General features: G+C 41.7%; 4 protein-coding genes across 4 annotated transcripts; 1 reads left to right on the forward strand and 3 right to left on the reverse strand.

The window, feature by feature from the left end:
* The first annotated feature begins 18221 nt into the window (after positions 1-18221).
* LOC138941765 (uncharacterized) lies at positions 18222-19421 on the forward strand. The gene has a single exon (XM_070311652.1). It carries the CDS (start codon positions 18222-18224, stop codon positions 19419-19421), a length of 1200 nt encoding a protein of 399 aa, XP_070167753.1.
* Positions 19422-26385: 6964 nt separating this feature from the next.
* On the reverse strand, positions 26386-26964 carry LOC138941766 (uncharacterized). The gene has a single exon (XM_070311653.1). The coding sequence runs from the start codon at positions 26962-26964 to the stop codon at positions 26386-26388; it is 579 nt and encodes a 192-aa protein (XP_070167754.1).
* Positions 26965-27850: 886 nt separating this feature from the next.
* On the reverse strand, positions 27851-30003 carry LOC138941768 (putative protein tag-278). Its single transcript, XM_070311654.1, has 5 exons — positions 29541-30003; positions 29318-29389; positions 28623-29215; positions 28186-28340; positions 27851-28100 (listed from the first exon to the last, which is right to left on the reverse strand). Exons 1-5 carry the CDS (start codon positions 30001-30003, stop codon positions 27851-27853), a joined length of 1533 nt encoding a protein of 510 aa, XP_070167755.1.
* Positions 30004-44178: 14175 nt separating this feature from the next.
* On the reverse strand, positions 44179-49374 carry LOC138941769 (uncharacterized). Its single transcript, XM_070311655.1, has one exon. The coding sequence runs from the start codon at positions 49372-49374 to the stop codon at positions 44179-44181; it is 5196 nt and encodes a 1731-aa protein (XP_070167756.1).
* Positions 49375-72089: the final 22715 nt, after the last annotated feature.

The following is a 72089-nucleotide window of genomic DNA, read 5'->3' on the forward strand; positions in this document are numbered from 1 at the left end:
TTTATGTAGTAATTCGTTGCCCTCATACGACTCAATAAGTAATACTTCCGTATGATAGAACGAGTAACTAGCAAACTTTTTTCACTCATAAATTGTACCACTTATCGAACTTTTACGAATTAATCTACGCACTTTATCGATAAATTGAATTTATTAACGATTATAACGGTTAATCACAATCTACTGATTACTACCGATTAATTATTAAAATATCTCGAAGAAAGAAACGCGTTATTCGATGCGGAAACTGCGCGACGACAACAAGCAAGTTGTATCGGTACTAGCGTTGCCGGCATGCCGGCTGCCGGCTGCCGAACAACTGAATGTATCAAATTACGCGTGATCGACGCGGACGCTATCATGTGTCCCGTGATCGGCTAAAGCCTCCGACATTGTAAATTCGATAGTTTCGAAAACATAAAACTATAAAATATGAAAATATAATGACGTATAATAACATCGTTTTTTTTAATAAATTAAGTTTATCGATAAAGTGCGTGGATTAATACGTAAAAGTTCGATAAGTGGTACAATTTGTGAGTAAAAAAAAATTTGCTAGTTACTCGTTGTATCACACGGAAATATTACTTATTGAGTCGTATAAGGGCAACGAATCTCTACATACAAGGTAAGAGTCAGTGAGTGAGAAAGAGAGAATGTGTATTTGTATGTAAACGCGTATACGTTCTCTCTCACACATACACCCCATGTAGCAAACAGTTAATCGCAGCGAGCGCCTCACGTAATCACCAGTATGGGACGGTGAGTTGCTCCGCTCCTGCCTGCCTTGTGTACGCGGCCCGTAATTCGTTAACTATTTTGGCTTATAATTTAAAAACTAAGCCTCGGAAAAAATTTTGGCAAAGAAAAAGTCGTCTTAGAATAGTGTCAAGTATATGACATTGTAAGGACAGAAGGTTGTTTTGAATCACCCTGTATATATATATATCATGCTCCTCGCGCATTCGTTTACACGTTCATTCACGCTGCTCTCTCTCTCTCTCTCTCTCTCTTTCTCTTTCTCTCTGCTCGTTTTTTTATTGTATTCTTTCTTTTCCATTATTATACTCTCTTATTTATTCGACTTTTATTCTTTTTATTCTCGTCTTCCAATATAATAATAATTATTAGTTTGATTATTAATTTATTCATCTTTATTTTATAGAATATAAATGAGATATTGTGTATTATAAATAAAAAAAAGTAGTTAATTATGTATATTTTTGTATGTACATGTGTTGTATTTAATTATAGTTAAATAGAAAAAGAAAATAACTTATTGTTGTATATCTCATTTATGCTTTATAAAATAAAAATAAATAAATAAATTTACCATGTAGGGAGACGAGAATAGAAAGAATAAAAGTTGAGCAAATAAAAGAATATAATAATGGGAATAAACGAATAAAAGAATATAATAATGAACGAGCTGAAAGAGAGAGAGAGAGAGAGAGAGAGAGAGAGAGAGAGAGAGAGAGAGAGAGAGAGAGAGAGAGAGAGAATGGCGAGTGAACGCGTAAGTGAATATGCGAGAAGCATGAAGCTAAGCGATACGCGATACGTAATAGATAGCGAGTGAGCGATTAGAAAGAGACAGAGCGTATGATCGAGAGAGAAAAGATACTGCAATAATGTGAGTATGTACATGTATATTACTCTCTCATCCATGAAAGAAACAAAGATAGTACGATTATGTTTGTCCTTGTCATATAAGATTGCAGTTCCGTCTATCGCGACATCACGCAACTAATCTACTGCTCTGTTTTACTCTTGAACCTCGATTTCGCATATACCATACGCACGAAAATTTTATTTTGCAAAATCTTTTTTATAAAGCTTCTAAACTCACTTCTCTAAGTTCACTTATACTCTTTGATGAAATGCTGAGTGCGGAGTTTATTGATTAGGCACATGTAGATTACAAATTTGTTATATTAAGTAAATGTTGGCGCAGAAGCCGATAACAAAACTGTAATTTTCTCATTTTTTTTCACTTTTCATATGAAATCGTGAACTCCGCACTTCGTTATTATGTATACTTTAATTATGGAAAAGAATTTGTTGATATCTATAATCAACAAAAAGATTTTGCAAAATAACTGATATTCGCATTCTGTCGGTAATCCGGCATCCCCTTAATATTTTGTATATATAGACAATAGAGATTATTTTGTATATATAGACAATAAAACATTCTTATGGAGATTCATATTTCGGATTTCTTCATTCAAGTATTAAATAACATAATCATACCGACAGATACCTTCTTGTTTACAAGTGGATTTTTAGTAGCCTATTTATATTTGGAAGATAAGATGAATAAAGATAAAACCATATCAATTAATTACAAAGCGAAATTAAATGAATTCCTTATTTATATAATAAAAAAATTTATTGGGCACGTTTTTCTCGCTTATTATTTTTATTTATACAAGCAATAAATAAGAACAATGCATATAAAAACAATTTAGAAATAAAATTTAACATAATAATATTATCTCTTTTTATGTATTGTATATATATTTATATCTCAAAACAATTTATATTAAGATTGACACCTGCGTACATGATGATGATAGGAATACTGCAATTAAATTCGGCTTGGTACGACAAGAATTCACAATTTTATTCAAACTATAGATTGCACGAAATTTGTACAAAACATTGGTGGAGAAATTTTTTATACATAAATAATCTATTCGATCTCGATTCGATGGTATATAAATATATTTTAAATAGTTATAATTAGTTTAATATTGCTTAAGAAATATTAACATTTTATTTTAAATTTTCTATTTTTTTATAATGCATGATTTGGAGTTGGTATTTAGTTAATGACATGCAATATTTTATAATTGCTACTGTGCTACTGATTTTGTCAACTGTGTAAGTTGATGTATCGAGGATATTATAATCAGCACAATATATTGGGTATATATTTAAATAAATATAAATTGCTAATTTTAGGTATTTTTACATGACTGTTGTCGTATTGGGTGCACTTTTAATAAGCTCTATTGTACTTACCGGTTATATTTCATATATTTACGAATATGTTCCGACGTAAGTAATAAAAACATTTTGCTAATTATAAGGTTACTTAAATATTGTCTTATTGCAGATTTGACGAACAATATAGACTTTCTAGTGTTTTGTACTATCCTCCATGAATAGGACTATATATTATTGGCATAATTACAGGTTACATTGTAAGAAGACTAAATAAAAAATTGGTCTTGAGAAAAGTAAACTATAATTTGATTATTATATAACTTTAATGTGAAAAAATAAGCAATTATTAAACAATTATATTTAAAATAGTTACAAAATACATGAATAGATGATTTTATTTAATTATTTATATACTACTTTATATAAGTATATTAATATATTTACATTTTAATTAAATATTTATGAATTTTTACAATTTGTGTACAATTTATTTCAAAAAATTATAATTTTATGTTGGTGTCTTGGTAGCGCGTGTATTATTTTCATATTATTAAGCTTTTATGAACAAAACATATCTATTCTGTATGTTGCTGTTTATGTTGCATTAAGAGGATGCCGGATTACCGACAGAATGCGAATATTAGTAGGAATGCAAAATCTTTTTGTTGATTATAGATATCAACAAATCCTTTTTCACAATTAAGGTACACATAATAACGGAGTGCGGAGTTAAACATTTCATATGAAAAGTTAAAAAAAATGAGAAAATTACAATTTTGTTATCGGCTTCTGCCGTCAACATTTACTTAATATAACAAATTTGTAATCTGTACGTGCCTAATCAGTAAACCCCGCACTCGGCATTTCATCAAAAAGTATAAGTGAACTTAGAGAAGTGAATTTAAAAGCTTTATAAAAAAGATTTTACGATGCAACACTTTCGTGCATATGGTGTGTGCGAGATCGAGGCTCAAGAGTAAAACAGAGCAGTAGATTAGTTGCGTGATGTCGCGATAGACGGAGCTGCAATCTTACATGACAAGGACAGACATAATCGTACTATCTTTGTCTCTTTCATGCGTGTAGAATAATATACATGTACGCACTAACATTATTGCAATATCTTTTTTCTCGCGATCATACGCTTTGTCTCTTTCTAATCGCTCGCTCGCTATGTACTACGTATGTACTTAGCTTCATGCTCCTCGCATATTCATTTACGCGTTTACTCGCGCTTCTCTCTCTCTCTCTCTCTCTCTCTCTCTCTCTTTATTTCTGCTCGTTCATTATTGTATTCTTTTATTCCCATTATTATATTTTTTTATTTGCTCAACTTTTATTCTTTCTATTCTCGTCTCCCTACATGAAAATAAATAAATTTATTTATTTATGTTTATTTGATACATCTTAAATGAGATACACAAGTTATTTTCTTTTTCTATTTAACTATAGTTAAATACAACAGATGTACATACAAAAATACACATAATTAAATACTTTTCTATTTATGACAAACACAAAATCTCATTTATGTTGTATAAAATAAAGACGAATAAATTAATGTATTATTATGTAGGAAGACCAGAATAGAAAGAATAAAAGTCGAAGAAATAAAAGAATATAATAATGGGGATGAGAGAGAAAGAATACAATAAAGAACGAGGAGCAAGCGAGATGACAAACATCAAAGAGTTCCGAAGTCTCGCTCGCGAGGCTCTCTTTATCTATAATATCTCGGGTTACATATCATTCGTAAAATTTCTGTTTTTCGTATTTTATCGATATCAAAATAATTCTAATAGATTAATGAGATTCTTGCGATTAAAATAATACTAAGCATGACATAAATCGGATAATTTTTAATAAATTATGTTATTAAAATTATGATTACTTATTTCATTTAAAATTATCCGATTTATGTCATATTTGGTGTTATTTTAATCGCAAGAATCTCATTAATCCATTATAATTATTTTTATACTAATAAAATACAATATGAAAGTTTCAGTTTTTATTTTATAAGATGTTTATATATAGTAGATAAGGAAAGATCCCCGCGCGATGCTGGAGAGTCGACAAAAGCGAAAGCGAGAAAGAATGAAGGAGCAAGCGAGACAACAAGTATCGAAGAGTTCCGAAGTCTCGCTCGTGAGGCTCCTTTTATCTATCATCTTTCACGTTAGATTAATATATATAAATTATTATAAAATTTATATATATATACAGGGTGTCCGGCGTCAATCGCATCACCGGTCGTGCGCAGATAGAGCAAATGAAATCGAGAAGAAAAGTCCTTTACCTTTCTTTTCTATAACACTTAATAAAAGAGTTATTATTGAGTAAAGTCTGGCCAATCTGCGCCGACCTTTAGCCGGGCGCACGTCAGTGAGTCGCGCGCTGTGAAGTGTGCAGCGGCGCACACTATCAGGCGCGCGGTTCACCGACGTGCGCCCGGCTAAAGATCGGCGCTGATTGGCCACACTTTACTCAATAATAACTCTTTTATTAAGTGTTATATGAAAAATTGGTACAAGACTTTTCTTCTCGGTTTCACCTGCTCTACCTGCACATGACCGGTGATACGGTTGACGCCGGACACCTTGTATATATATGTCATGTTACTATAGAAAATCAAATGTCTGTATTTCGCATTTTATATATCCGAAAATAATTTAAATGCATTAATTACATTATTGTGATTAAAATGACACGTCGTAAAATATTAATAAATAATGTTTTTATGTATCGAATTAATTTTAATCAATATAAAAATAACTTTTTATTCGGTTACAGAATATTCGTTTATAAAGATGCGCATTTGTTTTTATTATTACGCGACATTTGTAGCATGCATCTAAGTATATATGTACGTATCGGGGAATAAGTCGACTGTACTATTCACATGCACACAGCCAGGCATATGCGATAATATCAGTGCGCGGCAGTACTCAGTCTCAGTCTCAGTCGCGCGTGTTGTGTACATACGCGTAACGAGAGATAACCGCAAAAGTGTGCTCAACCGTTATAACGCGTTATAACGCGTCAAATTTAAAAAACGAGTGTTGTGTTTGTGTAGTATAGTGTATTCATATAATGGGGCGAAAATGTAATGAGAAACGCTTGCCTCGCTTTGCCCGCAGACTTTCTTTAAAAAGAATAAAGATCAAAAGGTTAGTATATTTATATACCATAATTTTAGAAGGAATTGTTTTTAATGTATACTATATACTAATATGTCGCTAGATATAATTGAATTTTTTTTTCGTGCAGTTTACACAAAAATATAAGTATGATAATGTAATATTATGTAAAAATGTAATATTTCGTTTCTTTTTTTATTTTTTGATTATATTTTTAAAGCATTTCCTAAATAGAAAACAGTAGTAGAACTAGGAGAGTTCTAACGCAGGTCCTCCGAGGGGTATGCGGGGCGAGGGGAAACCGTGCGGGCGAGGGGGCATGATGTCACGCGGGCGGAGGGGGATTTTGGCGGCGCGGGGGAATGCCGACAAGGTAATATAGTTTTTCAAACAGAAACAAAAAAAAACCATTATCCTTTTCATTTTTTCTAGGAAGATGGGTTTATTGGGGGTCGGGATATGTTTATAATCGGCTTATGTATTACAAAGATGGGATGCCGATGTCCGGATTCTCGAATTTACATTATATTATATTATATTTAAATTATATTATATCATAAACAAATAGCGTCTCGCAAGATTACACATGCAGCCGAATCGGCGCGTATGTATTACAAAGATGGGTGCCGATGTCCGGATCCTCAAATTTATATTATATTATATTTATATTATATTACAAACAAATAGTGTCTCGTAAGATTGCACGTGCGGCCGAATCGGCGCGGTGTATTACAAAGGCGGGTTATTATATTTATATTATATTATGAACAAATAGCGTCTCGCAAGATTGCACGTGCGACCGAATCGGCGCGGTGTCCTCTTCATTTCTTTTCTAGGAAGAGCCGTTTATCCGGGGGTCACAATATTTATAAATAATATTATTACGTTCTGCCGATGGATGATGAAAACAAATCGTGCAATAAACAGACCGTAATTATATTTATCGATAACCGTGAGAAAGATACAGGAAGATCGGTGATGAAACGACACCGGTCTCCTCGAGATGACAAAAAAGAAAAAAAAAACAAACAAAAAAAAGATATAATAAAAGATAAAAGATTAGTGGAATTTTTTGGTGGAAAACTGAAAGATACCGACTAGATAATAAAGTTCTTCTAACAAAATACCCAACAAGCACAGCTGCACATAATGACAATAATTTTTTCTAACGAAATATTCAATAAACACGGCTGGAACACGGCAATAAAAATACTCATAAGAAAATAGAATTTTCTCTAACAGCATATCCAAACTCACCAATCGACGATCACTACGAGTAAAATACGAAAAGTAGGAGAAACACCCCCTCTAATGAGAACACTGGCACGATTTTTAACTTATTAAAGTTGGAAGATCCCCACTTATGCACAAGTCTAATTCGTTAAACCTTAGAGAGACCTTACTCCCACGCAATTTTTCTAAGATGAGCCGTTTAAAGGTGATAGATGAAATATATATAAATGAAGAACGAAGGGTGTCAAAATTATAGTAGTACACGATTTGAAAGTGTATACATCGGTTAAAAGGTTTTGTGTGTGCCGAGTGTTCGACGGCGATCAGATTTTGCGTTTAAAAAGTATAGTGGATTCTTTATAATTTTTGTGTGTCAAGTGTTCAACGGCGACCAGATTTTGTCACTCTGCCAATCTGCGAAGGATGGAAATAAATAATTTTGAGGCAATACTAGACGAGTCGTCTGATGAAGATCACGCATTATCAGACGACAGTGATTACAACAGCGATTAAAGCGAGGACCTCACGGAAATTTTTGAGAAGACAGTGTTTCATTCAGAAATTATTATATACTTTTATTATTCTATGGGTGGTGATTATGCTGTATGTGCTTCGTGTATGATAGCTATAGCAGACACTGACTATGGATACATGTATGCTGTTCGGAAGCATGTAACTGAACTGTACGACGTAATAAGTGGTCGATCCTGCTCCAATTGCAGACAAGCATTATATCAGGTAATGCCGTGCAACATATGTCCGATTTGTACACAGGATCGGAGTTCGGCAATCTTTGGTGGTCAGAATCGCACGACTCGAGGGTGCGAGGACTCGATTAGAGAGACAATTTATATATAATGGTGGTAATTACAGTGGTGATTACAATACCGCGGAAAGACTTATTTGGCGGGAGATTGATACGGCGTTTGAGAGCCGTATATTGACTGGTGCGGTTATAAATTATAATCACATCGAGCCTCGTCAATTTCTCGAGGACGCCAAAGACATTGTGCTCAAACACGTGAAAAATGTGCTGAAAAAACACTTTAATGTGAAAGTGAACACTGTGTTCAATGGTGAATTCGTGTCGGGTGATAAACGGGCAAATAAAAGTGTAAATACGAGAAACTGTGAACTCTTTAGCACGTCCGATCTATACGAGTGGTACGAGCGACGCGTCGTCGAGCCCATGCTTGCCTCGCTCGAAGAATTTCAAGAACGCGATAGCGGGTGGGCATTGTCGCGAATTCTTGATTTAATTATAAATATAAATAAATATAATCCAATGTGCGCGGGATGCCATATTAAATTACCGCGAGAAATAATAATGAAGAGAGCGGTAATAAACGTACAATCCAAAGACAATGCGTGTTTTGCGTGGCCGGTGGTCGCTGCTTTGTATCCAGCTGCACGAGACGTAGGTCGGGAGTCGTCGTATCCTCATTACACGACAGTGTTAAATCTCCAGAACATTGAATTTCCGATGACATTGAGTCAAATTAAAAAATTTGAACTTTATAACGACATTTCAATAAATGTATACTGCATCGAGAAAGAGAAAGAGAATAACATTATCCCGATACGTCTGAGCGAGCAAAAGAAGGATAGACACGTCAATTTGTTGTATATACAAGATTCGCAAGACCTCGGACATTTTACATGGATCAAGAATTTATCCCGCCTCGTGAGCTCGCAACTGAGCAAACGTAATGGCCAAAAATATATCTGCGATCGGTACGTATATTTAATAAAAATGCAATATATATATATATATACGATAGAAAAATTAATTATTTCTATTTTTTTTTTACAGATGTTTACACTATTTTAGATCAGACGACAAATTGCAGTCGCACACTGTAGACTGCCGAGAGATGAACGAGTGCGCCATTCGACTACCGGGCGATAAAGACAAGTGGCTCGCGTTCAACAATTTCAACAGAAAGGAGCGGCTTCCATTCGTCCTATACGCCGACTTGGAGTGCGTGCTGAGGAAGACCGACGGTGATCCGAGGACGTCTACGTACACATTTCAACATCACCAAGTATTTAGCATAGGTTATTATGTACATTGTTCGTACGACGAATCATTATCCGCGTTTTATTCTCGCCGTAGTACCGATTGCGTTTCGTGGTTCGTGGAAAAATTAAAAAATTTAGTGCAATGCGTAAAAACTATTTTAACCATGAATGTCCCCATGGTAAATTTAACGCGAGATGAGCGGGAAAAATTTCACAGCGCGACACACTGTCACATTTGCGAAAAACCGTTCGCGCAAGACGATACACGCGTACGCGATCATTGCCATCTTACCGGGCGATATCGAGGTCCCGCGCATTCAAACTGCAATTTAAATTATAAAGACTCTTTTTGCATTTCCATAGTATTTCACAATTTATCCGGTTACGATTCACATTTTATCATCAAAGAAATAGCTATCGCGTTCGAAGACTCGATCGACGTACTACCGATAATAAAAGAAAAGTATATTTCATTCACGATACATGTTAAAGTTAAAGATACCGTTGAAAAATCAGATTGGCGAAACGATATAAAGTTACGGTTCATCGATTCATACAAATTTCTCAGTACTAGTCTCGAAAAATTGGCATCGTTTTTAAATAATGATAAACTTCAAATTTTAAAATCGGAATTTCAAAATTTATCAATTGAAGAGTTCAATTTATTGACGCAAAAAGGTATTTTCCCATACGAATACATTGACTGTGTCGATAGGTTGCACGATACATGTTTACCACCGCGCGAATCATTTTACAGTTCTTTGACCGGTGACACCGTATCCGAGAGCGATTACGCGCACGCTGAAAACATCTGGAGGCGGTTCTCCCTACGAACCTTGGGCGAATACAGCGATCTGTATTTAAAAACGGATGTCTTGTTATTGGCAGATATTTTTGAAAATTTCCGCGACAAATGTATCGAAAGTTATGGGCTCGACCCCGCGTATTATTATACTCTTCCCGGATACACGTGGGACGCCATGTTAAAACATACGAATATTACGTTCGAATTACTTACTGATATCGATATGGTTATGTTTATCGAACGGGGAATACGCGGTGGCCTGAGTCAATGTTCCGGCAGATACGCGCGAGCCAATAACAAGTACACGCCGTCTTACGATCCATCGAAACCGTCATCGTACATGATGTATTTCGATGTAAACAACTTGTATGGTTGGGCGATGTGTCAACCGCTGCCCTATGCCGAATTTCGATGGGTCGACGATATCTCTGACTTTGACGTTAGCGCAATCGCTTCGGATTCGCCCATAGGTTATATTCTCGAGGTGGATCTAGAGTATCCGCAACATCTTCACGATACGCACGCTGACCTACCGTTCTGTCTGACGCGCGATAAGCCGCCCGGCAAGCGGCAAGACAAACTCCTCGCAACCTTATACGATAAGAAGCGTTATGTCATACACTATCGCAACCTACAACAATGCACGCGTCACGGCCTTCGCGTCGCAAAGATACATCGCGTATTGCAATTCGTTCAATCCGCATGGCTCCGCGATTACATCGAACTCAACACCCGGTTTAGAACGCGCGCGACAAACGATTTCGAGAAAAATCTGTACAAGTTAATGAACAACGCGGTATTCGATAAAACTATGGAAAACTTGCGCAATCAGGTCGATGTAAAATTATTAACAAAGTGGGATAGACGATATGGCGCGGAGGCGATGATCGCGAAACCAAATTTTCACAGCAGGAGCGTCTTTTCGGAAAATTTGATCGCTGTCGAATTGCGCAAATTCGAGATAAAATTCAATAAACCGATCTACGTCGGCATGTGCATCCTCGACATTTCTAAAACGTGTTTGTATGAATTTCATCACGAATACATGGTACCGTTATATCGAGAGAAATGTAAAATAATGTACACCGATACAGATAGTTTAATTTATCACATCGAGTGCGAGGATGTGTACAAGAACATGAAACGCGATATTGCTAAATTCGACACGAGCGATTATCCGGTTAACAATGCGTACGGTATACCGCTCGAGAACAAGAAAGTGTCGGGTTTGATGAAGGACGAAAATAATGGTGCGATCATGACTGAATTTGTCGGGCTTAGAGCAAAAATGTATGCATTGCGAGTAGATAATAAAAAAGATACAAAAAAGGTTAAAGGCGTCAAGAGCGAGAACGATAACGTTCGACGATTACACGCGGTGTCTGCGCGATGAAATTGAGATGACTCGACGACAGTCTTGCATAAGATCCAAATTGCACGAAGTGTATACAATCAGAGAGACAAAAATTGCTCTGAGTGCGTACGACAACAAGCGATATATCGTACTTGATTCGACCGACACGCTACCGTGGGGACATTTCCGACTACCCTTATAATATAATGTATATATGTATGTGTGTGTGTGTGTGTGTGTGTGTGTGTGTGTGTGTGTGTCAGGAAAACAAAATAAATATAATTCTATCTTTTTTTTATATTTTATATTTCACATGCTGAATATATCTTACATATATTTTATATGCTGTATATATTTTACATATTTCAGATACTTTATATGTATTTCATATTTTTTATATGTTAAAAATAAAATACAATTTGTATGAATTAAATCACATTGTCCTTGTGTATCCAAGAGTTGTGCGATCCATCGAATCCCAGCCATTTCACGTAAACTCGTCACCTCTCTTGCGCAGTACTTTCTCCACGAGATACACGTCCGGATAAGTCGCGCGATGCAACTCGTATTCGTAGAATGCTCCAGCAATAGATTTTCCGCGATAGTCCTCGAGTAGATAGGTTACGGGATTAGTACGCTGCACTTTAATAATCTTAAACACCTCGGTGGTTCAATTTGGTGTGTAACCCTTCTCGAAGATCGTCTTATACTTGCTAACGCGTACCGGGTTACCTACTTTAAATCTTGCTGGTGCCGCAATCTTTACGTTGCTGGATACTGTATTTAAAAGTTTATCGGCTATCGCGGGGGTAACATCGATAGGTCTCATACCGATAGTGCGATGCTTGCGCGCGTTGTAATCCGACACGAGTCGCGGCAACGCGTCAACCCACTTGTAAGTTCCGTTCAGCGTAAACATTTTCCACATGTCATTCTTTAACGTGCGATTAAATCGTTCGACAACCGATGCCTTCAACACCGAATACGTGGAATAATGATTGATGTCGTGTTTTTTTATGAGACGTTGTACGTCGATGTTGTAAAATTCCTTTCCCATATCGATTTGCATGTTTTTCGGGCATCTCTTACTATCTCGAATTATCTCAGCGATAGCATCAGCCGTCTCACTTCCACCTTTACTCTTGAGCGGTACAGCCCACGCGTACTTGCTCAGCACATTGATGACGGTAAGTATGTAGTGGTAACCTTTGTTGAAACGAGAGTACGGACGCATCTCGACGATGTCAGCTTGCCACAGGTCATCGTAACCCCGCACTATGACGCGTCTTCGGGGAAAATTTCTTCTCGCCGAAGCATGCTCCTCGACGAGTCGTAGCTTCTCGATATTTTTACGTCCGTTGGATTTTAACGATGTCATGTTTTTAGCGGTACGGCTAGTCGGCGCGTAATAATATGTGCAAAGAAATTACATTATGATTTATATCTCTAATCTTTTTTTTTTAACCATTTAATAGTCGTTTATTTCCGTTTATTATCATTCAATAGTCGTTCTTTATCATCCGCTACCATTCGTTGCCGTTCGATAGCCGTTCGTAGCCGTTCCTGACCCGTCTGGTAGTCGCTCTTGATTCGTTTGTAGCCGTTCCTAACCCGGTCCTGAGCTGTTAGATAACCGTCCAATAACCGTTCTTGAACCGTTCGTTGTCGTCCGCTGTCGTTCGTCAGCCGTTCGTAGCCGTTCTTGATCCGTTTGTTGCTGTCCATTGTTATTCGTTGACGTTTCGTTGTCGTTTGTTAGCGTTTCGTTGGCGTTTCGTTGTCGTTTCGTTGTCGTTCGTTGGCGTTTTGTTGGCGTTTCGTTAGCGTTCGATGACGTTTCGTTGACGTTTCGTTGGTGTTTGTTGACGTTTCGTCGTCGTTCGTTGGCGTTTCGTTGACGTTTCGTCGTCGTTTCGTTGACGTTTCGTTAGCGTTTGTTGACGTTTCGTCGTCGTTCGTTGGCGTTTCTAATCTAGCGATATTCGCATGCCAAAGCTCGTTTATCAGAGTCTGTAACGCACGCACGTCTTTCTCGAACGAAGCAAGCTTCTCGTCTGACTCTTTCAGTTGATTTCTCAACGTTTTAACGCACTGATCCACGTACAGTTTGTTGACGACATTGGTATCAGCCACAGGTTGCGCTACACGACGAATCTTGCGCGACCTCGCGTCAAAGTCCGTAACGGTGCGACACAGAGCGTTATCGCGCACGAAACTTCTCATTAATCCACTCCAACGACGGTACGAAATGACGTTCGTCACGTCTCTACTCTGCTCGGATATCCCAAATTTGTTGATATGCATCATCGATGCGAGCGATGTCGGTCGATCGATTGATTAGTTTTGTCGAGACACCGTTTAATTTATAATAATGCCGGCTTCGCGAAGTTCCTCGATGATCGACAAGATCTCGTTGTCGTGACCGTTGTGACCCGCTTGGTGCGAAGCATCGAGCAATCGTAGACGATCCACCAGCTCGTTGGGATCGTCCCAGTGCACGTAGTCAATCTTGTTGTCGGTTAGTGTCATTTCGCGAGGCGCAAATAATCTCTTTCCAGATTTTGTTCTTTTGGGTTCGATCGGTATCAACTTTGCGATTGTTTCTTTGTACTTGTATCCCCTGTTACTCAGTAATCGACCGTGTGCATCGTGATTGCGTTTATGCGCGCTCGTTGTCAACAGCATGCTCTTGTACGTTTGCTTATCATCCTCTGTATAGATGACATCATCGGGAAATTTCTTAAAGATCAACTTGTAAAGACCAGGTGTGCCGACGTATCGTATGCCATCGATAATTATGCTATCCGCGTTGCCCACGTCAAAATGTTTATTACCGAACATTATTCCATTCTTGTCGAGATAAACACCGTACACGTTGTCTATACCGCTCTCTTGATCGCCGCTCAAGATAGGCCAGATGTACCTTTGACCCAGTGGACTTAATTGATCTCGCAACGTTTCTTGACCTTCCGGCGTTTGCAACTGATTTCGAACGGATGTTATGAGCGAGTCGTCCGTGGTTTCAAAAACATCCTGGCTCGTGAATAATTCGGGCATCGTAGGTTGTATAGTTCTCATTGACGCAGACGGTGTAGAGGTTATCAGCGGTACATCCAGTGGAGCGTCCGATCATTTCGATTTATGCGGTGTCGGTGAGCGATCCGACCTGACGTTTGATCGTTTTCTCTTTTGCGGTGTCGCATCATCATCCTTCTCGCGCTTCGGGATGGACAACGCTTCGATTCCCGCGTCGGTGTTACTCGCAGGCTCGTTCTTCACCGCGATCGAGCTAGAGTTGTCGACGATCTTTTGTAACGGCTCGATGAGAGGTCTAAAGCGCCTATCCAACACGATATCCTCCTCGATCTTACCGGTCTTCAAAGCGCGATATTTCTTGCAAATTGATTCGCTAGTTTTCACAATTGCCCTCGTAATCTTCTCGCGCTCGCGAATATCCTCGTTCTGATCGATCGCAGCCATCGCGGAAAAACAAAAATGTCAATCTCTCTTTCACGTTTCACCCCGACGAAGTATCGGCAACAACTAATCGTTTTGCGATATCGCGAATACGTTAAATCCTTTTCTGTATCGACCATCGTTGAACGAACTGTCCTTGTCTATTACTACGAATCCGTACTTGCGCTGCCAACAATCGCGACACAACGCGCAAAATTCATCGTACGGCATGTCGGTATTCACGTGATCGTTGTACACGTGTTTCAGGTTGGTACCATCCTGTTTGAACAGGATCAGCAGGTTCGCGTTGTCGCGTATCAGATGTTTAGGTATTCTCGCGTACGTCTGACAGAGATAAAAGCAGTCGACGCTCGAGTGTCGACCCATTGAAAAGTACTCTCTCACCGCATTTTGCTTATCCCATGCCACGTCATCGAACACGAAGATCGAGTTTGGACGCGCCTCGCTCGGCGGAATGACGTCACTGTTGTTGGAGAATGTAAAGTAGCCGATTTCATCGATCGATGTCAACAGATTTTCCAGATATCGTTATTTCGGTTGTTGCAACGACTTCGAGTACACGTACACGTTTTCGAAACGTACACCGTGCGGACTTTCCAGCAGGCTTATTAGAACGTTGGTTTTACCGCAATTCGAGGGGCCACAAACGATCGCGCGTATAGTAGTCGGTAGCATCGTACCATGCTTGCGCATCTCCGCGTTGTCCCCCATCGATCGTAATCTGTCGTCGCAATTCGTCACGCGTATCGCCAAAGGTTGTCGCACGAATCTCATTTTCACACTGTCGACTGAGGAATGCTGGATCGAACGCCTATTTATAGATGCGCGGAACCGCAAATCGCTCAGTAACAAAAATGTTCGTGCTGCTGTTGAGACCTTCCGATATTTGCAAGTTGAGCGCCGAACAGTTACAATTTGTGCCGAAAGTCGTTCTGTTGCGAATATGCGGCGATCACGTCCACTACATGTGGGACAAGCTTACCGAACATATAAAAGCTGACTCAGAGGTTCAACAATATCGGCGCTGTTACGAACATTACAATCAACCGTGGCAGCGAACGCACATCGACGGTCCAGCACCGTTAATAAAAAATTGTGACAAATGCCAGCAAAAATTATAAGAGGTTGTGGTTTCTTAAATCGTGCGATAAATGCACTTCCTTTCGAGTTACATATTCCCGGCTATCAGTTTTGCGGTCCAGGCACTCATTTGGAAAAACGATTGGCGAGAGGTAATCGGGGTATAAATTCATTGGACGCGGCGTGCTGCGAGCACGATATAGCGTACTCCCGGAGCAACGATCTCACCGAGAGACACGCGGCTGACAAGATACTCGCCGAGAGAGCGCGAAAACGCATCGTTGCGAAAGATTCGACTCTCGGTGAGAGAGCCGCAGCCACAGCTGTTTGGGCAGCGATGAAAACCAAGACAAAAATCGATATGGGTATGAAGACGAAGACGAAGACGAAGATGAGGACTACGCGGAAAAGGCCGACGAAAAAACGGATACTTCCGACAGCGAAACGAGGCGGTGTATTGCCGATTCTACCAATGTTGGGCGCGCTCGGATCCTTGATCGGTGGAGCGGCCGGCGTGGCCAAGGCGGTGAACGACAGCAAAGCCGCGCGCCGTCAGCTGGAGGAGCTGCAACGTCACGATCGCGCGATGGAAGGCAGCGGACTTTATCTCGCTCCGTATAAATACGGACAGGAACTGTATCTCGGTCCGTACAAACGTGGACAAGGAGTGGCAATGAAGAAAAAAGAAACGTCGAAAAGACGCTAAAAATGCCCACGGGTGTGACAACAAACATACAATTAGAACAATTGGCGAAACGTATGCGTATACCGTACTTTAGAGGGGTTTTCATGCGTGATTCGTTACCGATCGGTGGTATATATCGAAACGAGAGCGGCATCGTGAATTTGGATATCACCAAAGGACCGGGTACTCATTGGGTAGCGTACGCAAAGAGGGGAAATCGTGCTATATATTTCGACGGTTTTGGTAATCTTCGACCGCCGAATGAATTGGTGCGATATTTCGGACGGAACGTTACGAAGATCGAGTACAATCGCACGTCCTTTCAAACTTACGATCAAAGCATCTGCGGACAATTGTGTCTGCGGTTTCTCCGAACGGTCGACGACAATCGGTGTGAATTTAAAGCCTGACGATGCGCCGTTAAGACTCAGTATTCGTTAAACAGTTTTGTCGACATGTCTATGACATTCACGCTAACCGGGAAGAGTAGCGTCCTCGCGGCACACTACCATCCAGCTGTTGATTTGAGCGACGGTGATTACGAGCTCGGTCTAACTAATTTTGAAACTTATCATACGATATCGAACGTAAATTCCTCGAATAATACATTTTATTTCGATGAGGATGACACGGAAATTACGATTCCCGAGGGATCGTACGAGATACACGCAATACACGAGTTTTTGAAACGTGCAATTTCACGGAAACGCCCGCGACGCGTAGTTCGCTCCGGCAATCGTGTCGACAAACGCGGTGATATCACGTTGATATCGCGAGAGGAGACCGTTCAAGCGAACGGTGACGAAGACGAGACTGTAGAATACCCGATAGTGCTCCGTGCTAATTACAATACGATGAATAGCGAGATCAAGTGCGCATTAAGAGTAAACTTTAACAAACCCAACAATATTGGATCGCTGCTGGGATTCTCGTCGAAGCGTATATTGCAGCCGAAACAGTGGCATCAATCGGACATACCGATTAATATCATCAACGTAAACATTATCCGCGTAGAGTGTAACGTGACCGCGGGTGCATTCAGCAACGGCAAACGCGTTCATACGATACATGAATTTTCACCAAGCGTTCCGCCAGGATATAAGATATCGGAAACGCCGGCGCAGATCATTTACCTGCCGATCATCGCGCGGAGCATTACGGATCTAACAATACGCGTCGCGGATCAAGATGGACGATTGCTCGATTTTCGAGGAGAAGAGATTACCATCAGATTGCACGTACGACGGCGACAAAATTAGCGTGCGATACATGCTCGTGTTGAACGACTCGAAACACGCGAAAGATAATAATATCTTTACGGTACCGATTGATAATATCATCCGATTATCATCATCATCATCATCATCATCATCATCATTAGGTTGCGCTAAAAAGATCAGAAAGAAGCTCAACGTATCGAACGTTAAATTTTTACAATCTTTGGGATTCGCGGTGCGAAATATCTAAGAAAACATGACCGATATCCTTAATATCGGAGGTGAGCCGGTCTTTGACGATCGTATCGTCAAGATCGAGACTCACACGTACAACCCGTACGCCAATACGACGTTTGAGCACAGCGATGAGATACGAATACCCATACAACAACAGGATCTGTATACTTTGCCGTATGAGAGTTTTCTGTACATCGAGGGAAAATTAGTGATAAACAAACCAGCTGAAGGGTTTGATGTTGTACTGGGGAATAATTGCGTCGCGTTCATGTTTGATGAGATTCGATACGAACTCGACGGTGTGGAGATTGATCGTAGCAGAAATGTGGGAATAACCAGCACACTCAAGAACTATGTAACGATATCATCCGATAGAACCGTGATTATGAAAAACGCCGGCTGGGATTCGCCTATTAACACGAATGGATACTTTAATTTTTGCGTACCGCTCTACATGTTATTGGGATTTTGCGAGGATTACAGGCGCGTGGTGATTAACGCTCGTCATGAATTGATCTTAATAAGATCGCGCAACGATAACAATTGCTTGATTGGAAATTTGGTGTTGGAGCCTGTGATCGACATATTCAAGATACAATGGCGAATGCCGCACGTCGTATTGAACGAGATTAACAAGTTATCGATGCTGCGCGCCTTGGAAAGCGGACAATACCTCAGTATGGGTTTCCGCTCGTGGGATCTGTACGAATTTCCGCTATTGCAGCGTACAACCAAACATTCGTGGCCCATTAAGACCGCGACTCAGCTGGAAAAGCCGCGATACGTTGTTTTCGTTCTGCAGACAGGTCGGAAGAACGTCATGTCCGAGGATACGAGTCGATTCGACGACTGCAAATTGACCAACGTGAAACTCTATCTGAACTCGGAATGTTATCCGTACGACGATATGAATCTGGATTTCGATAAAAACAGATGGTCGATTTTGTACGACACGTATCAACGTTTCTGCAAAAATTATTACGGATACGAGTATCTCGAGCCGAGTCTCACCGTCACGCAATTTTTACAAAACGGTCCGTTCGTGATCATCGATTGCTCTCGACAAAACGAATCGGTCAAGAGCGCAACTGTGGATGTGAGATTGGAATTCGAGTGTAAGGAGAACGTGCCGCCGAATACCACAGCGTACTGCCTCATCATACACGATCGCGTGATTCAGTACAACCCGTTGACCAATGTTGTGCGCAAAATCACCTAAGTGTGGGGGGAGGGGAGAATGAGATGATATAAAATCTATAATACATCAGGATCAATCGCAGTCTTCTTCTTCTCAACGTGCTGATATAAAAAAAAAAAACGTCATGTCCGTACCAACGTTCGTGGACCTACAAGGATTCTTCGTCGGGATGAAATTTGTCGTAAAGGAGGTGGCGGTGCTGAGAAAGGGGACCGTTCTGGCGCATTACATTTTTACATACCCCCTACCATGGAATCTCCTCACAAAATCCGACAAATCGTGTGCTTCCTGGCTGATCGCGAATCATCATGGATTACGATGGGAAAACGGAAACGTACCGTACAGCATGGCTAAACGCTTGATTACATCAGCCGTGCTTGGAACAGAAGAGGATGGCGATACGTCGACTCTCGTGTACGTCAAGGGATGCCAGAAACGAGAATGGCTGGTGAATTTACTTGAGAATTATGCGAGAGAAAACCTAATCATCGAGACTTTGGATGCTGATTATGAAGATTTGAATCTTTAAATAATCTAGATGTTACTAATACTATACGATGTGGAAAACATGTTAAGAATTGCGCATTACAGAATGTATTAAAAATATTTAACTGGTGGTTGCAACGTTAAAAAAAAATATTTTTATAAATAAAATGTGTAAACGTATTTAAAGTTTTTTATTCTCCCCACTCCTTTCCTCGCAAGTTGTTTCTAAGAATTCTTTTAACATTGATCGTTGCCCCTTCTCCTAAATTTTCTGAGCATTAATCTCCCACCACATCATATTTTTGAAAATAAGCGTATTATCGGTTAGTTTTTACACGATCAGTGTCGCGTCAACCGTTCTACTTCTCATAACTTAGAGAAATGTACTCCGCCGAAGGAAACAGCAACGGTGGCAGACGCATGAATTATTACGTTCCTCGAGATGAAATTAGGCCGTACAAGAAACCGCTTGATTTGTAAGTATCACAAATTTTCATATATATATATATATATATATATATTTTATGTTTTTTTTCCATGCTATTTCATATTTAATCGTATTTTTCAGACACGGTAAATCTCGTTGTATACCACGTATTTTGGTACGCAGATTCGCTTTGACGCGCACTGCGTATAAATACTTGGATATTGGAATCAGCGTTGAATCACAGCGTGGAATCACATCTTACGTGGAATTACATCTCGGCGATAATCGAGGCAATCAAATCGTATTATCTATTGACACATGGGAATCGCTAATGCTGAAACGAGCGGACGTTGAACTACTTGTGCAAACGCCCAATCATACACCAATATGGATTAACGATTTAACAATCGAGATTGTTAAAATACACGATACGAGTGTTGTAAAACTTACGTTACGCGATTCTTGCTTGTACATAAAACCGTCAACTATATTTTTCTTATTCGAACTCGAACACTGTGTTAATCATGAATATTTGAAGCTGTGTGAGAATTTAGAAGCTGTAAATGAGAGTTTCAATCGATTTGTCGTTAATTTGCAAGGTAATATGTTTGGCGCCGAGAAAGATAATGCTGTTAAAATCTTGCGCGATGTTTTTGATAAAACATCTATCATAGATTAGCGAACTATTAGCTTATGCTGTGGATGAAATTTTGTCTGAAACCTTGAGACGAGGTGATGTATTTTAACATAAATAAATGTGCTAAAAAAAAATGAAAAGAAAAAAATGTTTATTTCTTTCGCTTCCCTTCCCCGCATATAAGATAGATATGTAACTGTGGCGCGACCGGGTGAGAGAAGGATAGCGCGAGGTGTTCGCGAGGAAAAGGAAAGCATTCCGCGCCGATTCGGTCGCACGTGCAATTTTGCGAGACGCTATTTGTTCATAATATAATATAAATATAATAACCCGCCTTTGTAATACACCGCGCCGATTCGGCCGCACGTGCAATCTTACGAGACACTATTTGTTTGTAATATAATATAAATACAATATAATATAAATTTGAGGATCCGGACATCGGCACCCATCTTTGTAATACATACGCGCCGATTCGGCTGCATGTGTAATCTTGCGAGACGCTATTTGTTTATAATATAATATAATATAAATATAATATAATATAAATTCGAGGATCCGGACATCGGCACCCACCTTTGTAATACATAAGCCGATTATAAACATATCCCGACCCCCAATAAACCCATCTTTCTAGAAAAAATGAAAAGGATAATGGTTTTTTTCGTTTCTGTTTGAAAAACTATATTACCTTGTCGGCATTCCCCCGCGCCGCCAAAATCCCCCTCCGCCCGCGTGACGTCATGCCCCCTCGCCCACACGGTTTCCCCTCGCCCCGCATACCCCTCGGAGGATCTGCGTTAGAACTCTCCTAGTTCTACTACTGAAAACAACATAAAAACATTTGTATAAAAAAATTGTAACATAAAATTAATCTTTAAATAGAATTTAGAATTATTACAATACTTGAACATACACATTATATGTATATGATGCACATAGTATTTAGTACTCATATAATATTTTTGTTATAAAGAAATGGACAGACATGGGCAAAAAGAGAGAGAGAGAGAGAGTAGGAATGAGTAAGCGAGGGAATGGCTGTACAACGATATATCGATTAATAATTCATATCAGTCGCTAAACATTAATGAGCATAAAGTATTGCTACGGAGAAAGATCCAACTATTTTACTTTTTTTTTCTTACTTTTTTTCTTACTTACTTACTATAGACACTTGCTCACTTACACTCATATCTTCTATCTCTTTGCCCATTCTTCTCTGTCCATCTCTTTCTGATCCGAGCATACTATATGTGTGTTATATATTATCTATATGCGATCTATTCGTGAACTGGTTGTAAATATTTCATACCAGATGCGATTTGCATGTGCGCTCTAAATATTGCCGAAAGATTTAATCCCAGAAGCGATCTTTTCGTGAACTGGTTGTAAATATTTCATACTAGATGCGGTTTGCATGTGCGCTCTAAATATTGCCGAAATATTTGATCCCAGAAACGATCTTTTCGTGAACTGGTTGTAATTATTTCATACCAGATGCGGTTTTGCATAATATATTTTGCATTATTATTTGCTTTCCATTATATCTATTTAGCAAACAAGTCATAAATTGTGACTTGTAGAAAATTATACACAAATATTGCTAATATCCTTTATATATATATATATATATATATATATATATATATGTATGTATGTATAAACATATAATGCGCTGCAATGTCATTTTATTTTCATAACGTTATAATGTTCAATAAAGATACAAATTATAATCAAACAACAACGTGTTTTAATTTTACAATGATCATATGTAACATGTATATTTCTATATATACAACGTTTGTATTTTTTTTTATTTATTAGTGTTTTGTTGTGAACAAACTTTTAATCCCATGTCGTGTATATATTCATATATATATATATATATATATATATATATATATATATATATATGTGTGTGTGTGTGTGTGTGTGTGTGTGTGTGTGTGTGTGTGTGTGTGTGTGTGTGTGTGTGTGTGTGTGTGTGTGTGTTACAGTAAATATACTAATTTGATAAAATTAAATACATTCACAAGCAACGTAATTTAAACTTTTACCAGTAGAAACATACATTTTCTACTACAATATATTGTAGCAAATATATACATTGTCTAGTAAATGAATACATTTATCAGAAATAGAAATTTTTATATTTAGGTGATACTTTTGCTGAAATCCTATCGTAAATCATACATTGGCTAGTAAGTACATACACTTACTAAATTTACGCTTTTACTATATTATATATATATATATATATATATATATATATATATAGTATATAGGATGTAGCTTTTTGTAGAGTTTTGTTTTGATTGCTTGTAATGGACAATAAATGTCATTGTACAAACATGCTTTGAGAATAAAAAATTAATTTTCCAAAAATATAAATAGATGATTGTTGATATTTTCAAAACATTTCACAGGATTCTAATAGCGGAGAAAATTATAGTAAACTCTCGCTTAAAAGAATCTCGTGCTTTGTTAATCAATTCTTTTCTAGTGCTCCATGACAGATCTGCTGTGCAAATTACTATAGATGCGTAGGATATGTGGCTCTCAGTTCTGTTATATCTGAAATAGGCGTTAAAAAATGTTAATAAATAGCATAATATATTAGAATTTCATATACAGAATTCTTTCACGGAACTGATGGAGATATTGCACAAAATACCATGATATGCTATCTATAACAAAGATATGATTCATCACTGAAAATAAGAAAGATCTATTACTTCTTGGACTATTGCTAGGAATATCATTAAACTGCATTTGTGTCTTATTTCGAAGTATTTAAATACACAATACTTACTGAAATTGATGTATCTATTTGAAGCTCAAAGAAGAATTTATCTCAGATGAAAATTACAATTAATTTAACTTTATATTTAACTGATATGTTTTCTTACTTCCTGATTACATTACGTTGTGTTTGTTACGTGTGCAATGACACCGACCGGAAAAAAAGATTTGTAGAATTTACAGTCAAGTTTGACTTTTTAAAAATAAAAAATTAATTATTACGCTGTGTCATTACAAGAGGTTAGGAAATCTGTCATAATAACTATGTCCAAGGCAAATATACAAAACGGTATAATAAAATTATTAATTATTATTTATGGACAGCACGTACCATATAAAAAGTAGAAATATGTTTATAATTATAAGCTTTTTCATCTTTTTCTAATTATAAGCGATTACAGCAAATCTGACAGCAAGCAATCACAGTTGTAACAGCCTTTTCAACAGTCAGAATGTATGAATATTCAGATGCGATACGCTTGATTGAAATGTGCGCAAAAGAAATGTGCGTAAAAGAAATGTGCGCAAAAGAAATGTGCGCGAAAGAACTGTGCGCGAAAGAAATGTGCGCGAAAGAAATGTGCGCGAAAGAACTGTGCGCGAAAGAAACGTGCGCGAAAGAAATGTGCGCGAAAGAACTGTGTGCAAACAAACTGTGTGTAAACGAACAGTAACAAACGTTTATTTACCAAATGAAATTAATAATAAATGTCAAAAAATTTCAAAATTATACATGCATACGTGCGTGTGTATGTATTCTAAATTATACAAAAATATGTGTTGTGTCCAAAAGCAACGTGTCCAATTGAACGGTGCGCAAATAAAATGTGTCTAAACGAACCGTGCGCAATTGAAATGTGTCCAATCGAACGGTGCGCAACTTTATGTGTCTAATATCACAGTGTGCAATTGCAACGTGTCCAATCGTACTGTGCGAAAATGAAGGCTTCTCTCTTTCCGCTCGCTACACACTCTTCGCTCGCGCTTTCCGCACTTTTCGCGCTTTTCGCGTTTTTCCGATCTTACGTCACTCTCGCACTTTCGTTTACGATTCGGATTTCTGACTCTATAATTCTGTTTTCTCGCGCACTACCTGCACTGTGCTGCCCTCTCCTTTCGGTTGTGGGTTGAGTAGTCCTGGCTTCATTCTCCAGTCTTTTTTTGGTTTCAAGAGACAGGTGTTGGCTCCATCTTGTCAGCTGATAGCCATCTTCTTCTTCTTCTTTCAGCTTGCCGCCCATCTCACGGCACGACAGCCGTCCCAAGAGAATGCCTAGTTCCTCGCTGTCGAGAATCATCGCCTCGACTTTAATCTTCTTCCGGAATATTTCCATTTCTACTTTTACCGCTCTGAATTTGACTTTCCTCTCTCTCTTCAGATACGCCGGTATATTTTTCGACTCCTTGATTCTTTCCAATACCCGTACGTTTCAATCTGTTTCACCGCTGCACTGGTTATGACATTGAATTCGCCTCTGTGGTCGATACGAACTTTCATGTTTATGCCTTCCACACGGCCCATGAAAAATGGAATTTGTTTCTCCCCGGAAACCAACTTGATCAATCGTGATATGTGCCTCATGCCCTTCTCACTGACCAGTGATTTTCGTTTTCTTGGGATTTTTCCTGTTCCACCATCGCTTGTTGTTGGGACTTCGTGCGTGTTATCGGCACTTTTTTGTTTTGCACTCAAGATCTGCATCTCTTCAGTAAGCTGCACCTCTTCCTGTTGCATTTTCTTCTGATTAGACATTTGCTGTATCTCCGCCACAAAGTCTTGAATTTCGCCTCTTTCTATCTTTCGGACTCTCTTTGAAGTTTTAATCATGTTTACTTCGACTTGATTGTTCAACATTGTTTCTCTATGTGGTTTTAATCGTCGAGAGTTAAATGTTCCAAGTGCGTTCCCCTCCAAGTCTTCCACTACGTAGGCGTTCTTGCGCACTTCGCAACGAATCCTGTGCGGTCCATTATACACTAAGTGTATTTTCCTTGTAAGTTTGCGATTTGCGTCACTTCGTCGATGGAGTTTGATCCACACTTTTGATCCTGCTTCGTACACCTCGGCCTCATCGTGCTTGTCGGTTTGCACTTTTCTTTGCTGTGCTCTCTTCTTCAGCATCCGCGTTGCTGTTTCTATTTTCTCGTTCAGAATTTCATCTGCTTCCGGTATTTCTTCTTCCTCGTTGATTTCCAATGGTTCCAGTCTATAATAGCTCCTCCACTCCCGGATGTAAATCTATCGGTCAGCACCCTGTGCTGCGATGCGTAGTTGAATTAATCGTTTTCTCCGCTCGCTCTACAATTCTGTCCCAGCTTGTCTGAGAATCATGCGCGTATACTCTTATGATATGCCCAATTTCCCGCATTACTCTCTCTACGGGGTTTGACTGTGGGTTGTACGGGGACGTTTTTCGGATAGAAAACCCCATACTGTTCGCAAAATCTCTCCATCTCGCTGTAACGAATTGCCCGCCGTTATCGGACAGTATTTCTTTCGGAATTCCGATTCTACCGAAATACTCAATTTGCAACGTGTCTATTATTGATTCGAGTTTCTGATTTTTTAGTGGATACAATTTCGTATATTTAGAAAATTGGTCCATAATCACAAGGATATACTTATTTCCTCACGCTGTTTTTGGCAATGGCCCAAACAGGTCAATTGATATAATCTCGCTCGGTTTTTCCGGTAAATTATAATATTCTACTCCACGAGTCGGCCTCGTGTAGTACTTAGTGGCTTGGCAAACGCAACACGATGCTACCACGTCTCTTGCTACGCGCTTGAGGTTCTGCACCGCGAAGTAACCGTTGATGAAATCTACTACCTTATCCGTGCCGAAGTGTAGAAGATACTCGTGCACCCTTTTGGTTAAGTGCCACTTAATGGTTTCAGGTATCACAATCCGCTCTCCCCTCGGTGTATTTACACGCACAAGATTGTCCTTGCACGGTAATTCATCCGGTGTTTCTGCGATTTGTCCCTGCAACTCCTCGTCCTCGCGCTGTCCCTCCGCGATTATGTCAGCCCATGTTGCCGTTTCCGTAACATCATTTGGCTTTCTAATAGCCGCTACGCGCTTTATTAAACCTTCTTTTTTAACAAACCCGTTTTTAATATTATTTCTCGACAACGTGTCCGCAATCTGGTTTTCGACACCCGGTATATGGCATATCTCTAATTCGAACTCTCCCAGGAACGCCATCCACCGCGCTATTCTAGAGCTATCGCCCGCGCACACTGACATGAACTTTAGTGCTCTGTGGTCTGAGTGTATTTTAATATGGCGTCCTAGCAGTGTCGTGTGCCACTTTCGTAACGCTTACACCAATGCTAGACACTCGATTTCTGTAACGGTGTAGTTAATTTCTGCATCCTTTAAGCTGCGACTCGTGTACGCTACCGTGTACCGTTTGTCCGGCTCGTTTGCTCGGCTTGTATTGGTAGAGTCGCACCCCCAAACCGTACTTTAACGCGTTTACGTACAATCCGAATTTTAAACCCGGCCTTATGATAAACAGGCACGGCGCCTCGCTAAACGCCCGCTTTATATCAGTAAACGAACGTTGAATTTCATCCATCCACTCAAATTTTCTATCTTTCCTTAGCAGATTTTCTAATGGTCTCGTCATCGACGCTAGATTTTTTATAAATCGGCGATACCAATTTATCAAACCTAGAAAAGCTTGAAGAGCCTTTTTGTTTTTAGGTCTTTCAAAAATCTGGATAGCTAATTTAGTGTCCATATTCATATCCGCTTTTACTTGGTCGAATATATGTCCCAAGAATTTAATTTCTCTCTTAAGGAATTCACATTTGTCTTTGTTTAGTCTAAATCCTACACTTTGCAGTTTTTCGAGCACATAATTTAAATGAAACAAATGCTCCTCGAGTGTACTTGACGCTATCAAAATGTCGTCAAGATATATTATTGTGAATGAGTCGCACTCATCACCTATCGCTTTTCGCATTGCCCTTGTAAAAGATGCACCTGCTGTTTTAAGGCCGAACGGCATTCTACGAAATACGTATGTTTGGTTGTCGAATTTGAACCCGGTAAATTGTTTATTGTCCGCAGTTAACGGGATTTGTCAAAAAGCCTTGGCCACGTCCAACGTAGTAAAGTATTTTTTATCACCGATTCTACGAAATACTTCGTCGATCATTGGCGGTTGATCGTGATCGTTTAGCATTTTCTTATTGACTTCCCGCGCGTCCAAGCACAATCTTATTTCACCGGTCTTTTTGACTACTACCACCAGTGGATTTACGTATTGCGTAGATGCTCGCTCTATAATGCCATCGCTCTCAAGTGTAAGTAGATGCTCCTTCACCTTACACCTGTGTATTTCGGGTACCGGATGTCTTTGATCTGAACGCTTTTTCCGAATTTACTTTTATTTTATGCGCGTAATGCGTTACGCACCCTACTTCGTTTTTAAACAATTCCGCATATCTAGCTAGAATTTCGTTCATTTGTACTTGCGCGTCTTCCACGGTTATCGCGTTAAGTGTAATTTTTTGCACTTTGCTTTCCGAAAAGTGTACTAAAAAGTTCTTCCCGCACTTTAGCGTAGCGGTCTGTTCGGAAAGAAAATCCATTCCCAAAATCATATCATACGACAAATTTCTCACTACGTATAACTCATACGTGAAGTTTCTCTCGTTTATGGCAAAGCTGATTTGAATTCTGTTCGCGACTAACTGTCCGTGATCTGAAAACGCTCCCACCAGCGATAACTTTTTTATCGGTATTATGCGCATAGTTACACCCTCGCTCGTTAATCTGTCGTATATGTCTTTCGTGATTAGCGAAATCTGAGACCCTGTGTCAATTAGAGTTTTTATTTTTAACTTCCCTACCTCTACCGACACATATGGAGTTGATTTTCTACATATCCTATTTTGAACCTCTTCCGTGATCTCATCTATGTCGCGTAATATCTCCTGTGTGAGTATTATCGCGATTTCATTAATGTTATCTTCGTTATCAGACTCAGTTTTCTCTACGCTACCCTCTATCGCCGCTATTTTTCTACGAGATGAGAAATCCACGTCCGTTGCTTTTGGTTTAGCCCGAATTTTATTCGCACTATTTTTAAACGGAACTATCTCCCTTGTTTTAACCTTGCTATCGCTCTCCGGCAACTCCTCAACTGTAAGCGTATTCTTTTTATAAATTCTACCGTTATCCTGGATAGATTTTTCTGGTCTGTACACGTTCGATCCGGCGCTATCGCGTCCGAAATCCGATCTCCTTATGTCGTACGATTTCGTCAGCTCACTCGCACGCGCGTTCGCGTTATCGCGATGGTAATCTGATACGTCTCTTGTTTGCGTTCTTGCCGCTCCTTTGTTGAACGATCTTCGCGATCGTTTTTGCTCGTATTCGATATCGTCTAATAATGTCACGAAATCTTCTATCGTTCTAACGGTAGCTGGTCTGATTTCGCGCGCTATATTTATCCCGAAATGTCGTTAAATTAGAAGGGGATTATAACTTTCGGCATACATTTCTTCCCGGAATCGCGCCTGTTGCTCATCCCCCCAGAAATAACCTTTAAAGGATTGTTTCGCCTCTTCAATATCCTCTAGTTCGCGTACTTCAAACCAATTCGACGGCGGTGCCTCTCAAACAACACCCAAAATAATATAATTGTTCCGCGTATCCTACCTCTTTGTATTCCGCCATTTTTTCGAAAAGATTCAAGAATTTCATGGGGTTTTGCGGATCGTTCCGCCCTGAAAAACGTAAATCCTCGAACAGGTTTCTCAACCAACCCCCTTTCGGCAATTTCGCGTTCACAACGGTATTTTCACCCACTTTAAACGTCGGACGCGCAGAATCTGCCGTATCTCGCGACGTTGCATCGCGATTTCTTTCTTCGGGTCTGATTCCGCTTTCGCGCGTCTCCAGCCTCTCTAACCATTTACGAATTTCGCGAAATGATTTCGAATTTCTTTCGTCGGCTCGCGAGTTTTCCGCCGAACTATTCGCTTCGCACTCGCTTTTCTGCCGCCTCTCTATTTCTTCGATACGCTTGCGGAACCACTCGTTTTGTTCCTTCAACGTTTCTATTTCCAAATCGCGCTTCGCGATCTCAACTTCCGTACTTGCTTTCGCTTGCGCACGTGTATTAATTTTTTCTCTCGGTTTGACCGGTGATCTAAGAATCTTCGGCCTAAATTCTACGGACTCGCGTGTCTCGCTCGCGCCTGATTCGTTTTCGCGTCTCTCACTCATCTCGGTATATCGATTCACTCGCGAATATCTCTTAATCGGCACTTCGATCGTACTCGCTACCGCGTTACTGCGTCACTTAGAAACGTGTTTGTCGGCCCGACACGATTATCTCGCGCAAAATCCGCGTTTCACTATCTATAACTTGCAACACTTTTAATGGTAACGTCCGGTCGTCAATTTTGAATGAGGAACTTTCTGTCGTTACCTTCGATTTACCTGTTCGCGCCTACGGAAAGTACATTTATCGGACTTCGTGTTTAACGTGTAACTTCGTAGAACGTCGAATATTTTCCCGATATCGCGATAATTATACTGTAACCGGACAATGCCGGTCGAGATGGAGAGTATGCTACAAAATAAGGTTTTCCTACCTTTTTTATAGCGGTCGCCAGTTCGTTTAACCTCCAACGAACAAGGTGTAGCACTTTCGTCAGTTTTCTGTTCCTCCTACGACGAAGGTGTAGTCCTTTCCGACGCCTCTGCAATATGGCCTCCGGACAAATTCGTGCGTGTCTGTATGACGCAATTCCCTCAGGTACTGCAAAGTATCCTTTTCTCCTGAAAAGCTGCTAATTATCTTCCCTTTTTATGTTTCAGGTCGCCGCTTGATTTGATCGCCGCCCAAGGATTCGGACTACCAAATGGACACCGTTTGATGAAACGAGGAATTTGGACTTCACGGAACACAAAGGTAAGCAATAACTTTGCACTGTATTTTACTAATATATAAAATATATAATATATATTTTATATAATTTTATATAATTTTATGTAGTAATTCGTTGCCCTCATACGACTCAATAAGTAATACTTCCGTATGATAGAACGAGTAACTAGCAAACTTTTTTCACTCATAAATTGTACCACTTATCGAACTTTTACGAATTAATCTACGCACTTTATCGATAAATTGAATTTATTAACGATTATAACGGTTAATCACAACTACCGATTACTACCGATTAATTATTAAAATATCTCGAAGAAAGAAACGCGTTATTCGATGCGGAAACTGCGCGACGACAACAAGCAAGTTATATCGGTACTAGCGTTGCCGGCATGCCGGCTGCCGGCTGCCGAACAACTGAATGTATCACATTACGCGTGATCGACGCGGACGCTATCATGTGTCCCGTGATCGGCTAAAGCCTCCGACATTGTAAATTCGATAGTTTCGAAAACATAAAACTATAAAATATGAAAATATAATGACGTATAATAACATCGTTTTTTTTAATAAATTAAGTTTATCGATAAAGTGCGTAGATTAATACGTAAAAGTTCGATAAGTGGTACAATTTGTGAGTAAAAAAAAATTTGCTAGTTACTCGTTGTATCACACGGAAATATTACTTATTGAGTCGTATAGGGGCAACGAATCTCTCCATACAAGGTAAGAGTCAGTGAGTGAGAAAGAGAGAATGTGTATTTGTGTGTATACGCGTATACGTTCTCTCTCACACATACACCCTATGTAGCAAACAGTCAATCGCAGCGAGCGCCTCACGTAATCACCAGTATGGGACGGTGAGTTGCTCCGCTCCTGCCTGCCTTGTGTACGCGGCCCGTAATTCGTTAACTATTTTGGCTTATAATTTAAAAACTAAGCCTCGGAAAAAATTTTGGTAAAGAAAAAATCGTCTTAGAATAGTGTCAAGTATATGACATTGTAAGGACAGAAGGTTGTTTTGAATCACCCTGTATACACGAAATAAAAAATATATTTAAATTGGGATTTAACTTAACTTTTGTTTTCTTTGTTTTAAATTTAGTATACAAACAGAACATATAATAGCAAAAAAAAATTGTAAAAGTGATATATGGCTTTACTTTATTAAAAATAATTCAGGTGGAAAATGTAAATACTGCTTGATAAATGTTAAAACTTCGGGCAATACCACAAACCTCCGTAATCATTTATTACGAAAACATGAAAATTTATATGAAGTAAGTAATGTGCCCAAAAAGCCGAAGAAAAATAAAACATCATATGGTGATGGTGATCGATAAGTGCATGTATGTGTGTGATGATTTATGTTTTTTATTAAAATAAAAATTGTTTGTGTTGTGTGCCTACAGATCAAGTTTTATTTTTTTTGTCTCTAATATGGTTATTTCATTGTTTTACAGACAATGACACGGTTTTTGACGGCCTCAAAAGAGAAAGAAAGTAATAAAGAACTTTATATTGATGTCGAAATGGAAATGGAAGAAGATACCATTTATACAGACAAATGTCTCAGTTCTCTTACATATTCTATAATTTCAAATCCTTCTAGCAGCTCTGCTTTCTTTGACGTTACATCAATAGTTTCTGAAAATTTAATATCTAAAACAATTCAGCCCCTCATATATACATGCCTGTCAAATATTAAAATGTATGTAGGTAGGTTAGGTTGTGACCGGACAATGTCGGTCGAGATGGAGAGTAAATTATTAAATAAGGTTCTTCCTACCTTTTCAGAACGGTCGCCAGTTCGTTTGACCTTCAACGAACAAGGTGTGGTTCTTTCCAACGCCTCTGCAAGATGGCCGCCGGACAAGTTCGTGCGTGTCTGTATGACGCAATTCCCTCAGGTACTGCGAAGTATCCCTTTTCCCCTGGAAAGCTGCTAATTATCTTTCCTTTTTGTTTCAGGATCGCCGTCCAAGGATTCGGACTACCAAATGGACACCGTTTGATAAAACGAGGAATTTAGACTTCACGGAACACAAAGGTAAGCAATAACTTTGCACGTTATTTGTAGATATATAAAATATATAATATATTTAAAATATAGACTTTTCTTTTACAGTCTTTTAGGAAAACCGCGCGTCTCCATCGCACGGAGATAACTAACGCGTATAAATATTATAAAATGTTATTAACTTAGCTATTTTCACTAGCTTTGATCACAATTAATCAGTCTTTGTGCTTAAGCTTCCTTAAGCCTATCACGAGTTTGCGTGTGCAAACTTTTAATCGTAATTCGACAAACGGCTAATAATTCCTATCCAGAACTCGTCAAGTCGGGAAAAGGCCTCGAGCCCCGCTCCGCATCGCCTTTTATACCAGGCTCTGCCCCACCATTGGAGTCCCCACTCTCGCTTGCGCATGCGCCGCATGCGTCATATACGCGAACTAAACTAAAACCTTATATCTAACTTAATAATACAAACATGCGTATGAACAAAACCTAAAGTATCATAATATAAACACAAAATCCTTCGAACGGTATGAACAAAACATAAAATAAACATAACTACCGTTACCGCGACTTCAAATATCAAACGAACTTAAAATAGTGTCGCAGTGTAGCACTTTCCGTCCAGGTGTACCTGTATCTGTTTTATTGCACTACATGTATGTGTTCCGGTGTCGAAAGTGTAACATTAAGTGCATATATGTTTTATCGGGGTGAAGTGTATGTTGTGTATGTTCGAGTGTCTTATAGCTAATATTTACACCTTCTTTAGCCCGCACGGTCAGCCATCTCCTCCGCCTTGTCCGAGCTGTCAATCCTCTCGAGCACCTTAATGGTCGTGCTCTGCCCTTTCGGTCCCTTGGCTTGCCTTTGTACACTCCTGTACCTAGGTTCCCCTCCCGGGGATCCTCCGGCGTCATTTTTCCCTTCCGGCTTCAAGGTTAGATAACAAAGCATTCTATCTTTATTTAAAGAAATTTTAGTAGAATTTATAATTTTTTTCTGTTATTTTAAATGGAGGTTCAAAAGCAGGAAAAATTATGAATGCTATTATTTATATGATCGCGAAAGACGACCTGCCGTTAAATACTACTACTAAACCAGGATTTCTAAATTTGATGAAAACTGTTACACCGCTGTATAAGGTTCCTAGTCGCATGACTGTTACTCAAATAATTGATGTAAAATATGACTCATTATTTCTAAAAATTAAAGAAAAAATGAAGGAAATTAATGCTATGTCTTTAACTACTGATATTTGGACGGACACTTTAAATACGAAGAGTTATCTTGGTTTGACTGGTCATTTTATTGATGAAGAAAAATTGCAATCCATTACGTTTGGTGTTACGGAACTTGAAGAACGGCATAATGCTGAGTATTTAAGTACAGTTTTTCAGAATATCTGCAGTAATTGAAACATAACACCATAAAAAATTAGTGCTGTAGTGACGGACAATGGATCCAACATTGTCAAAACAGTGGTAGATTTATATGGCAAAAATAAACACGCCATGTTCTGCCCATACATTAATTTTAATGACCAATAAGCCTTTTGATGAAAAAACTGGACTAAATTCAAACTGCTGCGATTTGTAAAAAATATTGTAAAATATTTTAAACATAGTGTGCAGGCAATGGTAAAATTCTTGTACAACGTCAAGGAAATAGAGGAATCACGTTTCACTGAAAACAGAGCTAAGATCGCCATGTACGCAAGTATCCTTCGTTCGGAACGCCTTAGCTACGTGCCGGCAAGTGAGATATGCAGACAATTTTTGTACAACGTCAAGGAAATAGAGGAAACACGTTCCTCTGCACACAGAGCAGTGATCGCTATGTACGCAAGTTTCCTTCGTTCGAAACATTTTAGTTACGTGTGTTTAAGTTAAATATGTAGAGAATAATTGTAAAACATCAAGGAAATTGATTAGAAACTCTTTTCAGCACACAGAGCTAAGATCGCTACGTACTCAAGTATCCTTCGTTCCGAACGACTTAGTTATGTGCCAACAAGTGAGATAAGCAGACAATTTTTGTACAACGTCAAGGAAATTGAGTAGAAACACTTCTCTGCACACAGAGCTAACATCGCTATGTGCGCAAGTTTCCTTCGTTCGGAACGTCTTAGTTACGTGTGTTTAACTTAGATATGTAGAAAATCCTTGTACAACGTCAAGGAATTAGAGGAATCACGTTTCTCTACACACAGAGCAGAGATCGCTATGTACGCAAGTCTCTTTCGTTTGGAACGTCTTATTTACATTTGTTTAAGTTAGATATGTAAAAAATTCTTGTATAACATCAAGGAAATTGCGTAGAAACGCTTCTCTGCACACAGACCAGAGATCGCTATGTACGCAAGTTTCCTTCGTTCGGAACGTCTTAGCTACGTGTCGGCAAGTGAGATATGTATAAAAATTCTTGTACAACGTCAAGGAATTAAAGGAATCACGTTTCTTTGCACACAGAGAAGAGATCGCTATTTACGCAAGATTCCTTCGTTCGGAACGTCTTAGTTACGTGTCGACATGTGAGATATGCAGAAGATTCTTGTGCAACATCAAGGAAACTGAGTAGGAACGCTTCTATGCACACAGACCAGAGATCGCTATGTACGCAAGTTTCCTTCGTTCGGAACGTATTAGATACGTGTCGGTTAGTGAGATATGCAAAAAATTCTTGTATAACATCAAGGAAATTGAGTAGAAACGCTTCTCTGCACACAGAGCAGGGATCGCTATGTACGCAAGTTTCCTTCGTTCGGAACGTCTTAGCTACGTGTCAGCAAGTGAGATATGTATAAAAATTCTTGTACAACGTCAAGGAACTAAAGGAATCACGTTTCTCTGCACACAGAGAAGAGATCGCTATGTACGCTAGTTTCTTTCATTCGGAACGTCTTAGCTACGTGTCGGCAAGTGAGATATGCAGAAAATTCTTGTACAACGTCAACGAAATAGAGGAATCACGTTTCTCTGAACACAGAGCTAAGATCGCTATGTACGCAAGTTTCATTCGTTCGGAACGTCTTAGTTACGTGTCGGCAAGTGAGATATGTAGAAAATTCTTGTGCAACGTTAAGGAAATAGAGGAATCACGTTTCTCTACACACAGAGCAGAGATCGCTATGTACGCAAGTTTCCTTCATTCGGAACGTCTTAGGTACGTGTCGGCAATAGAGATATGCAGAAAATTCTTGTATAACATCAAGGAAATTGAGTAGAAACGCTTCTCTGCACACAGAGCAGAGATCGCTATGTACGCAAGCTTCTTTCGTTCGGAACGTCTTAGCTACGTGTCGGCAAGTGAGATATGCAGAAAAGCCTTGTACAACGTCAAGGTAATAAAGGAATCACGTTTCTCTGAACACAGAGTTCAGATCGATATGTACGCAAGTTTCCTTCGTTCGGCACGCCTCAAATACGTGTCGGCAAGTGAGATATGCAGAAGATTCTTGTAGAACGTCAATGAACTAAAGGAATCACGTTTCTCTGCACACAGAGAAGATATCGCTATGTACGCAAGTTTCCTTCGTTCGGTACGTCTTAGTTACGTGTCGGAAAGTGAGATATGCAGAAGATTCTTGTAGAACGTCAATGAACTAAAGGAATCACGTTTCTCTGCACACAGAGAAGAGATCGCTATGTACGCAAGTTTCCTTCGTTCGGTACGTCTTAGTTACGTATCGATAAGTGAGATATGTAGAAAATTCTTGTACAACGTCAATGAACTAAAGGAATCACGTTCCTCTGCACACAGAGTAGAGATCGCTATGTACGCAAGTTTCCTTCGTTTCGAACGTCTTAGGTACGTGTCGGCAATTGAGATATGTAAAAACTTCTTGTATATCATCATGGAAATTGAGTAGAAACACTTCTCTGCACACAGATCTAAGATCGCTGTGTACGCAAGTTTTCTTCGTTCGGAACGTCTTAGTTACGTGTCGGTATGTGAGATATGTAGAAAATTCTTGTACAACGTCATGGAACTAAAGGAATCACGTTTCTCTGCACGCAGAGAAGATATCGATATGTACGCAAGTTTCCTTCGTTCGGAACGCCTTAGTTACATGTGTTTCAGTTAGATATGCAGAAAATTCTTGTGCAACATCAAGGAAATTGAGTAGAAACGCGTCTCTGCACACAGACCAAAGATCGCTATGTACACAGGTTTCCTTCGTTCGGAACGTCTTAGTTACATGTGTTTAAGTTAGATATGTAAAAAATTCTTGTATAACATCATGGAAATTGAGTAGAAAAACTTCTCTGCACACAGAGCTAAGATCGCTATGTACACAAGTTTCTTTCGTCCGGAATGTTTTAGCTATGTGTCCGCAAGTGAGATATGCAGAAAATTCTTGTACAACGTCAAGGAAATAGAGGAATCACGTATCTCTGGACACAGAGCTAAGATCGCTATGTACGCAAGTATCCCTCGTTCGGAACGCCTTAGTTACGTTTCGGCAAGTGAGATGTGCAGAAAATTCTTGTACAAGGTCAAGGAAACAGAGGAATCACGTTTCTCTAAACACAGAGCTAAGATCGCTATGTACGCAAGTTTCATTCGTTCGGAACGTCTTAGTTACGTATCGGCAAGTGAGATATGTAGAAAATTCTTGTGCAACGTTAAGGAAATAGAGGAATCACGTTTCTCTACACACAGAGCAGAGATCGCTATGTACGCAAGTTTCCTTCATTCGGAACGTCTTAGGTACGTGTCGGCAATAGAGATATGCTGAAAATTCTTGTATAACATCAAGGAAATTGAATAGAAACGCTTCTCTGCACACAGAGCAGAGATCGCTATGTACGCAAGCTTCTTTCGTTCGGAACGTCTTAGCTACGTGTCGGCAAGTGAGATATGCAGAAAAGCCTTGTACAACGTCAAGGTAATAAAGGAATCACGTTTCTCTGAACACAGAGCTTAGATCGATATGTACGCAAGTTTCCTTCGTTCGGCACGCCTCAAATACGTGTCGGCAAGTGAGATATGCAGAAAATTCTTGTGCAACATCAAGGAAATTGAGTAGAAACGCTTCTCTGCACACAGACCAGAGATCGCTATGTACGCTGGTTTCCTTCGTTCGGAACGTCTTAGTTACGTTTCGCAAAGTGAGATATGCAGAAGATTCTTGTAGAATGTCAATGAACTAAAGGAATCACGTTTCTCTGCACACAGAGAAGAGATCGATATGTACGCAAGTTTCCTTCGTTCGGAACGCCTTAGTTACATGTGTTTCAGTTAGATATGCAGAAAATTCTTGTGCAACATCAAGGAAATTGAGTAGAAACGCGTCTCTGCACACAGACCAAAGATCGCTATGTACACAGGTTTCCTTCGTTCGGAACGTCTTAGTTACATGTGTTTAAGTTAGATATGTAAAAAATTCTTGTATAACATCATGGAAATTGAGTAGAAAAACTTCTCTGCACACAGAGCTAACATCGCTATGTACGCAAGTTTCCTTCGTTCGGAACGTCTTAGTTGCATGTGTTTAAGTTAGATATGTAGAAAATTCTTGTACCGCATCATGGAAATTGAGCAGGAACACTTCTCTGCACACAGAGCACAGATCGCTATGTACGCAAGTTTCTTTCGTTCGGAACGTCTTAGCTACGTGTCGGCAAGTGAAATATGCAGAAAAATCTTGTACAACGTCGAGGAAATAGAGGAATCACGTTTCTCTAAACACAGAGCTAAGATCGCTATGTACGCAAGTTTCCTTCGTTTCGAACGTCTTAGGTACGTGTCGGCAATTGAGATATGTAAAAACTTCTTGTATATCATCATGGAAATTGAGTAGAAACACTTCTCTGCACACAGATCTAAGATCGCTGTGTACGCAAGTTTTCTTCGTTCGGAACGTCTTAGTTACGTGTCGGTATGTGAGATATGTAGAAAATTCTTGTACAACGTCAAGGAACTAAAGGAATCACGTTTCTCTGCACGCAGAGAAGATATCGATATGTACGCAAGTTTCCTTCGTTCGGAACGCCTTAGTTACATGTGTTTCAGTTAGATATGCAGAAAATTCTTGTGCAACATCAAGGAAATTGAGTAGAAACGCGTCTCTGCACACAGACCAAAGATCGCTATGTACACAGGTTTCCTTCGTTCGGAACGTCTTAGTTACATGTGTTTAAGTTAGATATGTAAAAAATTCTTGTATAACATCATGGAAATTGAGTAGAAAAACTTCTCTGCACACAGAGCTAAGATCGCTATGTACACAAGTTTCGGTCCTCCGGAACGTCTTAGTTACGTGTCAGTAAGTGAGATTAGTCGAAATTTCTTGTACGACAACAAGGAAATTGAGGAGAAACGCTTTTCTGCGCACAGAGTTGAGATAACTATGTACGCAAATTTCGGACGTCCGGAACGTCTTAGTTACGTGTCAGTAAGTGAGATTGGCAGAAAATTCTGGTACAACATCAAGGAAATTGAGGAGAAACGCTTTTCTGCGCACAGAGTTGAGATAGCAATGTACGCAGGTTTCGTTCGCTCGGAACGTCTTAGTTACGTGTCAGTAAGTGAGATTAGTCGAAAATGCTTATACGACATCAAGGAAATTGAGGAGGAACGCTTTTCTGCGCACAAAGTTGTGATAGCTATGTACGCAAGTTTCGGTCGTTCGGAACGTCTTAGTTACGTGTCAGTAAGTGAGATTAGTTGAAAATTCTTGTACAACATCAAGGAAATTGAGAAGAAACGATTTTCTGCGCACAGAGTTGAGATAGCTATGTACGCAAGTTTCGGTCCTCCGGAACGTCTTAGTTACGTGTCAGTAAGTGAGATTTGCAGAAAATTCTGGTACATCATCAAGGAAATTGAGGAGAAACGCTTTTCTGTGCACAGAGTTGAGATAGCTATGTACGCAGGTTTCGTTCGCTCGGAACGTCTTAGTTACGTGTCAGTAAGTGAGATTAGTCGAAAATGCTTATACGACATCAAGGAAATTGAGGAGGAACGCTTTTCTGCGCACAAAGTTGTGATAGCTATGTACGCAAGTTTCGGTCGTTCGGAACGTCTTAGTTACGTGTCAGTAAGTGAGATTAGTTGAAAATTCTTGTACAACATCAAGGAAATTGAGAAGAAACGATTTTCTGCGCACAGAGTTGAGATAGCTATGTACGCAAGTTTCGGTCCTCCGGAACGTCTTAGTTACGTGTCAGTAAGTGAGATTTGCAGAAAATTCTGGTACATCATCAAGGAAATTGAGGAGAAACGCTTTTCTGTGCACAGAGTTGAGATAGCTATGTACGCAAGTTTCGTTCGCTCGGAACGTCTTAGTTACGTGTCAGTAAGTGAGATTAGTTGAAAATTCTTGTACAACATCAAGGAAATTGAGAAGAAACGATTTTCTGCGCACAGAGATGAGATAGCTATGTACGCAAATTTCGGACGTCCGGAACGTCTTAGTTACGTGTCAGTAAGTGAGATTTGCAGAAAATTCTGGTACAACATCAAGGAAATTGAGGAGAAACGCTTTTCTGCGCACAGAGTTGAGATAGCAATGTACGCAGGTTTTGTTCGCTCGGAACGTCTTAGTTACGTGTCAGTAAGTGAGATTAGTCGAAATTTCTTGTACGACAACAAGGAAATTGAGGAGAAACGCTTTTCTGCGCACAGAGTTGAGATAACTATGTACGCAAATTTCGGACGTCCGGAACGTCTTAGTTACGTGTCAGTAAGTGAGATTGGCAGAAAATTCTGGTACAACATCAAGGAAATTGAGGAGAAACGCTTTTCTGCGCACAGAGTTGAGATAGCAATGTACGCAGGTTTCGTTCGCTCGGAACGTCTTAGTTACGTGTCAGTAAGTGAGATTAGTCGAAAATGCTTATACGACATCAAGGAAATTGAGGAGGAACGCTTTTCTGCGCACAAAGTTGTGATAGCTATGTACGCAAGTTTCGGTCGTTCGGAACGTCTTAGTTACGTGTCAGTAAGTGAGATTAGTTGAAAATTCTTGTACAACATCAAGGAAATTGAGAAGAAACGATTTTCTGCGCACAGAGTTGAGATAGCTATGTACGCAAGTTTCGGTCCTCCGGAACGTCTTAGTTACGTGTCAGTAAGTGAGATTTGCAGAAAATTCTGGTACATCATCAAGGAAATTGAGGAGAAACGCTTTTCTGTGCACAGAGTTGAGATAGCTATGTACGCAGGTTTCGTTCGCTCGGAACGTCTTAGTTACGTGTCAGTAAGTGAGATTAGTCGAAAATGCTTATACGACATCAAGGAAATTGAGGAGGAACGCTTTTCTGCGCACAAAGTTGTGATAGCTATGTACGCAAGTTTCGGTCGTTCGGAACGTCTTAGTTACGTGTCAGTAAGTGAGATTAGTTGAAAATTCTTGTACAACATCAAGGAAATTGAGAAGAAACGATTTTCTGCGCACAGAGTTGAGATAGCTATGTACGCAAGTTTCGGTCCTCCGGAACGTCTTAGTTACGTGTCAGTAAGTGAGATTTGCAGAAAATTCTGGTACATCATCAAGGAAATTGAGGAGAAACGCTTTTCTGTGCACAGAGTTGAGATAGCTATGTACGCAAGTTTCGTTCGCTCGGAACGTCTTAGTTACGTGTCAGTAAGTGAGATTAGTTGAAAATTCTTGTACAACATCAAGGAAATTGAGAAGAAACGATTTTCTGCGCACAGAGATGAGATAGCTATGTACGCAAATTTCGGACGTCCGGAACGTCTTAGTTACGTGTCAGTAAGTGAGATTTGCAGAAAATTCTGGTACAACATCAAGGAAATTGAGGAGAAACGCTTTTCTGCGCACAGAGTTGAGATAGCAATGTACGCAGGTTTTGTTCGCTCGGAACGTCTTAGTTACGTGTCAGTAAGTGAGATTAGTCGAAAATTCTTATACGACATCATGGAAATTGAGGAGGAACGCTTTTCTGCGCACAGAGTTGAGATAGCTACGTACGCAAGTTTCGGTCGTTCGGAACGTCTTAGTTACGTGTCAGTAAGTGAGATTAGTCGAAATATCTTGTACAACATCAAGGAAATTGAGAAGAAACGATTTTCTGCGCACAGAGTTGAGATAGCTGTGTACGCAAGTTTCGGTCTTTCGGAACGTCTTAGTTACGTGTCAGTAAGTGAGATTAGTCGAAATTTCTTGAACAACATCAATGAAATTGAAGAGAAACGCTTTTCTGCGCACAGAGTTGAGTTAGCTATGTATGCAAGTTTCGTTCGCTCGGAACGTCTTAGTTACGTGTCAGTAAGTGAGATTAGTCGAAATTTCTTGTACAACATCAAGGAAATTGAGAAGAAACGATTTTCTGCGCACAGAGTTGAGATAGCTATGTACGCAAGTTTCGGTCGTCCGGAACGTCTTAGTTACGTGTCAGTAAGTGAGATTTGCAGAAAATTCTGGTACAACATCAAGGAAATTGAGGAGAAACGCTTTTCTGCGCACAGAGTTGAGATAGCTATGTACGCAAGTTTGGGTCGTCCGGAACGTCTTAGTTACGTGTCAGTAAGTGAGATTGGTTGAAAATTCTTGTACAACATCAAGGAAATTGAGGAGAAACGGTTTTCTGCGCACAGAGTTGAGATTGTCACGTCCCAGTAGTCGAAGTTAAGAAAAAAAAGGAAATTATATTACTGATGTTAAGTAACTCTTTAGAACGCGACTATATTGTTTAAGTAGTTGTTAAATTGATTTTAGTCTTTTACTGGTAAGTATATTTATGGAAAGGATATTGTTTTTGGGTCACTCTGCATTTCACCGAGTCTACCCGGGACCAGAAGATGTCAACTTGTCATTCAATACTCAGTGGTACCTTACTTACCAGGTTTTACGTATTTGAATATATGTTAGAGCAACTGCCTATGTAGCACGCTGAGTTCCCTTCTACTTAGCAGTCCTCCAAAGATTTCGATTGTCGTGCGATGAGTGACTTTCGATCGAGGAAGTTGGAACAACCGGTCGTCGAATAAATTGCAATGAGTAATATAAAATATTCTTCATTGTTGCACGACGTTAATTTAACAATATTACAGTCGTAAGACTTGCGACTGGTAAACTCACTATTCTAAAATGTAGTATGTATAAGAGTCTCGAAGACTCGTACTGGAATTTGTCGACGCAGACGAGATTCGAATACGCCGGATTATTAACTGCTAAACGCCACGGCAACGGAGTCAGAGAACGAATTTAGTACGAAAGTAGTAACGTGTTAACCGTATGAGCATCGAATTAATAATGCTGGATGTCGGACTTGCACTGAGCTCCTCCGGTCTTCGGGTGTTGGTGGGAGAGATGCTGCAGTGGGATCGCCTCTTGTAGATGGTGGGATATTCTTCCTATGCTTCGCCTTAGACTTCCTGATGCTGGTGGGAGACCCATGGGCGGGAGCAATGGCAAGTGGAAGAGCCGCTGGTAGGGATCTCTGTGCGAGAAGGACAGCTATATCGTTCTCTCGCAACATTCCAACTTATTTGTCCGGCCTAATCTTATCAAGCGGGCGGATAAGAATATCGATCGACGGCCAGTCCGCATACCATGCACAGTTTAAAGCTCTTATAAAACTCTTATAATACTATAGTGAATAAAATATTATTTCTTATACTCCTAATTTCGCATTATGAATAATAAAATGCTATGTTATATAGGATGCGTATAAGCGTAGCATAAAATGCATAAATGTGTATGGAGATTACTAATATAATATAATATAATGTTATATGCATTGTTTGCTCTACACCCTTGTCGACCGGTTTGGGCGGCAGCGGGCTTTGAGAATTCGCGATGCTGATGAGTCAGACACTCGAAATCGGGAAATTGTGGAACGGGTTAATGATGAGCGCACTACCGTGGTCCTTTCCTTGCAGCGCATTTATTCGCACAGTGAGTGTTTCGTAAATCTTACCCATCACGAGCGCGATTAACTCAATTTCTGGCGTGCGAGATTATACGCGGGGCGCGATCACGCTGACCAGCCGGTATACAATGCAAGCGCGCGGCGGTAGTGCAAAATCGGTAACCTTTTGAGAGCGACGACGTTCGCGCGGCACTTGGCCCAAGGGCGGCCATTGAACTCTCTGACTAGCGCACATAGGCCCACCGCGGCGCGGAAAAGGGCGACATCTCTGACCGCCCCTCCGTCCCCGCTCACCAGCTCCTCGATCCACCGGATCGCGGGGAGCGGAGAGGACAGGCAGAGCGCGCGAGTACGCATACCACCGCGGAGAGCGTGCGGGTAGTCGCAAATGCGCGATACGCGGTTTTCGCCGCAACATTACCGCCCGCCTCGTCCAGTGGACGAAACAAACGGTTATAGTGGAGCGCCGCCCGCCATAAGGTGACGGCCGGGTTGATCCAAAAAACAGAGTTTGTACACAAACGCGGAATGCCGTTACTAAGGCACTTAAAGGACTACGAACTACAAGTAAAAGGCGCAGTATTATAAACCTTAACAATTGCGAGGCGCAAACAGCGCAACCCAAACTAGCTTAAACATAAAGAACTTTAGGCGATAGGCGTCGGTTCAAGTGGCAACGGGCACAGTTTCGCGACCGGTCGTTTTAGAGTGGAGTTCGCTGTCTTCAATGAAACGACACGGACGAGACCATCCGGTCCCGGGTGCAACGCGGTAACACGAGCGAGAGCCCATTTTGCGGGGGGTTGAAGCTCGCTCTTAATTAATACTAGATCGCCTATCGAGAGATTCGACGCCGGCTTCATCCATTTTCTAAGCTGTTGCAAATGGTGAAGGTACTCGGTCGACCATCTTTTCCAAAAATGATCGCGCATGGCAGAGGTCAGTACCCAGCGATTTGTTAAACGACATAGGTGGTCGTCTTGCGCGGGTTTTTCCGCGCTATTCACAAGGGGTTCGCCAATTAACAGATGCCCTGGAGTCAGGGTGCTTAGATCGGAGGGATCGTTGCTAAGGGCGTACAACGGACGCGAGTTGAGACAGGCCTCAACTTGAGTTAACACGGTCGCGAGCTCCTCATAGGAGAGCGTGTGGTCGCCGATGACTCGCCGCAGGTGGTACTTCACCGACTTCACGCCGGCCTCCCAAAGGCCGCCGAAGTGCGGCGCTCCTGGTGGTATGAAGGACCAGGTCGTGCCGTCGTTGGCGAGGGACGTCACACTCTCCTTATAGAAGTCGGAAGCAGCTCGGAACATGGAAGCCAACTCCTTGGCAGCGCCCCGAAAGTTGGTGCCGTTGTCACTGAGCAATTGTTGGCAATGGCCCCGTCGCGAGGTAAACCTCCTGAACGCGGCTAAAAAAGAGACAGAAGTAAGACTAGTTACAGGTTCCAGATGAACCGCTTTGGACGTCAAACAAACAAAGAGACAGATGTAGCCCTTGACGGTCCTGTGACCTCGACCAGTCGAGGCGCACATCTGTACAGGACCCGCGTAGTCGACCCCGGACATCCGGAAGGGTCGTATGGGCTCAAGTCTTTCCGCAGGGAGCTGCCCCATCTGCTGGTCCGCAGCAACAGCTCGGAAGCGCGTACAGCGTACGCACGCGTGGATTACGGATCTAGTCAATGAATTGGCTCTCAGGATCCACACCCGTCTCAGCAGAAGACTCCGGGTAAGTTGAGGCCCTCCGTGAAGCGACATAGCGTGCGCTTCCCGCACGAAGAGCAAGGATAAGTGGTTGGTCTTGCTGAGGATGAGCGGGTGTTTTTCGTTGAACGGCAGCAAGGCTCGCTGAAGTCGTCCGCCGACGCGCAGCAGTCCTTCGTCGTCCAAGAATGGCCGTAGCGGCCTGAGGGTAGACCGGGCCAGAAGTGGTTGTCCCCTTTCAAGCCTCGTGATCTCCTCCTCATAGTCTTGGCGTTGAGCAACGCGTACCCAGCGGGTACGGGCCGAATTCAATTCGGCGCTCGTTATAAAGCCCAGAAGTCGATCCTGAGCACGCCGCGCATTGCTCAAAAACCGCGCGCAGAGCGCGGTTACTCGGAGTAAGCGTTGCATTGTGGAGAAACGACACAGCACGTCGTTCTCCTCCATGGTACGCGCAAGGTGAGTCGCCGTTGCGCGCAGCTCCTCCACATGACCGGTGCCACTGAGCGAGGGGTGAGTGGGTTCCGGATAATCTTCGCGACCAAGCCAGGGTGGTCCAGACCACCAGAGTTTAAGCGACATCAGCTCGTCCGGGTCTATGCCACGGGTTGCGGCATCGGCCGGGTTGTCGGCTGTTGGCACATACCGCCATCGATGCGGGGGCACCAGCCCTTGTACCTCAGCCACCCTGTTCGAGACGAAGGTCGGCCACCGGGAGGGGTGGGCTCGGATCCAGCTTAGAGCTACCGCAGCATCAGTCCAGGCGAATACAGGCGCATCGTCGAGGCCGAGACCCTTGATCGTGCGATGCAATAAGCGGGCCAACAGCAACGCGCCACATAGCTCCAACCTCGGAATAGTAACCGACTTAACCGGAGCGACCTTAGTCTTCGCCACCAAGAGGGAGACTTGGATGTTGCCGTTAACACCCGTGGTACGCAAGTACACGGCAGCTGCGTAAGCACGACTAGACGCGTCCGAGAACCCGTGAACCTCGACGGTAGTTCCATTCCCGTAATAGTTAACCGAGCGAGGCGTATGCAGTTTATTTAATCGCGGTAGTGAATCCGCGAACTTTGTCCACTTAGCTTGCAACTCCGTCGGAAGAGGTTGATCCCATGAGAGACCGTGTGCCCAGAGATCTTGTACGAAAATCTTCCCGTAGACGAGAACTGGTGCGGCCCAACCGAGGGGATCAAAAAATCGCGCGACGACCGAAAGAACTGACCTTTTAGTAGACGAGTTAGAACTCACCGAGGGGGTGACGCGCAGCGAAAAACTGTCAGTGGACGGGCTCCACAGCACGCCTAGAGTACTCACTCCTTCACGAGCGTGAAATAGTTTGTCGCTTGCTTCCCCATCCGGACACAGTTCCGGAGCGTTCGCCGCCCACTTGCTCAGCTGGAACCCACCAGCTGCGAGGAGCGCCACTAGCTGACGTTGAACCTCCATCGCATCTACATGAGTGTGGCCACCTGCAAGAATGTCATCCACATAAGAGTGTGAATCAATCGCGTTGGCCCCCAGAGGATAAGCGGACCGCTCATCATCCGCGAGTTGCTTGAGCGTGCGCAATGCCATGTAAGGAGCCGAGGATGTTCCGTAGACCACGGTCGTTAGACGGAAATCCTGCACTTCCGCCGTGGGGTCAGAACGCCACAGAATGCGCTGAAGGTCGACGTCCTTTGGATGCACACGAATTTGTCTGAACATCTTAACGATGTCAGACGTAAAGGCGTAGCGATAGAGTCGCCAGCGCGTCAATATCAACCAGAGCTCCGACTGCAGCTTGGGCCCTGCAAGCAGCGTGTCATTGAGAGAGACCCCGGTGTCCGTACGATGCGAAGCGTTAAATACCACGCGTATCTTATTCTCTTCGCCCGTAGTCTTGAAGACCGCGTGATGCGGCAAGTAGTATGCATCTTCGCGATACAGTTCCGTAGCCGGAACAAGTTCCATGTGGCCTAGTGCCTTGTATTCGTCCATAAAGTCCGTGTACAGCCTTAGAGTACACGGGTTACGCCGCAACCTGCTTTCCGATCGGACGAATATGTTGAGCGCTTCATAACGATTGTTGCCCAATTTCAGTTGTGGTTCCTGTCGTCGAGGCAGACGGAGGGTGTAACGCCCATGCGTATCGCGAGCGTGCGTGGTCGCAAAGAGCGACTCGCAGTAGTCGTCCTCCGGCGTTAGGATCGGAGTAGCCTCCACCTCCTCCAGCGTCCAGAATCGCTGCAACGCCCGATTGAGATCGACGTCCGCTGTTGCAACGTGCAATGCAGAGACACCCCGATCCGTGGTCGCCGGAACGGGATTCGACGCTTGGCCCATCAGCACCCAACCGAGTGCGGTCGCCTGTGCGGAGGGAGCGCCAGCCGGTCCCGTCTTCAGTCCTTCTCTCAGAAGGAGCCCATAAGCATCAGCTCCAAGAATCGCGTCCACTCCAGCGGGCTGATCAAAGCGAGGATCGGCAAGAGCCAATCCGTTCAAGTGAGGCCAGTCACCTCGCGTCACCTTGCGCGACGGTAGCATCGCAGTCAGCCTTGGCAGTACCAGAGCCGCAGGCAATCGGACCTGCAGTCCTGCGTCACGAGGCGAGCCCACCGTGAGGGCTACGGAGTGGTAGACCACGCCCGAGGGCGCTCCCTGGATTCCCGCAACCGGGACGTGGACTCGCCGCCTTGGCAATCTCAGCGCCTGAGCTACGCGCTCGCTCAGAAATGTCGCCTCGGATCCCGAGTCCAGAAGCGCACGGATTACCACCGACCTCCCCTGGTCGTTGAAGCACGTCGCTAGAGCGGTAGACAGGAGTATCTGCCGCCTCGAGGCCGCCGCAAGAGCTGCGACGTTTGAGTGTATCGCCGTTGTGGACGGGGCGTCCTTCGCCTTGGCCTGGGTCTCCGCTGTCGTGACGCTCTCGCCCGCATCTGTACTAGCATGAGAAGAGTCATCAGAATTATGAAGCATTGAATGATGCTTGCCTTGGCAACGTAAACACCGCGAGCCAGACGGACAGCTCGACACACCGTGCTTCAATCTGAGGCAGTTGAAGCAAGCTCCCTGTTTCTTCACGTGCTCCCGACGTTGGGGCACCGAAAGAGCCTTGAAGCGCGAACAGTAATTAAATGCGTGGGTACCTTGGCACAGCGAGCAGCGTTTGAACGATTTCTGCTCTCCAGAGGCGGAAGTCGTAAGCGCATTTACCTTGCCCTTTCGATCTGGAGCTTTCGTGGCCACGGCCGGCGCAGACATCGGCTTGAGGCTGGCCGCGTCCAGCGCGCGGATGCGCGTGTGCAGGAAGTCCTGCAGCTGACCAAAGGTCGGGAACTCGTCACTCGTTTGCAGAGAGGCCTCCCAGAAGAGGCGCGAGGACGAATCCAATTTTTCCACTGTAACGTGGACGAACCAGTCGTCCCAGTGGTCCACCGGACGCTGAAGAGATGCGAACGACCGGCGTGCCTGAAGTGCGACACTGATCAAGCGTTTGATCTCCGTGGAGGAAGGTTTTACTATCGCGGCACTGTTCAGAAACGCGCGCATGTGAGTTGTAAGCAGAACTCGCTTGTTATTGTAACGAGAGGTTAATTCTGTCCACGCCATCTCGTAACCCTTGTCACTGAGTTCCACACTGGTCACGATTGCCGCCGCCTCACCGGTGAGGCTGGCTTTCAAATATTGCAGTTTTTGAACAGGCGCTAAGTCCGGCACGTCACCCACTAACGAACGGAACAGATCCCGGAAGCTTTCCCAATCCAATTGTTCACCTGAAAAGGTAGGCAGGCTTATTTTGGGTAATTGGATTTGTCGCATAAACGACGCAGTGGTCGCGCTAGAATCTTGCCGTACATCAGCCGAGGCATCACGTAACGTTGACGTAATCTTCGTCTTAGCTGACACATAATTATCCTCCGTTCGCGTGTAGACATCGTCCTTAAAATAAGCGGCCGCCGATGCATCCTCATTCTTAATCAAGGTGTAGTGGCCATCCACGAACCGCTGCCAGTACGTCTCCAATAGTGCGAGACGTGTCTTCAAATACGATTGCGTGATCTTATCCTTTCCGGCCTTGACGAGGTTATCCCAAAACCTGTCAATGTAGCCCCCTGTGGCTATCTGCATCTTCAATGTCGATTCCATGTCCGTAGAACGTAGTTTAACAAAGGAGTCAAGATTAACACTGCACCAGTGCAATAAAACGAAACGTCCAGTTAACGTTTCAAAGTTCTGTACGATGACGCGGTGGATGCGCGTATCGTAGAGCGCGAGCGCGCTCGTGGTACGCGAGAGGCGCGAGAGGCGCGGAGCGCGAGCTCGTAGGCGATCGGCGCGAGAGGCGCGGAGCGCGAGCTCGTAGGCGTTCGGCGCGAGAGGCGCGGAGCGCGAGCTCGTAGGCGTTCGGCGCGAGAGGCGTGGGGAGCGATTTCGCGTGCGCGAACGCGCAGGCGAGAGGCGTGAGAGGCGCGGGGAGCAATTTCGCGTGCGCAAGCGCGCACGTCGCTGTTGCACCACGATTAATTGTGCAATCAGCGCTTGCACTTGTGTCGCGGACACTATTGGTGTTTGCAGCACCACCACTTTCACTCCACTGGAGTCCTTCAGCAGGCTGCCGAAGGTCCCGCGCGATGCTGGTCGTCCCGAACACTGCCACGTGGCAGTAAAGCACCGGATGGAATGTTCCACGTCCTTCCTTAACGAGACCGATATCGAGAATCCGATCGGATCCGGCTCGAAGGACCAAATGTTTGCTCTACACCCTTGTCGACCGGTTTGGGCGGCAGCGGGCTTTGAGAATTCGCGATGCTGATGAGTCAGACACTCGAAATCGGGAAATTGTGGAACGGGTTAATGATGAGCGCACTACCGTGGTCCTTTCCTTGCAGCGCATTTATTCGCACAGTGAGTGTTTCGTAAATCTTACCCATCACGAGCGCGATTAACTCAATTTCTGGCGTGCGAGATTATACGCGGGGCGCGATCACGCTGACCAGCCGGTATACAATGCAAGCGCGCGGCGGTAGTGCAAAATCGGTAACCTTTTGAGAGCGACGACGTTCGCGCGGCACTTGGCCCAAGGGCGGCCATTGAACTCTCTGACTAGCGCACATAGGCCCACCGCGGCGCGGAAAAGGGCGACATCTCTGACCGCCCCTCCGTCCCCGCTCACCAGCTCCTCGATCCACCGGATCGCGGGGAGCGGAGAGGACAGGCAGAGCGCGCGAGTACGCATACCACCGCGGAGAGCGTGCGGGTAGTCGCAAATGCGCGATACGCGGTTTTCGCCGCAACATGCATAATATAATATTAAGGTGTGCATATAAATGTGTGTGTACTTAAATTATTATATTAAAGCGTTACATTTGCATTTAACTGTTTCATTCTTTTCGCTTGTATTTCTCAATTGAATTTAATGCCTTTAAAGTTAGATCTCTTGTATGCTCATATATATATATATATGTATATATATATATAATATTTATTACAATTTTTAAAGCGTTCGAATCGTCTGTCTGATTGTACAATGCAAATATAAGGTTTTAGTTATTTCCATAGTTTATTCATATGATAGTTATTTTTGCGTCACCCGCTGGCGCGTTCGAGCGTTGGCTATATACGGGGTGACTCTCGAGTATGAATACTATTTTACAAGTTAGAAGTTTGTCTTGAACGAATAATTTTCCCCGGATTCTTACTTCTTTCACCTCCTATGGGTGAATTAACAATAAATAGATTGTTTAAATAAAATTTGACGTGCGGCTAAGACGTCACAAGATAGCTATGTACGAAAGTTTCGTTCGCTCGGAACGTCTTAGTTACGTGTCAGTAAGTGAGATTAGTCGAAAATGCTTATACGACATCAAGGAAATTGAGGAGGAACGCTTTTCTGCGCACAAAGTTGTGATAGCTATGTACGCAAGTTTCGGTCGTCCGGAACGTCTTAGTTACGTGTCAGTAAGTGAGATTAGTTGAAAATTCTTGTACAACATCAAGAAAATTGAGGAGAAACGGTTTTCTGCGCACAGAGTTGAGATAGCTATGTACGCAAGTTTCGTTCGCTCGGAACGTCTCAGTTACGTGTCAGTAAGTGAGATTAGTTGAAAATTCTTGTACAACATCAAGGAAATTGAGGAGAAACGGTTTTCTGCGCACAGAGTTGAGATAGCTATGTACGCAAGTTTCGGTCGTTCGGAAAGTCTTAGTTACGTGTCAGTAAGTGAGATTTGCAGAAAATTCTGGTACAATATCAAGGAAATTGAGGAGAAACGCTTTTCTGCGCACAGAGTTGAGATAGCTATGTACGCAAGTTTCGTTCGCTCGGAACGTCTTAGTTACGTGTCAGTAAGTGATATTAGTTGAAAATTCTTGTACAACATCAAGGAAATTGAGGAGAAATACTTTTCTGCGCACAGAGTTGAGATAGCTATGTACGCAAGTTTCGGTCGTCCGGAACGTCTTAGTTACGTGTCAGTAAGTGAGATTAGTTGAAAATTCTTGTACAACATCAAGAAAATTGAGGAGAAACGGTTTTCTGCGCACAGAGTTGAGATAGCTATGTACGCAAGTTTCGTTCGCTCGGAACGTCTCAGTTACGTGTCAGTAAGTGAGATTAGTTGAAAATTCTTGTACAACATCAAGGAAATTGAGGAGAAACGGTTTTCTGCGCACAGAGTTGAGATAGCTATGTACGCAAGTTTCGGTCGTTCGGAAAGTCTTAGTTACGTGTCAGTAAGTGAGATTTGCAGAAAATTCTGGTACAATATCAAGGAAATTGAGGAGAAACGCTTTTCTGCGCACAGAGTTGAGATAGCTATGTACGCAAGTTTCGTTCGCTCGGAACGTCTTAGTTACGTGTCAGTAAGTGATATTAGTTGAAAATTCTTGTACAACATCAAGGAAATTGAGGAGAAACGGTTTTCTGCGCACAGAGTTGAGATAGCTATGTACGCAAGTTTCGGTCGTTCGGAAAGTCTTAGTTACGTGTCAGTAAGTGAGATTTGCAGAAAATTCTGGTACAATATCAAGGAAATTGAGGAGAAACGCTTTTCTGCGCACAGAGTTGAGATAGCTATGTACGCAAGTTTCGTTCGCTCGGAACGTCTTAGTTACGTGTCAGTAAGTGATATTAGTTGAAAATTCTTGTACAACATCAAGGAAATTGAGGAGAAATACTTTTCTGCGCACAGAGTTGAGATAGCTATGTACGCAAGTTTCGGTCGTCCGGAACGTCTTAGTTACGTGTCAGTAAGTGAGATTAGTTGAAAATTCTTGTACAACATCAAGAAAATTGAGGAGAAACGGTTTTCTGCGCACAGAGTTGAGATAGCTATGTACGCAAGTTTCGTTCGCTCGGAACGTCTCAGTTACGTGTCAGTAAGTGAGATTAGTTGAAAATTCTTGTACAACATCAAGGAAATTGAGGAGAAACGGTTTTCTGCGCACAGAGTTGAGATAGCTATGTACGCAAGTTTCGGTCGTTCGGAAAGTCTTAGTTACGTGTCAGTAAGTGAGATTTGCAGAAAATTCTGGTACAATATCAAGGAAATTGAGGAGAAACGCTTTTCTGCGCACAGAGTTGAGATAGCTATGTACGCAAGTTTCGTTCGCTCGGAACGTCTTAGTTACGTGTCAGTAAGTGATATTAGTTGAAAATTCTTGTACAACATCAAGGAAATTGAGGAGAAATACTTTTCTGCGCACAGAGTTGAGATAGCTATGTACGCAAGTTTCGGTCGTTCGGAACGTCTTAGTTACGTGTCAGTAAGTGAGATTAGTCGAAATTTCTTGTACAACATCAAGGAAATTGAGAAGAAACGATTTTCTGCGCACAGAGTTGAGATAGCTATGTACGCAAGTTTCGGTCGTCCGGAACGTCTTAGTTACGTGTCAGTAAGTGAGATTTGCAGAAAATTCTGGTACAACATCAAGGAAATTGAGGAGAAACGCTTTTCTGCGCACAGAGTTGAGATAGCTATGTACGCAAGTTTCGGTCGTCCGGAACGACTTAGTTACGTGTCAGTAAGTGAGATTAGTTGAAAATTCTTGTACAACATCAAGGACATTGAGGAGAAACGGTTTTCTGCGCACAGAGTTGAGATAGCTATGTACGCAAGTTCCGTTCGCTCGGAACGTCTTAGTTACGTGTCAGTCAGTGAGATTAGTCGAAAATTCTTGTACGACATCAAGGAAGTTGAGGAGAAACGGTTTTCTGCGCACAGAGTTGAGATAGCTATTTACGAAAGTTTCGGTCGATCGGAACGTCTAGGTTACGTGTCAATAAATGAGATCAGTCGAAATTTCTTGTACAACATCAAGGAAATTGAGGAGAAACGCTTTTCTGCACACAGAGTTAAGATAGCTACGTACGCAAGTTTCGGTCGTTCGGAACGTCTTAGTTACGTGTCAGTAAGTGAGATTACTTGAAAATTCTGGTACAACATCAAGGAAATTGAGGAGAAATGCTTTTCTGCGCACAGAGTTGAGATAGCTATGTACGCAAGTTTCGGTCGTTCGGAACGTCTTAGTTACGTGTCAGTAAGTGAGATTAGTTGAAAATTCTTGTACAACATCAAGGAAATTGAGGAGAAACGGTTTTCTGCGCACAGAGTTGAGATAGCTATGTACGAAAATTTCGTTCGCTCGGAACGTCTTAGTTACGTGTCAGTAAGTGAGATTAGTCGAAAATGCTTATACGACATCAAGGAAATTGAGGAGGAACGCTTTTCTGCGCACAAAGTTGTGATAGCTATGTACGCAAGTTTCGGTCGTCCGCAACGTCTTAGTTACGTGTCAGTAAGTGAGATTAGTGGAAAATTCTTGTACAACATCAAGGAAATTGAGGAGAAACGGTTTTCTGCGCACAGAGTTGAGATAGCTATGTACGCAAGTTTCGTTCACTCGGAACGTCTTAGTTACGTGTCAGTAAGTGAGATTAGTTGAAAATTCTTGTACAACATCAAGGAAATTGAGGAGAAATGCCTTTCTGCGCACAGATATGAGGTAGCTATGTACGCAAGTTTCGGTCGTTCGGAACGTCTTAGTTACGTGTCAGTAAGTGAGATTAGTCGAAATTTCTTGTACAACATCAAGGAAATTGAGAAGAAACCATTTTCTGCGCACAGAGTTGAGATAGCTATGTACGCAAGTTTCGGTCGTCCGGAACGTCTTAGTTACGTGTCAGTAAGTGAGATTAGTTGAAAATTCTTGTACAACATCAAGGAAATTGAGGAGAAACGGTTTTCTGCGCTCAGAGTTGAGATAGCTATGTACGCAAGTTTCGTTCACTCGGAACGTCTTAGTTACGTGTCAGTAAGTGAGATTAGTTGAAAATTCTTGTACAATATCAAGGAAATTGAGGAGCAACGGTTTTCTGCGCACAAAGTTGAGATAGCTATGTACGCAAGATTCGTTCGCTCGGAACGTCTTAGTTACGTGTCAGTAACTGATATTAGTTGAAAATTCTTGTACAACATCAAGGAAATTGAGGAGAAATGCTTTTCTGCGCACAGAGTTGAGATAGCTATGTACGCAACTTTCGGTCGTTCGGAACGTCTTAGTTACGTGTCAGTAAGTGAGACTAGTCGAAATTTCTTGTACAACATCAAGGAAATTGAGAAGAAACGATTTTCTGCGCACAGAGTTGAGATAGCTATGTACGCAAGTTTCGGTCGTCCGGAACGTCTTAGTTACGTGTCAGTAAGTGAGATTTGCAGAAAATTCTGGTACAACAACAAGGAAATTGAGGAGAAACGCTTTTCTGCGCACAGAGTTGAGATAGCTATGTACGCAAGTTTCGTTCGCTCGGAACGGATTAGTTACGTGTCAGTAAGTGAGATTAGTCGATAATTCTTATACGACATCAAGGAAATTGAGGAGGAACGCTTTTCTGCGCACAGAGTTGAGATAGCTACGTACGCAAGTTTCGGTCGTTCGGAACGTCTTAGTTACGTGTCAGTAAGTGAGATTAGTTGAAAATTCTGGTACAACATCAATGAAATTGAGGAGAAACGCTTTTCTGCGCACAAAGTTGAGATAGCTATGTACGCAAGTTTCGGTCGTTCGGAACGACGTAGTTACGTGTCAGTAAGTGAGATTAGTTGATAATTCTTGTACAACATTAAGGAAATTGAGGAGAAACGGTTTTCTGCGCACAGAGTTGTGATAGCTATGTACGCAAGTTTCGATCGTCCGGAACGTCTTAGTTACGTGTCAGTAAGTGAGATTAGTCGAAATTTCTTGTACAACATCAAGGAAATTGAGAAGAAACGGTTTTCTGCGCACAGAGTTAAGATAGCTATGTACGCAAGTTTCGTTCGCTCGGAACGTCTTAGTTACGTGTTAGTAAGTGAGATTAATCGAAATTTCTTGTACAACATCAAGGAAATTTAGGAGAAACGCTTTTCTGCGCACAAAGTTGAGATAGCTATGTACGCAAGTTTCGGTCTTTCGGAACGTCTTAGTTACGTGTCAGTAAGTGAGATTAGTTGAAAATTCTTGTACAACATTAAGGAAATTGAGGAGAAACGGTTTTCTGCGCACAGAGTTGAGATAGTTATGTACGCAAGTTTCGTTCGCTCGGAACGTCTTAGTTACGTGTCAGTAAGTGAGATTAGTCGCAAATTCTTATACGACATCAAGGAAATTGAGGAGAAACGCTTTTCTGCCCACAGAGTTGAGATAGCTACGTACGCAAGTTTCGGTCGTTCGGAACGTCTTAGTTACGTGTCAGTAAGTGAGATTAGTTGAAAATTCTGGTACAACATCAATGAAATTGAGGAGAAACGCTTTTCTGCGCACAAAGTTGAGATAGCTATGTACGCAAGTTTCGGTCGTTCGGAACGACGTAGTTACGTGTCAGTAAGTGAGATTAGTTGAAAATTCTTGTACAACATTAAGGAAATTGAGGAGAAACGGTTTTCTGCGCACAGAGTTGTGATAGCTATGTACGCAAGTTTCGATCGTCCGGAACGTCTTAGTTACGTGTCAGTAAGTGAGATTAGTCGAAATTTCTTGTACAACATCAAGGAAATTGAGAAGAAACGGTTTTCTGCGCACAGAGTTGAGATAGCTATGTACGCAAGTTTCGTTCGCTCGGAACGTCTGAGTTACGTGTTAGTAAGTGAGATTAATCGAAATTTCTTGTACAACATAAAGGAAATTTAGGAGAAACGCTTTTCTGCGCACAAAGTTGAGATAGCTATGTACGCAAGTTTCGGTCTTTCGGAACGTCTTAGTTACATGTCAGTAAGTGAGATTAGTCGCAAATTCTTATACGACATCAAGGAAATTGAGGAGAAACGCTTTTCTGCGCACACAGTTGAGATAGATATGTACGCAAGTTTCGGTCGTCCGGAACGTCTTAGTTACGTGTCAGTAAGTGAGATTAGTTGAAAATTCTTGTACAACATCAAGGAAGTTGAGGAGAAACGGTTTTCTGCGCACAGAGTTGAGATAGCTATGTACGAAAGTTTCGTTCGCTCGGAACGTCTTAGTTACGTGTCAGTAAGTGAGATTAGTCGAAAATGCTTATACGACATCAAGGAAATTGAGGAGGAACGCTTTTCTGCGCACAGAGTTGAGATAGCTACGTACGCAAGTTTCGGTCGTTCGGAACGTCTTAGTTACGTGTCAGTAAGTGAGATTAGTCGAAAATGCTTATACGACATCAAGGAAATTGAGGAGGAACGCTTTTCTGCGCACAGAGTTGAGATAGCTATGTACGCAAGTTTCGTTCACTCGGAACGTCTTAGTTACGAGTCAGTAAGTGAGATTAGTTGAAAATTCTTTTACAACATCAAGGAAATTGAGGAGAAATGCTTTTCTGCGCACAGAGTTGAGATAGCTATGTACGCAAGTTTCGGTCGTTCGGAACGTCTTAGTTACGTGTCAGTAAGTGAGATTAGTTGAAAATTCTTGTACAACATCAAGGAAATTGAGGAGAAATGCCTTTCTGCGCACAGAGTTGAGATAGCTATGTACGCAAGTTTCGGTCGTTCGGAACGTCTTAGTTACGTGTCAGTAAGTGAGATTAGTCGAAATTTCTTGTACAACATCAAGGAAATTGTGAAGAAACGATTTTCTGCGCACAGAGTTGAGATAGCTATGTACGCAAGTTTCGGTCGTCCGGAACGTCTTAGTTACGTGTCAGTAAGTGAGATTATTCGAAATTTCTTGTACAACATCAAGGAAATTGAGAAGAAACGGTTTTCTGCGCACAGAGTTGAGATAGCTATGTACGCAAGTTTCGTTCGCTCGGAACATCTTAGTTACGTGTCAGTAAGTGAGATTAGTCGATAATTCTTATACGACATCAAGGAAATTGAGGAGGAACGCTTTTCTGCGCACAGAGTTGAGATAGCTACGTACGCAAGTTTCGGTCGTTCGGAACGTCTTAGTTACGTGTCAGTAAGTGAGATTAGTTGAAAATTCTGGTACAACATCAATGAAATTGAGGAGAAACGCTTTTCTGCGCACAAAGTTGAGATAGCTATGTACGCAAGTTTCGGTCGTTCGGAACGACGTAGTTACGTGTCAGTAAGTGAGATTAGTTGATAATTCTTGTACAACATTAAGGAAATTGAGGAGAAACGGTTTTCTGCGCACAGAGTTGTGATAGCTATGTACGCAAGTTTCGATCGTCCGGAACGTCTTAGTTACGTGTCAGTAAGTGAGATTAGTCGAAATTTCTTGTACAACATCAAGGAAATTGAGAAGAAACGGTTTTCTGCGCACAGAGTTAAGATAGCTATGTACGCAAGTTTCGTTCGCTCGGAACGTCTTAGTTACGTGTTAGTAAGTGAGATTAATCGAAATTTCTTGTACAACATCAAGGAAATTTAGGAGAAACGCTTTTCTGCGCACAAAGTTGAGATAGCTATGTACGCAAGTTTCGGTCTTTCGGAACGTCTTAGTTACGTGTCAGTAAGTGAGATTAGTTGAAAATTCTTGTACAACATTAAGGAAATTGAGGAGAAACGGTTTTCTGCGCACAGAGTTGAGATAGTTATGTACGCAAGTTTCGTTCGCTCGGAACGTCTTAGTTACGTGTCAGTAAGTGAGATTAGTCGCAAATTCTTATACGACATCAAGGAAATTGAGGAGAAACGCTTTTCTGCCCACAGAGTTGAGATAGCTACGTACGCAAGTTTCGGTCGTTCGGAACGTCTTAGTTACGTGTCAGTAAGTGAGATTAGTTGAAAATTCTGGTACAACATCAATGAAATTGAGGAGAAACGCTTTTCTGCGCACAAAGTTGAGATAGCTATGTACGCAAGTTTCGGTCGTTCGGAACGACGTAGTTACGTGTCAGTAAGTGAGATTAGTTGAAAATTCTTGTACAACATTAAGGAAATTGAGGAGAAACGGTTTTCTGCGCACAGAGTTGTGATAGCTATGTACGCAAGTTTCGATCGTCCGGAACGTCTTAGTTACGTGTCAGTAAGTGAGATTAGTCGAAATTTCTTGTACAACATCAAGGAAATTGAGAAGAAACGGTTTTCTGCGCACAGAGTTGAGATAGCTATGTACGCAAGTTTCGTTCGCTCGGAACGTCTGAGTTACGTGTTAGTAAGTGAGATTAATCGAAATTTCTTGTACAACATAAAGGAAATTTAGGAGAAACGCTTTTCTGCGCACAAAGTTGAGATAGCTATGTACGCAAGTTTCGGTCTTTCGGAACGTCTTAGTTACATGTCAGTAAGTGAGATTAGTCGCAAATTCTTATACGACATCAAGGAAATTGAGGAGAAACGCTTTTCTGCGCACACAGTTGAGATAGATATGTACGCAAGTTTCGGTCGTCCGGAACGTCTTAGTTACGTGTCAGTAAGTGAGATTAGTTGAAAATTCTTGTACAACATCAAGGAAGTTGAGGAGAAACGGTTTTCTGCGCACAGAGTTGAGATAGCTATGTACGAAAGTTTCGTTCGCTCGGAACGTCTTAGTTACGTGTCAGTAAGTGAGATTAGTCGAAAATGCTTATACGACATCAAGGAAATTGAGGAGGAACGCTTTTCTGCGCACAGAGTTGAGATAGCTACGTACGCAAGTTTCGGTCGTTCGGAACGTCTTAGTTACGTGTCAGTAAGTGAGATTAGTCGAAAATGCTTATACGACATCAAGGAAATTGAGGAGGAACGCTTTTCTGCGCACAGAGTTGAGATAGCTATGTACGCAAGTTTCGTTCACTCGGAACGTCTTAGTTACGAGTCAGTAAGTGAGATTAGTTGAAAATTCTTTTACAACATCAAGGAAATTTAGGAGAAATGCTTTTCTGCGCACAGAGTTGAGATAGCTATGTACGCAAGTTTCGGTCGTTCGGAACGTCTTAGTTACGTGTCAGTAAGTGAGATTAGTTGAAAATTCTTGTACAACATCAAGGAAATTGAGGAGAAATGCCTTTCTGCGCACAGAGTTGAGATAGCTATGTACGCAAGTTTCGGTCGTTCGGAACGTCTTAGTTACGTGTCAGTAAGTGAGATTAGTCGAAATTTCTTGTACAACATCAAGGAAATTGTGAAGAAACGATTTTCTGCGCACAGAGTTGAGATAGCTATGTACGCAAGTTTCGGTCGTCCGGAACGTCTTAGTTACGTGTCAGTAAGTGAGATTATTCGAAATTTCTTGTACAACATCAAGGAAATTGAGAAGAAACGGTTTTCTGCGCACAGAGTTGAGATAGCTATGTACGCAAGTTTCGTTCGCTCGGAACATCTTAGTTACGTGTCAGTAAGTGAGATTAGTTAAAAATTCTTGTACAACATCAAGGAAATTGAGGAGAAACGGTTTTCTGCGCACAGAGTTGAGATAGCTATGTACGCAAGTTTCGTTCGCTCGGAACGTCTTAGTTACGTGTCAGTAAATGAGATTAGTCGCAAATTCTTATACGACATCAAGGAAATTGAGGAGAAACGCTTTTCTGCGCACACAGTTGAGATAGATATGTACGCAAGTTTCAGTCGTCCGGAACGCCTTAGTTACGTGTCAGTAAGTGAGATTAGTTGAAAATTCTTGTACAACATCAAGGAAATTGAGGAGAAACGGTTTTCTGCGCACAGAGTTGAGATAGCTATGTACGCAAGTTTCGTTCGCTCGGAACGACTTAGTTACGTGTCAGTAAGTGATATTAGTTGAAAATTCTTGTACAACATCAAGGAAATTGTGAAGAAACGATTTTCTGCGCACAGAGTTGAGATAGCTATGTACGCAAGTTTCGGTCGTCCGGAACGTCTTAGTTACGTGTCAGTAAGTGAGATTATTCGAAATTTCTTGTACAACATCAAGGAAATTGAGAAGAAACGGTTTTCTGCGCACAGAGTTGAGATAGCTATGTACGCAAGTTTCGTTCGCTCGGAACGTCTTAGTTACGTGTCAGTAAGTGAGATTAGTTGAAAATTCTTGTACAACATCAAGGAAATTGAGGAGAAACGGTTTTCTGCGCACAGAGTTGAGATAGCTATGTACGCAAGTTTCGTTCGTTCGGAACGTCTTAGTTACGTGTCAGTAAGTGAGATTAGTTGAAAATTCTAGTACAACATCAAGGAAATTGAGGAGTAACGGTTTTCTGCGCACAGAGTTGAGATAGCTATGTACGCAAGTTTCGGTCGTTCGGAACGTCTTAGTTACGTGTCAGTAAGTGAGATTAGTTGAAAATTCTTGTACAACATCAAGGAAATTGAGGAGAAACGGTTTTCTGCGCAAAGAGTTGAGATAGCTATGTACGCAAGATTCGTTCGCTCGGAACGTCTTAGTTACGTGTCAGTATCTGATATTAGTTGAAAATTCTTGTACAACATCAAGGAAATTGAGGAGAAATGCTTTTCTGCGCACAGAGTTGAGATAGCTTTGTACGCAACTTTCGGTAGTTCGGAACGTCTTAGTTACGTGTCAGTAAGTGAGATTAGTCGAAATTTCTTGTACAACATCAAGGAAATTGAGAAGAAACGGTTTTCTGCGCACAGAGTTGAGATAGCTATGTACGAAAGTTTCGTTCGCTCGGAACGTCTTAGTTACGTGTCAGTAAGTGAGATTAGTCGAAAATGCTTATACGACATCAAAGAAATTGAGGAGGAACGCTTTTCTGCGCACAAAGTTGTGATAGCTATGTACGCAAGTTTCGGTCGTCCGGAACGTCTTAGTTACGTGTCAGTAAGTGAGATTAGTTGAAAATTCTTGTACAACATCAAGGAAATTGAGGAGAAACGGTTTTCTGCGCACAGAGTTGAGATAGCTATGTACGAAAGTTTCGTTTGCTCGGAACGTCTTAGTTACGTGTCAGTAAGTGAGATTAGTCGAAAATGCTTATACGACATCAAGGAAATTGAGGAGGAAAGCTTTTCTGCGCACAAAGTTGTGATAGCTATGTACGCAAGTTTCGGTCGTCCGGAACGTCTTAGTTACGTGTCAGTAAGTGAGATTAGTTGAAAATTCTTGTACAACATCAAGGAAATTGAGGAGAAACGGTTTTCTGCGCACAGAGTTGAGATAGCTATGTACGCAAGTTTCGGTCGTTCGGAACGTCTTAGTTATGTGTCAGTAAGTGAGATTAGTTGAAAATTCTGGTACAACATCAAGGAAATTGAGGAGAAACGGTTTTCTGCGCACAGAGTTGAGATAGCTATGTACGCAAGTTTCGTTCGCTCGGAAAGTCTTAGTTACGTGTCAGTAAGTGAGATTAGTTGAAAATTCTTGTACAACATCAAGGAAATTGAGGAGAAACAGTTTTCTGCGCACAGAGTTGAGATAGCTATGTACGCAAGTTTCGTTCGCTCGGAACAACTTAGTTACGTGTCAGTAAGTGATATTAGTTGAAAATTCTTGTACAACATCAAGGAAATTGTGAAGAAACGATTTTCTGCGCACAGAGTTGAGATAGCTATGTACGCAAGTTTCGGTATTCCGGAACGTCTTAGTTACGTGTCAGTAAGTGAGATTATTCGAAATTTCTTGTACAACATCAAGGAAATTTAGAAGAAACGGTTTTCTGCGCACAGAGTTGAGATAGCTATGTACGCAAGTTTCGTTCGCTCGGAACGTCATAGTTACGTGTCAGTAAGTGAGATTAGTTGAAAATTCTTGTACAACATCAAGGAAATTGAGGAGAAACGGTTTTCTGCGCACAGAGTTGAGATAGCTATGTACGCAAGTTTCGGTCTTTCGGAACGTCTTAGTTACGTGTCAGTAAGTGAGATTAGTTGAAAATTCTTGTACAACATTAAGGAAATTGAGGAGAAACGGTTTTCTGCGCACAGAGTTGAGATAGATATGTACGCAAGTTTCGTTCGCTCGGAACGTCTTAGTTACGTGTCAGTAAGTGAGATTAGTCGCAAATTCTTATACGACATCAAGGAAATTGAGGAGAAACGCTTTTCTGCGCACACAGTTGAGATAGATATGTACGCAAGTTTCGGTCGTCCGGAACGTCTTAGTTACGTTTCAGTAAGTGAGATTAGTTGAAAATTCTTGTACAACATCAAGGAAATTGAGGAGAAACGGTTTTCTGCGCACAGAGTTGAGATAGCTATGTACAAAAGTTTCGTTCGCTCGGAACGTCTTAGTTACGTGTCAGTAAGTGAGATTAGTCGAAAATGCTTATACGACATCAAGGAAATTGAGGAGGAACGCTTTTCTGCGCACAGAGTTGAGATAGCTATGTACGCAGGTTTCGGTCGTCCGGAACGTCTTAGTTACGTGTCAGTAAGTGAGATTTGCAGAAAATTCTGGTACAACATCAAGGAAATTTAGGAGAAACGCTTTTCTGCGCACAGAGTTGAAATAGCTATGTACGCTAGTTTGGGTCGTCCGGAACGTCTTAGTTACGTGTCAGTAAGTGAGATTAGCTGAAAATTCTGGTACAACATCAAGGAAATTGAGGAGAAACGCTTTTTTGCGCACAAAGTTGAGATAGCTATGTACGCAAGTTTCGGTCGTTCGGAACGTCTTAGTTACGTGTCAGTAAGTGAGATTAGTCGAAAATTCTTGTACGACATCAAGGAAATTGATGAGAAACGGTTTTCTGCGCACCGAGTTGAGATAACTATTTACGCAAGTTTCGGTCGATCGGAACGTCTAGGTTACGTGTCAATAATTGAGATTAGTCGAAATTTCTTGTACAACATCAAGGAAACTGAGGAGAAACGCTTTTCTGCGCACAGAGTTGAGATAGCTACGTACGCAAGTTTCGGTCGTTCGGAACGTCTTAGTTACGTGTCAGTAAGTGAGATTAGTCGAAATTTCTTATACGACATCAAGGAAATTGAGGAGAAACGGTTTTATGCGCACAGAGTTGAGATAGCTATGTACGCAAGTTTCTTTCTCTCGGAACGTCTTAGTTACGTGTCAGTAAGTGTGATTAGTTGAAAATTCTTGTACAACATCAAGGAAATTGAGGAGATATGCTTTTCTGCGCACAGAGTTGAGATAGCTACGTACGCAAGTTTCGGTCGTCCGGAACGTCTTAGTTACGTGTCAGTAAGTGAGATTAGTTGAAAATTCTTGTACATCAAGGAAATTGGGGAGAAACGGTTTTCTGCGCACAGAGTTGAAATAGCTACGTACGCAAGTTTCGGTCGTTCGGAACGTCTTAGTTACGTGTCAGTAAGTGAGATTAGTCGAAATTTCTTATACGACATCAAGGAAATTGAGGAGAAACGGTTTTCTGCGCACCGAGTTGAGATAACTATTTACGCAAGTTTCGGTCGATCGGAACGTCTAGGTTACGTGTCAATAATTGAGATTAGTCGAAATTTCTTGTACAACATCAAGGAATCTGAGGAGAAACGCTTTTCTGCGCACAGAGTTGAGATAGCTATGTACGCAAGTTTCGGTCGTCCGGAACGTCATAGTTACGCGTCAGTAAGTGAGATTAGTTGAAAATTCTGGTACAACATCAAGGAAATTGAGGAGAAACGCTTTTCTGCGCACAGAGTTGAGATAGCTACGTACGCAAGTTTCGGTCGTTCGGAACGTCTTAGTTACGTGTCAGTAAGTGAGATTAGTCGAAATTTCTTATACGACATCAAAGAAATTGAGGAGAAACGCTTTTCTGCGCACAGAGTTGAGATAGCTACGTACGCAAGTTTCGGTCGTTCGGAACGTCTTAGTTACGTGTCAGTAAGTGAGATTTGCTGAAAATTCTGGTACAACATCAAGGAAATTGAGGAGAAACGGTTTTCTGCGTACACAGTTGAGATAGCTATGTACGCAAGTTTCGGTCGTTCGGAACGTCTTAGTTACGTGTCAGTAAGTGAGATTAGTCGAAATTTCTTGTACATCAAGGAAATTGGGGAGAAACGGTTTTCTGCGCACAGAGTTGAAATAGCTACGTACGCAAGTTTCGGTCGTTCGGAACGTCTTAGTTACGTGTCAGTAAGTGAGATTAGTCGAAATTTCTTATACGACATCAAGGAAATTGAGGAGAAACGGTTTTATGCGCACAGAGTTGAGATAGCTATGTACGCAAGTTTCTTTCTCTCGGAACGTCTTAGTTACGTGTCAGTAAGTGAGATTAGTCGAAATTTCTTATACGACATCAAGGAAATTGAGGAGAAACGGTTTTATGCGCACAGAGTTGAGATAGCTATGTACGCAAGTTTCTTTCTCTCGGAACGTCTTAGTTACGTGTCAGTAAGTGTGATTAGTTGAAAATTCTTGTACAACATCAAGGAAATTGAGGAGAAACGGTTTTCTGCGCACAGAGTTGAGATAGCTATGTACGCAAGTTTCGTTCGTTCGGAACGTCTTAGTTACGTGTCAGTAAGTGAGATTAGTCGAAAATTCTTGTACGACATCAAGGAAATTGAGGAGAAACGGTTTTCTGCGCACAGAGTTGAGATAGCTATTTTCGCAAGTTTCGGTCGATCGGAACGTCTAGGTTACGTGTCAATAAGTGAGATTAGTCGAAATTTCTTGTACAACATCAAGGAAATTGAGGAGGAACGCTTTTCTGCGCACAGAGTTGAGATGGCTACGTACGCAAGTTTCGGTCGTTCGGAACGTCTTAGTTACGTGTCAGTAAGTGAGATTAGTCGATATTTCTTGTACAACATCAAGGAAATTGAGGAGGAACGCTTTTCTGCGCACAGAGTTGAGATAGCTACGTACGCAAGTTTCGGTCGTTCGGAACGTCTTAGTTACGTGTCAGTAAGTGTGATTAGTTGAAAATTCTTGTACAACATCAAGGAAATTGAGGAGAAACGGTTTTCTGCGCACAGAGTTGAGATAGCTATGTACGCAAGTTTCGTTCGTTCGAGACGTCTTAGTTACGTGTCAGTAAGTGAGATTAGTCGAGAATTCTTGTACGACATCAAGGAAATTGAGGAGAAACGGTTTTCTGCGCACAGAGTTGAGATAGCTATTTTCGCAAGTTTCGGTCGATCGGAACGTCTAGGTTACGTGTCAATAAGTGAGATTAGTCGAAATTTCTTGTACAACATCAAGGAAATTGAGGAGGAACGCTTTTCTGCGCACAGAGTTGAGATGGCTACGTACGCATGTTTCGGTCGTTCGGAACGTCTTAGTTACGTGTCAGTAAGTGAGATTAGTCGATATTTCTTGTACAACATCAAGGAAATTAAGGAGGAACGCTTTTCTGCGCACAGAGTTGAGATAGCTACGTACGCAAGTTTCGGTCGTTCGGAACGTCTTAGTTACGTGTCAGTAAGTGAGATTAGCCGAAATTTCTTATACGACATCAAAGAAATTGAGGAGATACCCTTTTCTGCGCACAGAGTTGAGATAGCTATGTACGCAAGTTTCGGTCGTTCGGAACGTCTTAGTTACGTGTCAGTAAGTGAGATTAGTCGAAATTTCTTATACGACATCAAAGAAATTGAGGAGAAACGCTTTTCTGCGCACAGAGTTGAGATAGCTACGTACGCAAGTTTCGGTCGTTCGGAACGTCTTAGATACGTGTCAGTAAGTGAGATTTGCTGAAAATTCTGGTACAACATCAAGGAAATTGAGGAGAAACGGTTTTCTGCGCACAGAGTTGAGATAGCTATGTACGCAAGTTTCGTTCGCTCGGAACGTCTAGGTTACGTGTCAATAAGTGAGATTAGTCGAAACTTCTTGTACAACATCAAGGAAATTGAGGAGAAACGCTTTTCTGCACACAGAGTTGAGATAGCTACGTACGCAAGTTTCGGTCGTTCGGAACGTCTTAGTTACGTGTCAGTAAGTGAGATTAGTCGAAATTTCTTATACGACATCAAGGAAATTGAGGAGAAACGGTTTTATGCGCACAGAGTTGAGATAGCTATGTACGCAAGTTTCTTTCTCTCGGAACGTCTTAGTTACGTGTCAGTAAGTGTGATTAGTTGAAAATTCTTGTACAACATCAAGGAAATTGAGGAGATATGCTTTTCTGCGCACAGAGTTGAGATAGCTACGTACGCAAGTTTCGGTCGTCCGGAACGTCTTAGTTACGTGTCAGTAAGTGAGATTAGTTGAAAATTCTTGTACATCAAGGAAATTGGGGAGAAACGGTTTACTGCGCACAGAGTTGAAATAGCTACGTACGCAAGTTTCGGTCGTTCGGAACGTCTTAGTTACGTGTCAGTAAGTGAGATTAGTCGAAATTTCTTATACGACATCAAGGAAATTGAGGAGAAACGGTTTTCTGCGCACCGAGTTGAGATAACTATTTACGCAAGTTTCGGTCGATCGGAACGTCTAGGTTACGTGTCAATAATTGAGATTAGTCGAAATTTTTTGTACAACATCAAGGAAACTGAGGAGAAACGCTTTTCTGCGCACAGAGTTGAGATAGCTATGTACGCAAGTTTCGGTCGTCCGGAACGTCATAGTTACGTGTCAGTAAGTGAGATTAGTTGAAAATTCTGGTACAACATCAAGGAAATTGAGGAGAAACGCTTTTCTGCGCACAGAGTTGAGATAGCTACGTACGCAAGTTTCGGTCGTTCGGAACGTCTTAGTTACGTGTCAGTAAGTGAGATTAGTCGAAATTTCTTATACGACATCAAAGAAATTGAGGAGAAACGCTTTTCTGCGCACAGAGTTGAGATAGCTACGTACGCAAGTTTCGGTCGTTCGGAACGTCTAGGTTACGTGTCAATAAGTGAGATTAGTCGAAATTTCTTGTACAACATCAAGGAAATTGAGGAGGAACGCTTTTCTGCGCACAGAGTTGAGATGGCTACGTACGCATGTTTCGGTCGTTCGGAACGTCTTAGTTACGTGTCAGTAAGTGAGATTAGTCGAAATTTCTTATACGACATCAAAGAAATTGAGGAGAAACGCTTTTCTGCGCACAGAGTTGAGATAGCTACGTACGCAAGTTTCGGTCGTTCGGAACGTCTTAGATACGTGTCAGTAAGTGAGATTTGCTGAAAATTCTGGTACAACATCAAGGAAATTGAGGAGAAACGGTTTTCTGCGCACAGAGTTGAGATAGCTATGTACGCAAGTTTCGTTCGCTCGGAACGTCTAGGTTACGTGTCAATAAGTGAGATTAGTCGAAACTTCTTGTACAACATCAAGGAAATTGAGGAGAAACGCTTTTCTGCACACAGAGTTGAGATAGCTACGTACGCAAGTTTCGGTCGTTCGGAACGTCTTAGTTACGTGTCAGTAAGTGAGATTAGTCGAAATTTCTTATACGACATCAAGGAAATTGAGGAGAAACGGTTTTATGCGCACAGAGTTGAGATAGCTATGTACGCAAGTTTCTTTCTCTCGGAACGTCTTAGTTACGTGTCAGTAAGTGTGATTAGTTGAAAATTCTTGTACAACATCAAGGAAATTGAGGAGATATGCTTTTCTGCGCACAGAGTTGAGATAGCTACGTACGCAAGTTTCGGTCGTCCGGAACGTCTTAGTTACGTGTCAGTAAGTGAGATTAGTTGAAAATTCTTGTACATCAAGGAAATTGGGGAGAAACGGTTTACTGCGCACAGAGTTGAAATAGCTACGTACGCAAGTTTCGGTCGTTCGGAACGTCTTAGTTACGTGTCAGTAAGTGAGATTAGTCGAAATTTCTTATACGACATCAAGGAAATTGAGGAGAAACGGTTTTCTGCGCACCGAGTTGAGATAACTATTTACGCAAGTTTCGGTCGATCGGAACGTCTAGGTTACGTGTCAATAATTGAGATTAGTCGAAATTTTTTGTACAACATCAAGGAAACTGAGGAGAAACGCTTTTCTGCGCACAGAGTTGAGATAGCTATGTACGCAAGTTTCGGTCGTCCGGAACGTCATAGTTACGTGTCAGTAAGTGAGATTAGTTGAAAATTCTGGTACAACATCAAGGAAATTGAGGAGAAACGCTTTTCTGCGCACAGAGTTGAGATAGCTACGTACGCAAGTTTCGGTCGTTCGGAACGTCTTAGTTACGTGTCAGTAAGTGAGATTAGTCGAAATTTCTTATACGACATCAAAGAAATTGAGGAGAAACGCTTTTCTGCGCACAGAGTTGAGATAGCTACGTACGCAAGTTTCGGTCGTTCGGAACGTCTTAGTTACGTGTCAGTAAGTGAGATTTGCTGAAAATTCTGGTACAACATCAAGGAAATTGAGGAGAAACGGTTTTCTGCGTACACAGTTGAGATAGCTATGTACGCAAGTTTCGGTCGTTCGGAACGTCTTAGTTACGTGTCAGTAAGTGAGATTAGTCGAAATTTCTTGTACATCAAGGAAATTGGGGAGAAACGGTTTTCTGCGCACAGAGTTGAAATAGCTACGTACGCAAGTTTCGGTCGTTCGGAACGTCTTAGTTACGTGTCAGTAAGTGAGATTAGTCGAAATTTCTTATACGACATCAAGGAAATTGAGGAGAAACGGTTTTATGCGCACAGAGTTGAGATAGCTATGTACGCAAGTTTCTTTCTCTCGGAACGTCTTAGTTACGTGTCAGTAAGTGAGATTAGTCGAAATTTCTTATACGACATCAAGGAAATTGAGGAGAAACGGTTTTATGCGCACAGAGTTGAGATAGCTATGTACGCAAGTTTCTTTCTCTCGGAACGTCTTAGTTACGTGTCAGTAAGTGTGATTAGTTGAAAATTCTTGTACAACATCAAGGAAATTGAGGAGAAACGGTTTTCTGCGCACAGAGTTGAGATAGCTATGTACGCAAGTTTCGTTCGTTCGGAACGTCTTAGTTACGTGTCAGTAAGTGAGATTAGTCGAAAATTCTTGTACGACATCAAGGAAATTGAGGAGAAACGGTTTTCTGCGCACAGAGTTGAGATAGCTATTTTCGCAAGTTTCGGTCGATCGGAACGTCTAGGTTACGTGTCAATAAGTGAGATTAGTCGAAATTTCTTGTACAACATCAAGGAAATTGAGGAGGAACGCTTTTCTGCGCACAGAGTTGAGATGGCTACGTACGCAAGTTTCGGTCGTTCGGAACGTCTTAGTTACGTGTCAGTAAGTGAGATTAGTCGATATTTCTTGTACAACATCAAGGAAATTGAGGAGGAACGCTTTTCTGCGCACAGAGTTGAGATAGCTACGTACGCAAGTTTCGGTCGTTCGGAACGTCTTAGTTACGTGTCAGTAAGTGTGATTAGTTGAAAATTCTTGTACAACATCAAGGAAATTGAGGAGAAACGGTTTTCTGCGCACAGAGTTGAGATAGCTATGTACGCAAGTTTCGTTCGTTCGAGACGTCTTAGTTACGTGTCAGTAAGTGAGATTAGTCGAGAATTCTTGTACGACATCAAGGAAATTGAGGAGAAACGGTTTTCTGCGCACAGAGTTGAGATAGCTATTTTCGCAAGTTTCGGTCGATCGGAACGTCTAGGTTACGTGTCAATAAGTGAGATTAGTCGAAATTTCTTGTACAACATCAAGGAAATTGAGGAGGAACGCTTTTCTGCGCACAGAGTTGAGATGGCTACGTACGCAAGTTTCGGTCGTTCGGAACGTCTTAGTTACGTGTCAGTAAGTGAGATTAGTCGATATTTCTTGTACAACATCAAGGAAATTAAGGAGGAACGCTTTTCTGCGCACAGAGTTGAGATAGCTACGTACGCAAGTTTCGGTCGTTCGGAACGTCTTAGTTACGTGTCAGTAAGTGAGATTAGCCGAAATTTCTTATACGACATCAAAGAAATTGAGGAGATACCCTTTTCTGCGCACAGAGTTGAGATAGCTATGTACGCAAGTTTCGGTCGTTCGGAACGTCTTAGTTACGTGTCAGTAAGTGAGATTAGTCGAAATTTCTTATACGACATCAAAGAAATTGAGGAGAAACGCTTTTCTGCGCACAGAGTTGAGATAGCTACGTACGCAAGTTTCGGTCGTTCGGAACGTCTTAGATACGTGTCAGTAAGTGAGATTTGCTGAAAATTCTGGTACAACATCAAGGAAATTGAGGAGAAACGGTTTTCTGCGCACAGAGTTGAGATAGCTATGTACGCAAGTTTCGTTCGCTCGGAACGTCTAGGTTACGTGTCAATAAGTGAGATTAGTCGAAACTTCTTGTACAACATCAAGGAAATTGAGGAGAAACGCTTTTCTGCACACAGAGTTGAGATAGCTACGTACGCAAGTTTCGGTCGTTCGGAACGTCTTAGTTACGTGTCAGTAAGTGAGATTAGTCGAAATTTCTTGTACAACATCAAGGAAATTGAGGAGAAACGGTTTTCTGCGCACAGAGTTGAAATAGCTATGTACGCAAGTTTCGTTCGCTCGGAACGTCATAGTTACGTGTCAGTAAGTGAGATTAGTCGAAATTTCTTGTACAACATCAAGGAAATTGAGGAGAAACGCTTTTCTGCGCACAGAGTTGAGATAGCTATGTACGCAAGTTTCGTTCGCTCGGAACGTCTTAGTTACGTGTCAGTAAGTGAGACTAGTCGAAATTTCTTATAGGACATCAAAGAAATTGAGGAGATACGCTTTTCTGCGCACAGAGTTGAGATAGCTATGTACGCAAGTTTCGGTCGTTCGGAACGTCTTAGTTACGTGTCAGTAAGAGAGATTAGTCGAAATTTCTTATACGACATCAAGGAAATTGAGGAGAAACGGTTTTCTGCGCACAGAGTTGAGATAGCTATGTACGCAAGTTTTGTTCGCTCGGAACGTCTTAGTTACGTGTCAGTAAGTGAGATTAGTCGAAATTTCTTATACGACATCAAAGAAATTGAGGAGATACGCTTTTCTGCGCACAGAGTTGAGATAGCTATGTACGCAAGTTTCGGTCGTTCGGAACGTCTTAGTTACGTGTCAGTAAGTGAGATTAGTCGAAATTTCTTGTACAACATCAAGGAAATTGAGGAGAAACGGTTTTCTGCGCACAGAGTTGAAATAGCTATGTACGCAAGTTTCGTTCGCTCGGAACGTCATAGTTACGTGTCAGTAAGTGAGATTAGTCGAAATTTCTTGTACAACATCAAGGAAATTGAGGAGAAACGCTTTTCTGCGCACAGAGTTGAGATAGCTATGTACGCAAGTTTCGTTCGCTCGGAACGTCTTAGTTACGTGTCAGTAAGTGAGACTAGTCGAAATTTCTTATAGGACATCAAAGAAATTGAGGAGATACGCTTTTCTGCGCACAGAGTTGAGATAGCTATGTACGCAAGTTTCGGTCGTTCGGAACGTCTTAGTTACGTGTCAGTAAGAGAGATTAGTCGAAATTTCTTATACGACATCAAGGAAATTGAGGAGAAACGGTTTTCTGCGCACAGAGTTGAGATAGCTATGTACGCAAGTTTTGTTCGCTCGGAACGTCTTAGTTACGTGTCAGTAAGTGAGATTAGTCGAAATTTCTTATACGACATCAAAGAAATTGAGGAGATACGCTTTTCTGCGCACAGAGTTGAGATAGCTATGTACGCAAGTTTCGGTCGTTCGGAACGTCTTAGTTACGTGTCAGTAAGAGAGATTAGTCGAAA

Source organism: Polyergus mexicanus, unplaced genomic scaffold (genome assembly GCF_030449975.1).
Source record: "Polyergus mexicanus isolate NDT 795.1 unplaced genomic scaffold, iyPolMexi1.0 SCAF_20, whole genome shotgun sequence".
Taxonomy (NCBI): domain Eukaryota; kingdom Metazoa; phylum Arthropoda; class Insecta; order Hymenoptera; family Formicidae; genus Polyergus; species Polyergus mexicanus.

Coding starts and splice junctions, on each gene's coding strand:
- LOC138941765 (XM_070311652.1), top strand. CDS start 18,222: ATGACCGATATCCTTAATATCGGAGGTGAGCCGGTCTTTGACGATCGT.
- LOC138941766 (XM_070311653.1), bottom strand. CDS start 26,964: ATGGCGTTCCTGGGAGAGTTCGAATTAGAGATATGCCATATACCGGGT.
- LOC138941768 (XM_070311654.1), bottom strand. CDS start 30,003: ATGAGTGAGAGACGCGAAAACGAATCAGGCGCGAGCGAGACACGCGAG. Junction 29,390..29,540: donor CGCGAAATTGCCGAAAGGGG/GTTGGTTGAGAA, acceptor GTGTTGTTTGAG/AGGCACCGCCGTCGAATTGG. Junction 29,216..29,317: donor GGCGAAACAATCCTTTAAAG/GTTATTTCTGGG, acceptor GGATAAATATAG/CGCGCGAAATCAGACCAGCT.
- LOC138941769 (XM_070311655.1), bottom strand. CDS start 49,374: ATGGAATCGACATTGAAGATGCAGATAGCCACAGGGGGCTACATTGAC.